The sequence below is a fragment of the Alnus glutinosa genome, chromosome 8 (assembly GCF_958979055.1).
Source record: "Alnus glutinosa chromosome 8, dhAlnGlut1.1, whole genome shotgun sequence".
In the NCBI taxonomy this organism is placed as follows: Eukaryota; Viridiplantae; Streptophyta; class Magnoliopsida; order Fagales; family Betulaceae; genus Alnus; species Alnus glutinosa.
Window position 1 is genome coordinate 20,984,419 of NC_084893.1, and position 72,089 is coordinate 21,056,507.

Genomic DNA, 72,089 nt, shown 5'->3' on the forward strand with positions numbered 1-72,089 from the left:
TTAGTCTTATTATTTTCATGCTTTGAGCCTTGATGTTAGAAACTGTATTTTTAGTCTTGATAAAAGATTTATCTCCTTGGATATCTCACGGAATAAAAACGATATCTGATTTTGCATGTGTGAGATAAAGTGAAATTGATGCTGAGTGAGTTTGGTACAAGAGTCATACTAGGTTTGACCGACTTTGTACAAAACAAAAAGCAAAAGATTGAGGAAGGCATGAATATTGTTTATTTGCATTTTATAGCTTTGTTGTGCGGATCTTAAACAATGCTTTCCTGGCCCTATATTTAATGGTGCCCATATGTTGGAGCTGCAGTTGACGGGTTCTCTTTTTTCTTTTTATATCAATAGTGCCCTGAAAGAAATGAAGATTAAGTCCCCATATTACCCTTAACAAAATCAAGGAAGCCTTTAGTCGTTTCATGATACTGGAGAAGCCGCTTGCCTGCATGGCAGTAAATTCAGTCCTATATATTGCACGTGAGCTTCAAAGGAAAATGCCGAGACAGCTTCCGAGCAATTCCAAATTCACCGAGTAGAATTTAAATTCGCGATGCACGAGTAGAACCCATCAAGAATAGCATGGTTCATGCACGATGGTTTCTAGTGGACAATGTTGGTGGCTATGTGCCCCATGGCTTCAGAGGCCGCAGTGGTTCTGCAAATAATCCAATATCTTCTAGCCTCATTACCCTCAGGACTACAAAAGCTCTCGGTATGAAACCAATGAACGTCCTTGCTCAGGCATCCTTGCTTGAGCATTTTCGGCAGTCAGACGTCGGGCACTTCTCGGAAACGATTATAGAGTTCCAAATCCAGTACCTTCATCACTTTTTGTTCATGCAACTCAACATCCCCAGATTCTTAAGCACCATGATGGGTCATCATCATCCCCACTTCAGAAACATAGCTTGTTTAACAGCCATTGTTTGGAGGGCTCTCCTAAAAATTCTTGCTCTTGTGCACCCTTTCCAACCGAGAAGATATTCCCGAGGAAACGGGCTTTCAAACAAAAAAAGGATGGAGAGCTGGGCCCACCTTATCTCAGAAAATAGAGAGATACTTGGCAGCTAACATCGACGAGTTTCATGTTTGAGCTCGGTTACCAGTTTCCTTGCAACTCAAGGGTATCAAAGCACTTCAAGTACCAGTCAAAAGAGAAAGAGGTTCAGTCGGCAGCAATGGCAGCTTCAGGACAGTTTTTGGACTCTGGCTCAATTTGACCTCCCTGGCTTCACCTTCGTTCAGATCGTCACAACCCTGGTATGAATTGAGGACCGGCATACGAAGAGGACGTCGTCTCCAGTTCATCGGGTTTTAGATTGAAAGGTCTTCTAGAAGGTAGGTCGACACACTTCGGGATCATTGGCCATGGGCACTGAACTTTCTCGGCTAACAACAAGAGGTGTGCTCCGACTATGCCGATCTCCCACCGAGAACTCTAGTGTAACAATCAAAGTCCTCGGCGAGTAGAAGTTGCAAGCGGGCAAGGCTGATCAATTAAAAACCCCAATCGGTTTCTACAATTTGCCCATGACCGAGGCCTCTCTTCAGTTAACAAAGGCAACAGGAATCAAAGGCCCGATATGGTGTAATGGGATTTATGCATGCAGAGTACGCGATCCTCGAGTCATAGATCAGTTCCGAGCAACTAGACCTACACGATGGGCAAGCCTTGTTTACACGTGGGCGTGGGGTCTTCTGAGCCGTTTGCATGGCACATGCAGACCCACGTGTTCACACAGAAATTACCGAGATTGGTATTCAAGTCTTCAAGGACGACATTGTCCTTCCGAAATTCTTCATTCTTGCCCGTAACCGACTGAGAATTGGGTCTCGGGGCCATGGCAAACCGTCACACACTGGCGTTGGAAGAGACTCTGTTAACAGGCACCTGTTTTTGCTTCCAAGGGGTCCAAGTAGCAAAGTCGGTGTGAGCGAGTGGGGCGACACCTGGATGCAAATATTGACAAGTTTCTTTACAACGCTTCTAAAAAAAAAAAATTACAACTTGAGGATACCGAGACACCTCCAGTACCAGTCACCAACCCACTATGATATTCATTCATCGGTGAGCTGGAGAGGATGAGTACTATGTCTTCATTGCACCGACAGCCCACATCTAGGCACCGAATTGTGACACCATGGACGGGTTTGAACCATGAGATGCAAAGCAAGTTCTCGGGCTATCCATTGTGGTCGGTGAATAAACTTTGCGGCCCATTGGCAAGTATGTAGATCAAGTTCCCAAGCAACGCGCTGGAGAACACTGGATTGGGATTCTCCGAGTGAAAGCCAACAATGAGATTTTCGGCAAAGTACCCAGCAAAGTCTACACATGAAGGTATGTGGATATGCACATGGATGCGATCGCCAGACCCAAATGCCCGACTTCATCAACGTCCCCTTCCTCAAGAACTTGCTTTTTTCAATCGGAGTCCTATGAAATCTCGGATAGCTATTTGTGTTGTTCGGTCAAGATCTGGTTGAAAATAACGTGGGCGATTAAGCTGACCGACATACTAAAAATAATATATATATATATATATATATTGATGGAGAAGTCTAAGAAGTTTGCATCGAGTGCACCCTACAGCTCTCGGTTCAGGCTTTGCGAGGAATTGTTCAGTGCAGAGGACGTCTCGGGAGATCTCTTCAGGGGACATTTGCCGAGATTTGCTTAGCAATAATTCGGCTCCTCCAGACTTCGGCCCGCCAACATTGTTTCGGTGCAACCAACAATGATTTGGCGAAAACTCAGCAATGATGAAGGAAGCAAACGAGTCTAACTAAGTTTGGGTATTTCGTTTAGATGGTGAGATGTCTGGCGTTGGTAGCGATAACGTACCGAGTTCTTTGTTCTACGTACGTACTGAGTTCTTTGCTCTACATGCCGAGTTTACTATGTACTGAGTTTGCAAGCATTCCGAGCAACCCTTCCAAGCAAGCATCCCGAGCAAGCATTCCTAGCAAGCAATGAGATAAGTCTATTCTTGGCATTTTTATCCATGATTAGCCTATTCACAATGCATGGTAATTTATGGAAAATGATTTTTTGCAATGATTCTTTAAGAAAATCTACGTTGAAGAACTGTCAAATTTCGAAGTGGTTAAATGTCTTGTGCTTTGACTATTAAATTTAGAGGTTGGCTGCTCGCCACCACACACATGAAAAATGACGGTGCATTACTACTTAGCCTTAGCACACACAGAAGTGAAATGACGAGAAAGGGAAAACCATATCAAATAGCATGATCAATTTTTGGTACAACTTCGCAAATTTTCTCACATTTTTACAACTAAGTTATCCTCCTTCGGATAAGGGGGGTAACTCGGTTTTTACAACTAAGTTATCCTCATTTGGATAAGGGGGGTAACTCAGTTTTTACATTTAAGTTATCCTCCTTCAGATAAGGGGGGTAACTCGGTTTAGCACAAGGATCGCAGAGAAAGACTTCTGATGCTTGTTATAGTCTTCCTTGTTCTCAGCAATCTCTAGAATGTGTTAAGTCATCTTTGAAGCAAAATTCGGTTGTCTAAAACAAGTAATTTAGATTTATTGATGTACCCTTGATAAATAACTTAGGCAAATTTGTACAATTGCCACAGTTACTTAGGGGGGAATATTAGCTAAAGATCCGCTTAGCTCATGCTAACTTGTTATTTTCCCCTTTGGAAAGAGCACACATCTATACATGCATTATTAGCAATATGCAGATTCTACGAAGATTTATGCGCTGATATTCTAGCTTCTCTAGTGCCGAAGCAAATTTGCTCAAGAGGTAAAGCTCCATTCGAGAACACCACCTTCTGTGGCTAGGAGGTGGCATAAAAGCGTCTATCCCGCAGATTGGGATAGCCGTAAAATTCATCCCTCTCCGAAAACAGGGGGTCCTCCTCGGATAGGAGGTGGTATAAAAGCGTCTATCCCGCAGATCGGGATAGTTGTAAAATTTCTCCTTGGATAAATGGGGTCCTCCTTCAGATAAGGAGGTGGCACCAGAGTTGCAGAGGGGACTGATTGCTCCTGCGAACTATTGCACAAGCTACCAGTTATGGGACTACTTACAGACATTTCGGCAATTTCTGCTCGGATAATCACTACGCACACAACAAGTTGTTCTCTCTATTGGGTAGAAGCTGAGTAGTCATCCAGCTTTGTGATATCCTAGGGAACCTCACAGGAACCAAGATCAATCACCCTCCCTTGGACCAGGACAATTCTCATTTGGTGACAGCCCCAGACAACTGTTGGTTATACACTCCCTCAAAAGTAAGTTAGCTAAATTTTCATTTACTGGCAGATTCTATTTGCAGAAAACCTTCTTCGCAAGGCATAAAAAATCAATGAGGAGCATCACCTCGATAAAAAATCAATGAGGAGCATCACCTCGGTAAAAAATCAATGAGGAGCATAACCTTGGTAAAAATCATCATGGGAAGATGTTCCCTGCGACAAAATTTGAAAGCAGGGCACCATTGACATTCAGGTTTTTGTTAAGGAATAATGCAACAAAAAAGATGAAATGACTAATGGAAAATCCCTCCTTGGATAAGGAGGTCTTCCTTAGATAGGGAAGCGCAAAAATTCCTCCTCGGGTAAGGAGATCTCTGTTGGATAAGAAAACTGACACGGTTTCCGAAAGACACTTTATGAGGTGACTAATGGATTTGTTCGTCCTTGAGAACCGATGACCTCACTTTGGTACTGTGGTTTTCCTCTCTCAGATAGGGAGGTAACCTTGGTGGCTAACGTCTTTTGGATAAAGGAGTGTATCCTTGGGTTTGAATGATTATCCTCTCTCGGATAGAAAGGTAACCTCAGGGACTATCCCCTTTTGGGTAGAAAGGGGGGTAACTTTGGATTTGGATAGTAATTCCCTTATGGATAAGGAAATAATTTTGAATACCTTCCCCCCTCGGATGTGAGGGGTAGAAAGGAGATCCACATGAATCTTGTTGGTTTGAGTAAACGGGTTCCCAACTGTGCATTTAGATACCCCTTCAGGTTTCGGACTTCCTTACTTACTAAAGTGAATTGCCCGAGCGCCTCTGACACAGAAACAATAGCTCCAAAAGGCGACTAATTAGAGGATAGGGATGACAGAATTATCGGACTAGATACCTCGTTCTATTAAGACTCTTAAGACATTGGGCGCACCTATTAAAATATAAAGGCTTGAGGAATATCACCCTCGAGATCTTGATCTTATTTACAATGGCATTGTCCATGGCAGCACCAGGCGTGTGCTTGGGAGTTTGGGGGGTAAAGCAAGTTCGAAAACACCATAATAGGTGCAGAGCTCTTTCTTGGACACGAAGACGAATTGATGACCCGACTTCATGATTCTAGCGGAGAATCCCTACATGGCATTCCCGAGATGTCCTCTTAACCCGAGGTTATAAAAAGGGTTGGGAGTGACCGGGTAGGGTTGTCGGTCAAGAAGCACACTCAAAGCTCAAGGCACCCCTCTTGTCTAATGAGAGTTAGTTAATATAAATTTTTCAAGTTTTCATGAAGACTACAATAAGCACTATAAGTTCAGCATCCATGAATCTGTGGAATTATTATGAGAAGTCTTGGAAAATTACAAAAAACTTGGAACCCGGCCAAAGCTCAAGAAAAGTCACTTTATCACATGAGGGTCAAGAAGTGAGAAAATTTGAGATTCTAGAATTTCGAAGCATTGATTTCCATAATTCCTTTGCTTAATTATCTTTATCTCAAGTAAGAGATAAAAGAATTGGGGGGTAACTGTTGGGGAATTATTATTCCCCACTCGGGTAGTACACGTGTCGGATTATATGCTCTGTCGGGAATGACTACTCGGGTTATACGCTTGGTCAGGAATATACGCTTGGTCGGGAATGTACATTTAGTCGGGAATTACCCAGGTCTCGGGATTATATGGTTGGTCGGGAATGACCATGATCTTTAGCATTTATTAGGATCTTCGCACTTGTCAAATCAAGTCAGAAATTAGTATGGGGCACCATGCCTAATATCTACACACTTTACCGGTTACTGTTCACCCTATACAATAATAAGACTTCATTATGGATCAATAGTAAAATGGAACCTATATATTTACCCATCGTCTAAGAGGTATGGAGATCTAATAAATGAGCATCACTCTCTCTCTCTCTCTCTCTCTCTCTCTCTCTCTCTCTCTCATTCTCCCAACTGACTTAGGCGTCGGAGGAGGCTCCACCGGCCAACCCCCGGTGGACCTTCGCTTTGTTGCAGGTTACAGACAAAGGGACGAATCAGAGGCTGCCACGTCATCAGGCTAAAAATCGCATCAACAGCTGATATCAAATTTAATTCTCCCTGGGACGACACATTGGAATCTGTTGGCAATGCATTTTGTTTTTGATTTCGCATCAGCTAGTGAAATTTCCAAAATCCACATCTCGACAGACGGCACACCTAGGTTTCTTCGGATACCTTCATGTTCAGGTTGTTTCACTACAAACTCTGCTTATCTTGCAATTTTGGCTGATGATTTCTCGGGTTCTTCTTCTACTCTCTCAACCACCATATGGAGGGATATCTAGAAATTGAATTTAAATGATCGACTCAGACTCGTCCTCTGGAAAATCGCTTAGGATATGCTTCCCACAAGATCTCGAGTCTAGTGTATCCTCCCCTCCCTGGAATCCAATAACACTTGCCTTCTTTGTAAGGCAGGGGATGACTCCCTGCAACATCTGTTCTTCAACTGTGTTTTTGCTAGGGTGGTTGGGCGTAATTCATCATGGCCACTTGACTCCACTACTATGAATTTTTCTAATATGCAGGATTGGATTAAGCTTATTCTCTCTTCAGGGTCTTCCCTACATATTCCAAGGATGGAGCATCATAGATTCCAAATTTTTGTAGCGGTTACATGTGACCTTCTTTGGTTCTACCGTAATAAGGCTATCCATGACGGTATTCCTTATGATGCTTTCCAAGTTTCCAGAAATATAAATAAAATCTCACTTCAGCATTCTGATGCTTGGAGCCATCTGTCCAATCCTCCGACAGAAAAATGGATTCGCCCTCCTTCAAATTGGTATAAGATCAATTTTAATACCACCATCAGAGATTCTTTCTCAGCTCAAGCGGCTGTCTGTCGCAACCAAAATGGACATATCCTTGGTGTCATTTCCCAAATTAGCCACTGATGCTCTCCCAATATGGGTGAAGCCTTAGCTGCTCCTCTAGCTACTTCATAGGCATCATCTCTTCGTCTAAAGCAATTTATTCGAGAAGGAGATTCGCAGGTCGTCATCCTAACTCTTCAGTAGCCTAGTATTTCCTAAGATTAGCATATATCTAATAATATCCATAATATTATTGACTCTATTCCTCTTGATACTTCATGGTCAAACAGGAAAGTCAATGAAAGTGCAAACTTCTGTACTCACTATGTGGCACATTGGGTCGCAACTAACTTCAATTCTGACAGCATTCCCAACTATCCTTCACCTATTCCTTCAATTCGAATTGTCAATGATAAAGATCCACCTTAGGTTTGTTTAGATGTAGCCATAGCTTTGGTTTCGGAGAAAGTTTTCTATTTCACCGAAGCTTTAGTTTTGGTTAATTTAAAGCTTTGGCTTTTTCAGCCTTAGCTTCTGTTTTGTTTTCTTCTCAAAGCATCTTAAAAAAAGAAAAAAAAAAGAAAAAAAAAAAAAAAAAGATATTCGAGCATTGGACCTCAAGAAGTCAAGATTCCTCTCCGTCTCTAGAAGCATTATGATCTTTTCTTTTCTTTTCTTTTTTAAAGGAAGACGAAGAGAATTCTTTCCAAAACAGGGAGCATTATGATTATTAGAATCCACGTGAATTGCTTTTGCTTTCCTTAATACTTTCACTATTAAAATATATATATATATATATATATATATATACACTTTTTTCTTCTTCCCTTTATCATTTATCTTTTATATCTCTCTCTCCTCGTCTCCCTCTTCTCCAAAAACATGAACCAGGTCTTCTCCCCTCTTTGTCTTCTGCAAGCACATGGAGCCCCTCTTTCTAACGGTGAAGATTCAACATATATTCCTCACATTCATAAATACATTTCACAGAGATTTCAAGAAACACAAAAGTTCCACAAATCTATCGCTTAGCTTAGAGAGATTTGTACTTGCCTGGGTTCTTCAAGAAATCAACCACCACTTGCAATTCAGAATTTGGTTGCGAATATAATGTCAGTTTTGGGGACCTTTGGAAATTGGAACCAAGTTCCATCTGAAAAAAAAAAAAAAAAAAAAAAAAAAAAAAAAAAAAAAAAAAGGAGGTTTCGTTTGGGGGTTTGGGTATTGGAGGTTGAAGGAAGGTGAGTTAGTTTTTTTTAGCATAACGAAGATGAGTTTCGTTTTTTTTTTTTTTTTTTTTTTTTTTGAGATTTTTTCTATATTTAAGGGAGAGAACCACTTATAGGATATCTGCTATACTAATGTTCTAAGAGCATTCCCAGAGTGATTCTATTAGTACATTAAGTATTCATAAAGTGTCCATAAATAAATGAGGTGGCTTTTAAAATCACAATTTGATCAAAATCATCATTTAATCAATCACACGCCCAATAGTGATTTTAAAGAAAAATGATAGAAATACATCACTTTTACAACAAGTGTACAACAGTCCTCTCACATGGGGTGGGCCTCACACACTGTGGAGCCCACCCCATGTGAGATGGCTGTTGTACACTTGTTGTAAAAGTGTTGTACGGGAATCAGTTCTCGATTTTAAAAGTCATCTCATTTATTTATGAACACTTGATGAATACTTAATGTACTAATAAAATTACTCACATTCCCAGTAGTTACCCAACTATTTTCCTTAAATGTAGGGAACAAAATTATTTTTTGTTTCTCTAAATAAATATACTCTACAATAATTTTCCTATATCTTTTCCTATAACATTAAAATATTATTTTTAATCTGGATACCCTTATGCGTGTGATGATATTCTTCTCCATCGCACCTGACATACACGACAAATATTGGAAAAACACAGATCTAAAACTACTATATAAAATAGGCCTAGTGGCTTTATCCTAGATGACAATCTATATAATGATTTAAATCGAAGGATAAAACCTCAACATAAGACATAATCATTTCTTCAACTCACTACTAAATGGGAATATTAGCAAATAATTGAACAAGGTGGTGGTTAGTTGCCTAAGTGTTGGGGAGATAGACATCTAGAAAAATCATCCAATGAGATTAGAATATGACATGTTGAGACACCACTCAACCGAGAAAATTAAGCATATAGATTTAGGCCCTATTGGATTATATTGACGACTAATTTGTAACATCTATTCAATGTGAGATTTACCTATTTTTACACTCAACGTGTATAGTCAACAATCTCTTATCTCTTCCTAATACACTCCACTCCTCCTTGAACAAAAACTTCATCAAACCTATTGCTCCTAAAAATTAAAATCTCTTGTAGGCTTTGTGGGTTTGTCCACACCATCCACCCTACCCGCGTTCCAACTACAAAAGGGACCTATTATCTATGCATGCACATCGTCTCATTAAAAGAAAAAGAAAAAGAAAAAGAAAAAGTCACCACTTCCATCATAAACTCCCATTAACAAGAGATACCACTTAGGCCCACCTAATTCACTTTCTAGGACCCAATTTCCACAAACTTATATGATTACTTGGAAGTTGCCTTAATGAAGCAAGTGTTCCATCTCCTCTTGAAAAACAAAAGCAGAATCACTACTGATGCAAATAACTTAATAACAATTTACAAGAATATCCAGAAAAGAAATCTGTCTTCATAATGATTATAGATTACAATGCACTTACTTTTTATTTCATTACCCATTAGCAGGAATTCTCTGGATATCGTACAATAGAAGAATCACCAATATTAGCGGATCCTAGAAAAGTCCTTCGAGCAGGGCAAGTCCACCATCTGCTTAACCCAGGACCAAAATGAGAGTACTGTGTTCTTCTACGTACGGCATGCGTCTACCACTTTATCATAAAGAATTGTGTAGTTTGAGCTGCTTATATTTCTAAAGTAACAGAAATTGCTGGCATTATATTTGTACACTTGTTGTGTACTGCCCAATACACGAACTACCAGTTTGTCCTTGACAGCCATAGAGCTCTGCGCATTCTGCACATTTTTGAGAGAGCTATTTGATAATCCAAAACCAGCAGCCTCAGAATTCTTCTCATTAAATCCCAATGTTATATTTTCAAAAGAGAAATAAGTTTCATTTCCTTGATCCAAGCTGTTGAAGTATAAATGAACGGCGTATTTTTTGTGTGACATTGTTGAGTAAACAGAAGAGGATGGGATCATTGCTTGAACACTGTCATTGAAATGGATGATTTGATCCACAATCTGCAAATCCCCATCGTTCCCCATCACCATTGAATTACTGTAACTGAAGTTTTGAAACCAATGGGTCGTGATATTCCCAAGGGAGGACTTTAACCATCCAGCTGATGATATGGACCTGCTTCCACTAGTCAAAAATGTTCCATTTAAACCCTTAAAATTGGATACCACAGAAACAACTTCAGGTAAGCTAATGTGCGTCAAAAGCTTCCCTTCAATTTTTGTGCTCTTTCTGTCCAACCAAAGATGCAAATTTGCATCTACATACCAAACATTCAAGGCATTTGTCACACTAAATCCAAAATTGTGGGCCTCTCCATCAAGTATCTTTCCTAAAAACGGGGTGATTTCAATATTATAGGAAGGTAGATTGAATGATCCAATGCCAGTAATGGGTCTCCAGAAGAGGGGATTGAGCCCTCCAGTATAGATCACAGTAAAAGGCCAAATTGCACCAACAACTTCCCCATCAAGACTGACCACAACCTCCCTAAAAGGTCCATTTCCGGGCGTATCAGTGAGGTTATTTGCCTCAATATATTCGTTTGTAGGATTCAGATACCAAAATTCATCATTCGCATGATATGAAACATAGACCTCCAACAGAGCCCTATAAGAATTTTGAGGAATCTTGAATTCCTTCCTCTCAATATCCGTGGAATCCTGAATTTCGAACCACAACCCATCTTTCAACGGCAGGTTTCGGGAAATGGGTAGGATCAAATCAGCCGGAGAATCATATTTGGGCAATGAATTATCCGAATTCTTGTCAGGATAAAAATGAATGCTTATATTCACGTGGTAAACCCCAGTATAAATACTGTTAACGAGATTACCAAGATAAACAGAAAGAGTTTGATTCTTCATAAGCAATGAATAATACCTGGTAATGTCCTTCTGAACGCTCCAAACAATTCCGGTAGCCCTCGGCTCCGCCGTGCAGCTACGAAGAAGCTCAACCCCACCAAGCCAGACGCCGAAGATGCGGTCAAATTGCCTGCCTTTACAAGTCGCATTCCATTCAAATACAATCTTGGAGAATTTCTTAGATGGGCAGTGCGAGGGAGGTGTGTAATTTGCAAAAGCCGGGGGCTGGCCGTAAGTGAAGCCAAAGTCATGTTGGAGGATGAAGTGAGAGCAAGGCTTGGTGTTGGGGAGTTCGATGGGTTTGGTTACTTCAAAAAAGAGAGTTGGCGTAGTGGCATTGAGGGTCAGGGGTGTGCTCTGGGAGAGAAGCTCCGACCTGAGGAGGCTGTTCCGGCGGAGGTTGGCGGCGGAGAAGAGAGGCTGGAGGAGGAGGAGGAGGAAGAGGGAGAGTAGAGGAAAAATGGAGGAAGCCATGAATGTTGGTTTGGTTTGAGTTGGTTTGTTGAGTTCTCTCTCTCTTTTATTGAGGGAGACTCGGGCCCGCTTGGACCGCTTGGTCGGTCTTTCTAAAACAAAGTTTTCTTTTCTTCTTCTTTCTCTCTTTTCTTCACGTTGCAGTGCTCCCTGTTAAATGTGAAGACTTTGCAAAGTAAAGAACAAAAACAGAGAAAGCAAAGAATGGAGGAAAGCCATAGCTTCTGAATATTGAAAATATCTGGAATAATGAATACAAGAGCAAAGAGTCGGCTAACTAGCTATGACATCAGCAAAACTATTACATCATCCTTTGATTAACCCACGTGTATAATACAGAATAACTGATTTTATTATTGCTAACACTCCCAAGGCCCACCCCACATCTTCTTCTTTGTTTGTTTTTTCTTCACGCCGCAGTGCTCCCACCCAATTTAGACTGAGATTTTTTTTTTTTTTTTTTTTAATTCTTAATAGAGGAAATTGGTTTTAAATTTGTAATGTTGTTTGTTGTTTGATTTTCTTTACGATCATTTTATTTAATCTATGAACTTGATTATGAGCTGAGCTCATTGAGATATACGGCTAGATTAATTGTGAAATAATGATTGAACGTGCAGCTAATAACCAGTTTTTAAAGGTCTCCGAAACCAAAACTGACATTACATTCGCAAACAAATCCTGAATTACAAGTGGTGGTTGATTTATTGAACAACCCAGACAAGCACAAATCTCTCTAAGCTAAGCGATTCTTGAACTTTTGTGCTTCTTGAAATCTCTGTGACATGTATTTATGAATGTGTGGAGTTATTGTTGAATCTTCGCTGTTAAAAAGAGGGGTTCCAATACCGCTCCATGTGCTTGCAGAAGACAAAGAGGGGAGAAGACCTGGTCCATGTTTTTGGAGAAGAAGAAGACGAGGGGAGAGACATAAAAAGGATAAAAAAATGATAAATGTATAATAAATTTCTGAGTTGAGGAGCGCGAATCGAAAATGGTCCTTACTTTTTAAAACTTTTTTGCTAATTTGAAATGGCTTATTCCCATCACTTTTCTTTCCAATTTCGCAAATTTTGTTATTGTCAAGTCATTTTAAAATATTATTTTTTAATAATTTTATTTAAAAAGATAAATTAAAGAAAGAAAAAATTAAAAAAATAAAAGGAGTTGAGAGTGGCTGCGACCAGCAGCCATCCTCTTAGCCTCTTAGGGAGGGAGTGGCTCGCAGGCCGCCGGGAATGACATAATCTACCCAGCTGAAGGAGCAGAGTGTGTGCTTAAAGGCTCTGAACTTGTCGAAGGCTGCTCTGGTCGGTCTCCAAACAATTTAACCCAAACTATATTCTTCTGCCATTATTTATTGAAGTCTTTACAATTACTTTGCGGAGAGATTTCAAGAACCAAATTATCCCTCGAAGCGTAAACCCAATCTATGTGGAAGAAATTGGGTTTCCACGACGGGGGTGGTTTTCTTGCTTTAGTGAGATCCTTGGGAATTCTGTCGGAAGAGCAGCAAGCCCGGGACATGCGGCTGGAAAACTACAAGAAATTTCCGCTGGAAGATAAGGGGGGAGATTTTGTGGAACAGAGGGCAGCGAGAAACCAGGGGGCAATCTCTTGCCCAATCTGTCCCTACATTTAAGATTGCTGCTGAGAGCAATAAGGAAATTATGGGTGGAAAAGCGTCACGTGTCACTTGGATATCATGAAATTTTTTTCCAGTGTTACCGCCACGTCGTCAGCAGCAGCTATGGGAGCAATAATTCGGACCTTGTCCTCAAGGTATGTGACAAGGATATTATAGAAATTATTTTAATGTTCTCTGTAATAGAATAATTAAATTAGGTTTTAATGAGATAAGAGTCATATTTTTTCTTTAAGAGAATAATAGGGTTTATTAATATGGTATTAGTCGTATAATAGATTAATTAAAAAAATTAGGAGTTTTGCTCATAAAGCAAGAATCCCTAAATTAAGGAAAGTATATCCCATTATGTTAGGTTTTTATTAAGAAGGAAATAAGGGATTTATTTATCCCATTAAGTTTAGTAATATTTAAAGAAAATCAATCTAGAAGGAGAGAGAAGCTCTTGCTTTTTCCACCGTGAGAAAGGGTCTTCAGGTGAGATTTTCGTCAGGGGAGGGTGGCTTCACGCCTTCCTCCTCTTCCTCCTAGCGTCCTAGGGCTATGGAGTGATTTTTGTCCCTCCAAGGTGTGTACCAGTGGAGGTTAGGTTTCTCCCCGCCATTAAGGCTGTGGAGTTTTTGTTTTCCCGGTAGATTCGGCGGCGGCTGTTTTCCACTAGTTCCCTCTGGACTATGGTGATTTTGTTTTTCTGGTTTATTTCTTTTGTTTAGGCATGAAGACTCAACACAAGACGTCCAATTGGGGAAGAGACCAATTTGTGCTATGTCGTCGGTGGTGGATGTTCTGGCCTAACTTTCATCTTTTTCCAAATTTTTGAAGTTGGATCTACGCATCTTCGTTGATTTCCGATAGACATGCGCCTCCCAACCTTAATCACCATCGTTCTCCGCTCCAACCTTCGAATGTTTTGGTCGTGTCGGACGTCGAAGCATGGCGCGTGGTGGCCACGCGCCCGGGAGCTTTGCTCCCTGGGCAGCGCGTGAGGGTCATGTTCTACATTTTCAGGCCATGCAAGGTGATAACCGAGGTTTAGGACGACCAATCTACTATTTGGGGATCATCGGTGGCAGCGTGTGTCCAACATGCGTCGTCGTCTGGCGAAGACCACCTCTGCCTCACTGCTGCCGACTTGGATTGGGTGTTTTCTGTCTGTTGTGTTTGTGTATTCTCTTTGTGTCTCTGGTACAGTTTGCCTTTGTACTACCCTTGTTTTACTGGAATATTTGTTGGCTTGTTGCTAGATCGGTTCTCTTTTATTTTGAGAGTGAGCATTATTGTAAAGAGATGCTTAAATGTTATTCTTATAAGATTTATGTTTCTGCATAGGCAACTATTTTTTAAGTCAGATCCTTCTGACTTAAAGTATAGGGGTCTTGTATCTCTTGTCTCAAGATGTAAGCCTCGGGCCTTTTCAACAATATATAGTAGCAAATGCTACATGTTCTAAAAAAAAAAAAAAAAAAGTTTAGTAATATTTATTTATCCTTTTCAGTATTTTATATTCAACTTTGTAACCCTATAAATCGGGGTCTTGAGAAATAAAATGGAATCAAGAAGAAAAATTATAATTTAACTCTTGTGATTGTTTAGGAGTTTCTAGGGTTTCTCGAATAACCCTAATCTTAGGAGGCCCAGGGTACCTCAAATACCCTACTATCACACCATATTACACGCACTATTATCCAAATTACTATCATCCATCCCCGTTACGAAGGTCCGTAACACCACCATTACCCTTTGTTTCTCTCGTGGTTGTTTTTTATCATGCTCGGGTTTTGATTCAGCTCTTCCAGTATTTGATAAAATGTCTGAAAGAAACATGCTTTCTTGGACAGTCATGATTGTTGGGTCGACGGAGAATGGTTTTTTTCTACAAGGATTCCAATTCTTTTGCAGACCCTCACTGCAAAAATCCCAACTCCACATAAACTTGGATTGTTCCCACATTGGAACCTTCCATTCAATCTCCTGAAGCTTCATTTTCATTTATCAAAAATTATAAGTTGTGGAGCAGGATAAGGAGGATGGGGATACATGATTGTTCCAGGAAGTGATCAAAGCTGTTCCTGATGTAAAACCACAAAAAGGGTCCGACGAAGATAGAGAAAAGATGGCAGAAAAGGAAGAGAAGAAGGGTTGAAAGAAAAATACAATGAACTAGGGTTGTCAATTTTTGACATGACCTATGAACTCGACACGAACACGACACGAAAATATAAAGTTTGAGTTTGGGATGATCGGGTTCGGGTCATAATCGGGTCAACCCAATTATGACACGGTTAGACCCGATTATAACATTTTTATTTTTATTTTTTATTTTTTTTATTTTTTTTTATTTTTATTTTTTTTTGTGTCTTTAGGTCCAAGCCACATCCAACCCTAGCCGCATCTTGTTTTCACTTCAAGTCTTCACTGTCTTCACACAGCAAGCATGCCTCCTTCGTAAGACTGCAAGAGTCGATGACAGCGATGTTGATAGCATGAGTCGCAGCGACGCCAGCGAGCCATTGATCGGTCTGCTTCATAAACCGAGCTATTGTTGCCGTTAACTCTCAAATCTCGAGTTCGATCCACTTCTCGTTGATGACGGCCCCTTGTACTCCACTGTTCACAGTGTCCACCAACAGATCCGAAACTCGCCCCGCGTTTCGCATCGCCTCTGTGCAGTGTCTCGGAGGAGGAGGAGAGAAGCTTATAGGTTTCTTGGGTCTCCATGTGGTGTCTTGGAGGAGGAGGAGGAGGAGGCTCGCGCCAATGAAAGTTAGGGTGAATACATGCCTAGAGGAACCGATTTGTACGTGTTAAAGAGTGTTCTTTAAAAATTCTTCTTAGGCCATCAAGCAATTGAGCGTATCAGCATCACTGAAGCGGCCATGTTCAATAAATTTTCATCGGGTTCGTGTTGGGTAACCCGAATAATAAGTGGGTCGTGTTTGAGTTACAGGTTTATACCTAATTAATAATCGGGTTGCCGATTGTGTAATCGGGTCGGTCGGGTTGACACGAACCCGATCCATAAACCCGAATTGTCAAGCCTAAGTCAACTTGCATTTCTCTGGGGGTAAAGAATTACAACATGAGCAAGAAATTGGAAGAGAGGTGAGAAGTGGCACTTAAATATTTTGCACGAGCAAATCCCTCGTTGGGTAACTGCATGTTCATCATTTTGTTTACAAAATGTTAAGAAATGAAAACGAAAATTTAAAACTGATTTTTGATATCGTACTTGGTAGTTAGCTATGGCCTATGAGTAACATAATGCAGATTTTTTTACTTCTTGATGATATTGATATGTGGTGAATTATTTGGTGTACACCGAATTCGCATAAAAACTGAATCCAACACTAGAATGATTCGAGGAGACGGGCGTTAATATATGATATAAAAAAAATCAAAAAATAAAAATAAAAATATTGAAAAAAATATAATTTAGCCTCTTAAATTACCACACTTTCTTCGGATGGTCATTCAAACTATCAAGGCTTGCATTTTGACCCTCCAAACTACCAAAACCTTTGAAAAATGCCACTTTTGGTAAACTATTTCTATAATACCCTTGCCACATGTCATTTTTTAATTAAAAAAATTTAAACAAATTCAAAAAAATTCAAAAAATTAAAACATTAAAACATTAAAACAATTTAAAAAATAAAAAACAAATTTTAAAAAAAAAACTATTTTTTTTTTTTTAAAAAACATTGCGATCAACCGGAGGACGTACTGCTTCTTTCCAGCATCGTCGTTGGGCATGATGCATGTCTGCAGCTCGGCGAGCTTGAGCCCGACCGAGATTAGCAAGCTGATGATTGCGAATTGGAACTCGCCGAGTCGGGCTATAAAATCGAGAAGATCACGTCACGGTTGGGAAATAACGCCACCCCAAACATCCATCTTTTTTTTAAAAAAAAAAAAAAAAAAAATTAGTTTATCTATTTTTTTAATTTTTGATTTTTGATTTTTTGAATTTTTCTTATTTTTTGTTTGAATTCTTTTTATTAGTTTTAATTGGAAAATGACACATGACAGGGGTATTATGAGAATATTTCGCCAAAATGAGCATTTTTCAAAGGTTTTAATAGTTTGGGGGGCTAAATTATATTTTTCTCAAAAATCTTCTTCCACCCAACAAATAGAGACTCAGAGTATCAGACAGAGGATTTAGAGGGAAGTTCTCTTTACTGTTTTATTGGATGCTAGAGTTCTTCGAAAACTAGCTTGACAGATATTCACAACTTGATCACCACCATGTTGCTTCAACTATTGAAGAAAAGTTTCATTCCGACATGGATGATCTGCTCGAGAAAATCTGGAGTTCTGGCCCTGCGAGCCACCCCAGAGGTGGCTCCACCCACCACTTGGGGTGGCTCGCAGGCCACCCCAACCCCCTTTTATTTTTTTAATGTCTCTTTTTTATTTTATTTTTTCTTTCTTTAATTTATCTTTCTAAATAAAATTATTAAAAAAATAATATTTTAAGGTGACGTGGCAAAAAGGCTGACATGACGTTGACAGAATTTGCGAAATTGGATGGAAAAGTGACGAAATGACCCAATTCAAAATTACGAAAAAGTTAAAGGAGTCATTGTTGAAAATTAAAAAGTAAAAGATCATTTTCAAATCGCGCTTCGACTCAAGAATTTATTATACATTTAACCGATGACAAATGATTATGAGACGAAGAAAAAAGTAATAAAAATAAAAATAATATTTTAATAGTGAAAGTATTTAATGAAAGTAATTCACGTGAATTCTAATAATCATAATGCTTCTAGAGACGCAGAGGAATCTTGAGGTCCAATGCTCGAATATTATTTGTTTTTTTTTTTTTTTTTTTTTTGTAAGTAGAATTCATTAAAAGAACAAGGCAAAAAATAAAAAATAAAAAAATAACAACATCATCAGGCAAAAGCCCAAATCAAAGAGAGGAAGGTGGATCTTTGCCACTACAATGAGAAAAGAGGTAGTAGGAGAAAAATAAGTGGGAATGCAGTCAGAGTGAACATTAGCCGCGGCCCAATAAATCACATGGTGGGCGCAGAAGTTTGCACTTCTGTGAACTTTCCGAACTTCCCAAATCGAAGAGGACGGAATAATTGAAACTGAGTCGGTAATTAAATTTGCAATTTTCCAGTCAAGGATCTGTGAGGGGTCTTGTAAAGCTAAGATTACTGTAATAGAATCACCTTCCAAGCAAAAATCTCTAAGGTTGAGAGAGACTGCCAAAGAGGCTGCAAGTCTAGCAGCAAGGGCTTCACCATAAACTGGATCACATAAAGAGCTAATATGAGATAAAGCCTTAATATTATTTGTTAAATTAGTAATAAAACCTGCTAAAATTCTCTTTTTGCACATTGCTAAACACTGTCAAGAACAACGCTCGTTTGTCTAGTATTGTTAGAAATTATATTATTATTTTATAATTATTATATAATATTTATTTAGCACTTTCAACTACTTTATTAAAAAAGAAAAAAAGAGCATAATTTACTTATACTCATAGATCTTTCATTATTTTTATAATTATGCGTCTAAAATTTAAAAATTCTCAATATTGAGTTGTCAACTTTAAAATGTTTGTAATGTAACCCTTTCGTTAATTTTTTTTGTTAAATCTTATTGGAAAATGCTGAAATATCCAAAATGTCCCCATTATTATTTTTTTCAAAAAAAATACAAGTTCTGATTTTTTTTTTTTTTTTTTTTTTTTTTTTTTTTTTTTTTTTTTTTTGTGACCCACGGTCACCACTTGATTGGCTGTAGCTCATATTCTGTTTATCTCTCTTTTTCTTTTTCTTTTTTCTTTTTTTTTGGGGGGGGGCTCGGTATTAGGGCCAGCTCCATATATTGTGAGGCTTAACATGAAAATTTTAGAGGCATTTCTTATTTTATTTTATTTTTATTTTATTTAAAATGATTTTTTTTTTCTAAAGATTTAAACGTTTATTACTAGTAATAAATTTGTCGGGAGACTTTTTTAGATTGAATTAAATTTTTTATTTTTTGAATTTTTCATTTCCAATACATATTTCTACTTATCAAACAAAAAAAAATAAAAAATCAATGCATATTTCTGATTAAAAAAAATTACATAAAAAAGAATACAACCTGATTTATCAAAAGCGCTTCCCTTTATAATAAGATCATTTAACATTCTTAACCAGCATAAATAAAGACAATTTTTCTTAATAATTAGTAATCAATAGCTAATTATGCATTATGATAACAGAGTAGCATCCTTTAATAGTATTGTATGGCTAATATTACTTTATAAATTTAAGTTTCTGTTGGAAAATAAAATACTTTTTTATAAAAAAACATAAATTGTCGCTATTCCAAATCAGTGAAATCACCCCCTTTTGCTTACTATTTTTTCTTTCAAAAAAAAACAAAACAAAAAATCTGTAAAATCACATTGACCGAAACACAAATTAAACAAAGAAAAGTTGCCTTTTCATCTTGATCTCACAAATTTGAAATGAGAGATTTGGATCCCTTCCGATTAAATCCAATTAGGGAGGAGCTGATCCTTTATTTTTTATTTTTTAAAACAAGCGCACTTATCTCTCTTTTCTCCCCCACATTTTTCCTGCTTGGCGGCAATTGGAATTTATTTTTTATTTTTTAAAACTCTCATACATTAAAAAGGTAAAAAGTTACCAACAATAAGTACAAAATGTTCGATAGGAGCGAGTTTCTCGATAATAGATCCAAACCAAATAAAGATAGGTGAAATTGTAATCAGAAAATAAAAGAAAGAAAAGAAATGAGTGTTTTCATAATCCCAAAGAAAGTCTCGGTCCTTTAATTATACCTTGAACAAAAGTCAAGAAAATGGCCGTATAAAGCAGTATAAAATGCTGTTATGTATTTATTGTCATTTTATCATCTTTCTCTATTGATATGCTATTATTTAACCTCCCTTAATTCTTTTTTTTTTTTTTTTAATTGATAGTAAACAGTAACTGCAGATGTTGATTTGCAATAAACTCTTGTCTCAAGGTGGTGTAAAAATATTTAAAGAATTCACGTGGTACGCAAAAATAACATTTAAGTTTGAATATCAACTTTCATCTAAAATTTTGACGAATTTTATTATTGTGTAATGTTAGATTCAATTATATAACGACATATGTCACCCAAGATAAAAATACATAAAATATTAAAATTAAAAATTAAAAATTAGAGAAAACCTCTCACTGGATCCTCTACAATTATTTTTTTGAATTTGAGAGAATTCGGGTTTGTGATTGTGAGATGCCACTTATGAGACCCACCTGACTAGATAAGTGGTTGGACAGTCCAATTTTTATTTGGTCAGATTATAAGTGGTTTTTCACGATCTCCTTTTTAAATTTTTTTAAATTCAAATAAATAATTGTAGAGAAAAGGTAATTCCAAAGGAATCTCACTTTGCTCTCACTTAATCCCCCACCCACCAACAAAATACATCCACTTTCTTGGATGAGGATCCCTTGGATTTTACTCCAAACCGTATCCAATTACCAGCAATAACAGTTTATTTATTTATTTGGAAAATAGAAAACTTTGTTTTGGAAAGACCAGCCAAGCGGTCCAAGCGGGCCCGAGTCCCCCTCAATAAAAGAGAGAGTGAACTCAACAAATCAACCCAAACCAACATTCATGGCTTCCTCCATTTTTCCTCTACCGGAATTGTTTGGGCTCTCTCGTAATGTACTGCATAAATTCTTGAAGATCCCATTCCCATTCATATTAGATTTTGAAATAATGTAATTTTTTTTTAATTAAGACTATTATTTAAAAAGATCGTTGGCTTTATAATTAAGTTAATGCTAACAATCTTTTAGAGGTTAAAAGAGCTGTATGACATTAAATTATATTGATTTTTAATTAATTTGATTAATCATTTTTTTTTCTTCTTTTTTTTTTTTTTTTGTGACATTTGGCTGCATCCCCTTCCCTAATAATTAAACCTATGCGCTAATAATATATTGGTTTTATGTGATCGTTGGAAACTCGATGGCACTCCCGATTTACGAAGGCCCGACGGCTTATGTATTTTTTAATCTATAATAGCTAATCAAAATTCATTTTATCTAGTTTAGCTAATGAGTTTTAAAATGCACTATACATCCGATTATCTATTCTTAACTCTATATTATTTTTTTGTTATTATTTTTCATTAATTTTTTTTATTATAGTATTTTTTTTTTCCATGTGGGTCCAGATAACTCCACTACTTTACACACTTTCCCTTAGATCTCCGCTATAAAGGAAGAAAAAAAAGGAAGAACGTGGAGTGGTGAAGGGAAAAAGGAAAAAAATAAAACTAAAAAGGTGGAGATAAAGAATAATAATAATAAAAAAATAGATAAGTGAATAGTATAACTCTACTTGTAGAGTTGCACTATTTATGGAATTAAGAAAAATCTATTCTAGAGTTGGAATACATAAGCCGATAGAGTCTCTTTTTAGCACTTTTGTTATCTATTCTAGCTTAAAATTGCAAATAGATAATCTATTGGGAGTGCTCTAACGCTGTAATCTATACTGCCAGTACGAGGAAGTTGATATTTTCGCAGAATTTATAATAGATTTGGGTATATCCCCCGGACCCACCCAGGGTAAAAAAAAAATTATTTAGTACATTCAAAAATGAAAAATCCTATCTAAGTACATGATTATTTGTTTAATTGGACAACCTTAAATCTGCATACTTCCCTAAATTTCCTTCCATGATTGTAGAGTATGGTAAAATATTAATGTTAAAATATGTTTCTATAATATTAAAATATTTCTCTATACTATTAAAATATGGGATAACTTCATAAAATGATATCGAATTATACGCCTTTTTGAAATAAGGATACTGAACTAGCAAACGTTTCAAATTGGACAATCCAAGTTTCCAAACGTCTCAAACAGTAAATCCTAATGGAGTATCTAAAAATACCCCTATTTTTTTTTTAGGAAAATAAAGAAAAAAACGTGCTAAGATTTAAATATTGGTTAAAATTTAAAGGAATTTGCAAAAATATCAATGCCTGAATCTTTGAAAATTCTTTATAATATTTTTTTAAAAAAATAAACGCAGAATATTTTGAAATTTTTTTAAGGATTTAACAGCAAATCATACGGAGTACCCTTACGTGAGACGTTTGGAAACTTTAATATTTTAGTTTGAAACGTTTGCTAGTTCAGTACCCTTATCTTAAAACGACGTATAATTTGATACCCTTTTACGAAGTTCTCTCTTAAAATATTAATTTTTTTATTTTTTATTTTTATTTTATTTATTTTTACTTTTTACTTTTTTCCCTTAATCATTTATCTCTCTCCTCGTCTCCATCTTCTCCAATAATTGTAGAGTATAGTAATCCCAAAGGAATCGCCCACCCACCTCCAAAACACTTTCTTGGATCAGGATCCATTGGTTTTCACTCCAAATCCAGGAAATCCGATCCAATTACCGATTTACCGGCCATAACAGTTTTTTTTTATTTGGAAAGACCAACGAAGCTGGCCCGAGTCTCCCTCAATAAAAGAGAAAGGGAAATAACTCAACAAACCAACCCAAACCTACATTCATGGCTTCCTCCATTTTTCCTCTACTCTCCCTCTTCCTCCTCCTCCTCCAGCCTCTCTTCTCCGCCGCCAACCTCCGTCGGAACAGCCTCCTCAGACCGGAGATTCTCTCCCAGAGCACACCCCTCAATGCCACTCCGCCAACTCTCTATTTTGAAGTGACCAAACCCATCGAGCTCCCCAACACCAAGCCTTGCTCTTACTTGATCCTCCAACATGACTTTGGCTACACTTACGGCAAGCCCCCGGTTTTTGCAAATTACACGCCTCCCTCGCACTGCCCATCTAAGAAATTCTCCAAGATTGTATTTGAATGGAATGCGACTTGTAAAGGCAGGCAATTTGACCGCATCTTCGGCGTCTGGCTTGGTGGGGTTGAGCTTCTTCGTAGCTGCACGGCGGAGCCGAGGGCTACCGGAATTGTTTGGAGCGTTCGGAAGGACATTACCAGGTATTATTCATTGCTTATGAAGAATCAAACTCTTGCTGTTTATCTTGGTAATGTTGTTAACAGTATTTATACTGGGGTTTACCACGTGAATATAAGCATTCATTTTTATCCTGACAAGAATTCGGATAATTCATTGCCCAAATATGATTCTCCGGCTGATTTGATCCTACCCATTTCCCGAAACCTGCCGTTGAATGATGGGTTGTGGTTCGAAATTGAGAATTCTACGTATATTGAGAGGAAGGAATTCAAGATTCCTCAAAATTCTTATAGGGCTCTGTTGGAGGTCTATGTTTCATATCATGAGAATGATGAGTTTTGGTATCTGAATCCTACGAACGAATATATTGAGGCAAATAATCTCACTGGTACGCCGGGAAATGGACCTTTTAGGGAGGTTGTGGTCAGTCTTGATGGGGAAGTTGTTGGTGCAATTTGGCCTTTTACTGTGATCTATACTGGAGGGGTCAATCCCCTCTTATGGAGACCCATTACTGGCATTGGATCATTCAACCTACCTTCCTATAATATTGAAATCACCCCGTTTTTAGGAAAGATACTTGATGGAAAGGCCCACAAGTTTGGATTTAGTGTGACAAATGCCTTGAATGTTTGGTATGTAGATGCAAATTTGCATCTTTGGTTGGACAGAAACAGCACAAAAATTGAAGGGAAGCTTTTGAGGCACATTAGCTTACCTGATGTTGTTTCTGTGGTATCCAATTTTAAGGGTTTAAATGGAAAATTTTTGACTAGTGTAAGCAGGTCCATATCATCAGCTGGATGGTTAAAGTCCTCCCTTGGGAATATCACGACCCATTGGGTTCAAAACTTCAATTACAGTAATTCAATGGTGATGGGGAACGATGGGGATTTGCAGATTGTGGATCAAATCATCCATTTCAATGACAGTGTTCAAGCAAAGATCCCATCCTCTTCTGTTTACTCAACAAAGTCACACAAAAAGTACGCCGTACATTTATACTACAACAGCTTGGATCAAGGAAATGGAACTTCTTTTTCTTTTGAAAATTTAACATTGGGATTTAATGAGAAGAATTCTGAGGCTGCTGGTTTTGGATTATCAAAGAGCTCTCTCAAAAATGTGCAGAATACGCAGGGCAATATGGTTGTCAAGGACAACCTTGTAGTTCGTGGATTGGGCAGTACACAACAAGTGTACAAATATAACGGCAGCAATGTCTGTTACTTTAGAAATATAAGCAGCTCAAACTACACAATTCTTTATGATAAAGTGGTAGACAAATGCCGTAGCAGAAGAACACAGTACTCTCATTTTGGTCATGGGTTAAGCAGATGGTGGCCTTTCCCTGCTCGAAGGGCTTTTCTAGGATCCAGTAATATGGTTGATTCTTCTACTGCATCATGAAAGGATTTCTATTGTACGATATCCAGAGAATTCCTGCTAATGGGCACTGAAATAAAAAGTGAGTGTATTGTAATCTTATAATCATTATGAAGACAGATTTCTTTTCTGGATATTCTTGTAAATTGTTATCAAGTTATTTGCATTAGTAGTGATTCTGCTTTTGTTTTTCAAGAGATGGAACACTTGCTTCATTAAGGCAACTTCAAGTAATCATATAAGTTTGTGGAAATTGAGTCCTAGAAAGGGAATTAATGCGATGATGGACTCATGAGTGAGGAAGAGATTGTTGACTATACATGTGTGAGTGTAAAATTAGGTAAATCTCATGTTGAATAGATGTTACAAATTAGTTGTCAATATAACCCACCAGGGCCTAAATCTATAGGCTTAATTTTTTTGGTTGAGAGGTGTCCCAACATGTCATATTTTGGTCTTATTGGATGATTTTTCTAGGTATCTATCTCCCCAACACTTATGCAGCTAACCACCTCGTTCGATTATTTGCTAATATTCTGTTTTAGTAGTGAGTTGAAGAAATGATATAGATTATCATCTAGGATAAAGCCACTAGGCCTATTTTATTTAGTAGTTTTAGATATGTGTTTTTCCAACATGTGTCGTGTATGTGAAGTCCGATGGAGAATATCATCATAGGCATAAGGGGATCCGTATTATGCATTGGCCATGTTGTCTATGTTGATGCAGAGTATAGATCCCTTTTCTATCTTCCTTACTTAATTGCACATTATAAACTGTTTTCTCGTAATCACAGCTCAAACCTCGTCATTTTTTTTTTCTTTCACTTGAGCTATATCACTTGCTCAAATGATAGATTTGATTGTGCTAGCAACATGATTTTGTTCTACTCAAAAGTATTAATATCTTAAATATATAATTTTGGGGTAAGTTACATTTTACCCCAAACGACCACCTTAATTTACTTACACCTCGCACCTCATAATTACGACTCAATAAAACTTGGACCACCAAACTATCAAATTATTCCAAGTTGCCTCTTGTGTCGAATTTAGCCGTTAATTTGTTTAGAAAATGTCACACGTGTCAATCACATGCATATTAGCCATTGCTTCTACAAAAGATATTCCGTTTAAGCAATGAAATTACAAAAATTTTTCCAACAAAAGCGGCTCTAAAATAGTGGTTTTAGGGCTGAGATGGCCATGCAGCCACCTACAACAGAGCAAATTGGTGGTCGCATGGCCAACCCCAACAAAGCAAAGGGGTCGCTGCTTCTCTGTTGAATGGAGAGTGGCCGCGTGACCACCCCCAACCATGCTTATGCAACATAAAAGAGGGGTGGCCGTGTGACCATCATTGTGCTCTGTTGGAAAGGGGAGCGCCCACACAGCTACACCTTTTCTATTGGAAGGAGAGTGGCCGCACAATCACTCCCAAGTGACTAGAAGGGATGGCCGCTCGGCCACCCCCAATTAGTGGCCGCATAGCCAGCCACTCCCAACTGACTAAAGCGGATGGCTGTGAGGCCACCCCAAGAGAGCAGAGGGAGTGGCCACGTGGCTACCCTTGTGCTATTTTGGAAAGAGAGTGGCTGTGTGGCCACTCCCAAGAATCGAGAAGAGGGTGGCCACGCAACCACCCCTCTCCTCTGTCGGGGTGGTCGCGCTACCATCCTATCCCAATAATTACTTACTTGTATTAGAGGCAATTTTGTAATTTTATTGCTTAAATTGAGGATATTTTTGGTTGAAGAAACAATTGATATACACATGATTGACACATGCAACATTTTCCATCCAAACTAATTAACAAATTTGATATAACTCGAAATAATTTGGTAGTTTAGTTGTCCGAGTTGTGGTGGGTCATAGTTTGAAGGTGCAAGTGAAATTAAGGTGGTAATTTGGAGGGTAAAAAGTGTACATTAAAAAAAAAAAAAAAGACTTTAAAGGATAAAGTGTAATTTACCCATAATTTTAAGTGGCAACGATATAATAACGTTGAACCAACGAACGCACCCCAAATGCTTGCTTATTTAAATGATGTATTCAAGTCTCAAGATGCTCACTTCTTTAACGAATTTCACTAATCAAAAAAAGTGTTTGCCTTTTATTCCTTGAAACTGAATCAGCCGAAAAAGAGAAATAAATAGTACTAGTTTTGAGCTAACTATGTCGATAGACCTAGAAGTATACTCAAATACAAAATGCTGTCATTACATAAGTAGTATTTAAACCATTTCTAAACTTCTGTTGGGCAAGTAGAACGAATATTATACATGTAACATAAACTGGTTTTTTCACAATATGAACCACCCGTCCAGTGAGCTGCAAGCAATTTCACTGAATTTGACTATATGCTTATCTAAGGGCCTTGGTCTTTGTGGTAGTCCTATGAAATCTAAGGTTCGAATCTCCTTTAGGTGCAAACAATTTTTTGGGGCCAGTCTGCCAGCGAAGCTAGAACATTACCTGATCTGAGTCATACTTGGCCAAAAGAATGTGTAATGATCTTGTATATTTTAAGTTTTTTTGTGTGATTTGGGTAATGGAAAATATGGATCAATAGTCGGGTATTTCAATGAACCTAAACCTCCGTTCGACTGATTCGAGCTCACCCAGCTCCAACAACACAAAGATTACAATTTCAGACTTATGATTTGACTTGGCTTATAAACCCCCTTTAACAAACTAACAACCCACTGTTGGCTAACTAAACTAATGGCACACTAAATTAATAGCCCACTAAGCTAATAGACCCCTTACTGTTAAAGGCGTACTTATCTAATAGAGACCTATTACAATTAAAGCCCACACCGAATACATCCCTTACAGAATGTGCTTAGTTTTCATCGTTCGACCAATTCCTAATCTAGTTTAGATCCTCTGATTATGTGATGAAAGAGCTAGAGATTAGATTACGGCCAAATTTATTTTACCACGCCGAAGCTCCTGCTGTCACAAAGTTGATCTTTCAATTTAAAAAGTATTGACGTTTAGGTATTCATTTCTTAATTTTATTTTTTATTTTTTATTTTTTATTTTTAATTTCATCTATCCGTTCGAATTTTTCGTTAAATTATCTCAAAATTTTCAAAATAGCCATTTTTTTTTATTACTATTAAAAGATATAAGACAATTTCAAAGATTCAGACAATGATATTTTTGTAAATTTCGTTAAATCCTGACTAACGCTTAAATTCTTGCAATTTTTTTTTTTTAAAATAAAAAATTGAGTACTATTTTAAGAATTTTGACATCCCGCTGTTACGATTTAAAATAAAACTTTAACTGATGGGTAAAATTGAAAAAAATTAAAAGATATATACACTAAATTGATGCTTTTTAAAGTTTATGAGTATATGGTTGGCCTAAATTACGAATCACACCATGTGGTACTATAATTACAAATCACTTTTTGAACTCGTTTTCCTTCCACCAACTAAACAAAGTTGGTTAATAGATTACAATACAAATGATATTTAGAGGTTGTCTCATTTATTTATATGATGTGGCAAACTAACGAATTCTGTTAATTTGGTAGACGAAAAACGGGTTTAAGAAGTGGTTCGTAATTATAATTTACTACAAGAACTTTTCATGAACTTTTTATACTACAAAAAATGATTCGTAATTTAAGTCAATTCTAAAGATTAATGGTTCAATTATCCCCGATTATAAAAGTGAGAAAAATGGTAAGCAAAGTATTTTTTTTTTTTTTTTAATTTTTTTTTATAAAAAAGTTTATCTAGGAAATTAGGAATACTTATGGTTTTTTTTTTCCTAAAAAAAAAAAAAAAAAACTTAATAAAGCAAAACTGCAACCACCGTCTCCCAATTGGCCCGTGGTGCACTGTATTTCCCATTTTCTAATCCCTATCAATAGCCGCAGTTGACGCAGAGCAGTCAGAGAGATAAGAAAATCTCTCTCTCTCTCTCTCTCTCTCTCTCACTCTCTCTCTCTCTCTCTCGCTTCTCGGAGATGGCCCAGATGGGTTTATCTTCCACAGCTAGGTAAGCTCTCTCTCTCTCTCTCTCTCTCTCTCTCTGTGTTGTTTCTTTTTTCTCACTTGCAATTGTGAGTTTGCAATTTGGTGTACATGCAGTGTGGTCTGTTGTTCTCTGGGATGGAAGTCTTCAAGCTTGTTCCTTCACTTGGGGTTAAACTCTAGCTGCCGCAGCCGACCTCTCTTTCCTCCTAAAAAAAAATGCCTCTCTAAAGAGTTCCATGTAGCATGCTCTTCTTCTTCTTCCCCTTCTTCCGGTATGTTTACTTTTATTCTCTATTCTATGAATGTATGTTTTAGAACCATAGCTTTCTGTCTTCTTCTTCATTTTTTTTTTAAAAAAAAGAAACAAAAATCTTTAAATTGGTGCATATATCATTGTTTGCATTGGGTTTTCTTGAACACATGAAATTAAAGTAGTAAAGTCCAAACCAATCCCAATTTACAATTTTGTTTCTTACTTGTTTGGAAAAGTTGGCCTTATTATATCCTTATTTTTTTTGTTGGGTGCATTGTCATTCAAAAATGGCAAACACAAAAAAGAAACAAAACGAAAAAACAAAGGCAAAATTATGAAAGAATTCTGAAATGATTTTCAACAAGTCGAATTAACCTAAAACGTTGTGGTTGGTACGGGCAAGAGTTACCAATTTCTTCACTAATTTACTGGATTTGATGAAATAACTGAAAAAAAAAAGAAAGAAAATTATATCCTATAAAATTGAATCAAAAAGGAAAATAGGAGCGTGTGTTTATAAAGGGGCTTCTCCTAAAATGCTATCTAATAATGTTACAAAGTGACTGGTGTGTCTAGAAGTTTAATCCGAGAGTAAGAAGAAATTGAAGTAGTTGAAATTTCTTTATGCCGTTGTTTTGTGGCTGTTAGACATCACAATTTCTGATTGAATTGTGGACAACAATGGGACAAACTGTTAGTGGTTGACTGAATCTCTAAACTAAGCGAGTACTAATACGTATTGGTTGCATCAATGCTAGCCTCATACGATTTATGTCATAACAAATGGGTGGGATGATGCTTGGAAATTACTTTATACTCATCTAGACACCAATATCTGTCATGCTATCAAGGAAATGTTTTATCATATTCGTGATTCAGCTTGCCCCTTAAATAGACACCTTAACATTGTTCTTTAAGGATTCAAATCTTATAAGGTTCAACTGGGGATTTTATGATTTCTCTACCTTTTGCAATATGCTTAGGCTGACTGTACAGTATAAAACACTTCATTTCACTTAAAAGTGGATTAGATTTACTAAATCCATGTTCTTAACTATGCATTGATTTCTTTGACTTTGCATAAGTTTTTATTAAGTTCTTTGTGTAATGGCAGTGATGGCTGTTATGTAACTTTGCGTGATATTGTCATTTTTCATTTTATGTGGAATATCTATTCTTTTAATTTTGAGATGCTTCATCATAGCCACCTTGTTCCACTGTCATTTGACTGCCTGAAAGTTATTGCCTGAATTGCACTTAGTATTCTTTTATGCTATATAAGATGAAGAGCATTTTAATTTTAAGTGATGTGTTGGTGCCTGTTTTAATATGACCATTGCTGGTTTTACCGTACATGCTATTTCAGCCCTGCTGTTTTATGCCAGTGGTAGTCTTGGTACCTCTTCTCACTATCGATCTTTTCCCAATGTTTGGACTCCATGTTTCAAGATGCATAGGCCATCTATTTGCATCTGTTTCTTAACCTTGTTATCTTTGGGACTTGTGAAATTTTTTCCTGTGGGAGTCAAGTAATCGTTGAACAGTGGATTATTTTCCTGATGTTTGGGCTCCATGACTGGAGACAAGTGGGCGCTTCCTCTAATATCTAATCTTATTTATATTTCCAGATCCACTCTTGGTTAAGGCTGCAAGAGGAGAACGTGTAAGTCGACCTCCAGCGTGGATGATGCGCCAGGCAGGAAGGTATATGGCTGTTTATAGAAAGCTTGCCGAGAGATATCCATCCTTCAGAGAGAGGTCAGAGACAACTGATCTCATTGTTGAAATCTCTTTGCAGCCTTGGGAAGCTTTCCATCCCGATGGAGTTATTATCTTCTCTGACATATTGACTCCTCTACCTGCATTTGGTGTCCCATTCGACATAGAAGAAGTAAGGGGTCCTGTTATCCAGTCACCTATTCATTCTGAAGAGGGACTGAAGGCTCTGCATCCCATTGACTTAGAGAAACTTCATTTTGTGGGGGAATCCCTTAGAATATTGCGCCGGGAGGTAACTTTGATATTCATAACATGCCTAGGAAGAATGCCAATAGACTGTTTAGTATTAGTTTTCAATGTTATGCTTCTCTTAGTTCTTCAAGTATTTATTTGTTCTTCTATTTAGGTTGGTGGACATGCTGCTGTTTTAGGTTTTGTAGGAGCGCCTTGGACAATAGCTACATATATAGTGGAAGGGGGTACAACGCGTACTTATACAACCATAAAGAGCATGTGTCATACTTCCCCACATGTGTTGAGGGCTCTTCTTTCTCATTTGACACAGGCAATATCTGACTACATTATTTTCCAAGTGCAGTCTGGGGCTCATTGCATACAAATTTTTGATTCATGGGGTGGGCAACTACCACCTGAAATGTGGGAACGCTGGTCAAGGCCTTATATTGAAGAGGTGAGTTGGAATGACTATGGTTTCACTGTTGTAGTTCTATATGGAACTGATTATGTTAATCTGTGCGCTGCAAACTTTTCTTACACCATGCATTATGATATCATGACTTCTTGTGCTCCTTTTTTACCTTGTGGGTATTTCACTTCATCTCATTGTTTGCTTTGTTGAGAAAGTAATAAATTCAATGCATAAAAGCACTAGAGCAAAGCTTTATCCCTTCCATTTCTTGTTCCCTTCCTTAGTGTATTGTTACACTTGGTTGCCCTGATATACGTAAGTGTGAAGTTTTAATTCTAATTTATTAATGAATATTTTGTGTATCATATCAAGACTATCGTCGTAATTTGCAGTTCATGAAGATTGTAGAGCACAATTTGTTACATGTGAAAAGTGATTCATAGACCAAGAACGTCGTTTTCGCCTATCTGTTGTTGCCTTGTTACTTTTCATTTTTATGAATTTTGAATTATACAAGTTATATCTACATGCTTTATAGCATGTTATACTTGACAAAATTGCAGGATTTGTATTTTCTTTTTCATTTTGGTGACCAAAGCATGATTTGGATAAGTTCACACAGTTTCTTCTTTCTCCTTGCAATTCATTGGTTTTCTGAAATTGCAGATTGTAAGTATAGTAAAGAATAAATGTCCTCAAACACCACTTGTTCTCTACATTAATGGAAATGGTGGCCTTCTTGAGCGTATGAAAGGGACTGGTGTGGATGTGGTTGGGCTTGACTGGACAGTGGACATGAAAGATGGAAGGAAACGATTAGGTGGGGAGATCAGTGTACAGGGAAATGTCGACCCTGCTTGCTTATTTTCTCCTCTTCCTGCTCTGACAGAAGAAATCCAAAGGTTTGTGACAATTTTCTGATCAAATTTCCTTCACCTGTAACTCATTCTGGCATGTTAGTGACTTAGAGCCATCTCTGTTTGTCGTTCATTGCATAAGATTGTATAGATGGGACCTTTCTACTCATTCAAGAAATAAGAGTTGAGTAGGTATATAATGCCATTGAAATTGGTGATCAACGAAGTTGTTGTCCCACAGGGTTGATAAAAGATTTTAATTGCTTGGAAAAATTCTTAAATGAAAAATTCTAGACGACACTTACCTGACTCTGCAACTATGAACTGGTTGAGTCCTTTTATTTCATATGTTGAAAAAACCAGTGTAACAAGGGCTACATGGGTGTCATTTTTTAACATAAATGCAAGGTGTCAGACTTTGCAACATCAGAAAAATGGGAATAGGATCCTCTCCATTTCATTGGAAATGGAGAGGAGCTGGTTAGTAAAAAAATTGGGACAAAATTGTCTCAACCTTCAAAGATGGGTACAATTGTCCCACTTTTTTGCCTAACCGGTTCCTCTCCATTTTATTTCATTTTGTATTCCAGAAAAATGCATCTAGCATGCTTCAGTAGCATAATGACATTTACAGGGTGTCTGACTTGATATAAAATGATGGCTAAAATGGGAGTATGAGTTCATTTAGATAATTCTTTCTTGTCTGATTAATTTTAAACTTTTGGTGGTTGAAATTAAACCTCAAATGTACTTTCAAACATGTATAATAATTGAACTAACATAATTTGTTTGCAGGGTTGTGAAGTGTGCAGGTCGAAAGGGGCACATTCTTAATTTAGGGCATGGCGTTCTCGTTGGGACGCCTGAAGAAGCTGTTGCACATTTTTTTGAAGTTGCAAGAAGCTTGAATTTTGATGCATTTTTTCAAGATCAAGCGGTGGAGGATTCTAAATTGGTAGTTTGAGGATGATATTCTTTTAGCACAAGCCGGCTATTTTGTTTTAGTAATTGGATCATTGTCAATTCACGCCTTATTGCTTAATCTCACTATAGCTTGGTAGTTGAGTGCTGCTTGCTTTAAGCTACGAGGCTCTGTACATTCCTGTGGGTGAGGCTAGCAGGTTATAATGAGATGTATCCCCGATGTATGATTCTAGGGATGAATTAATAAACTTGTCTTTTTTCTTTTTTTCCTCTGTCAAACAAAACAAACCATGGAAGAATCTAAGCAAACTGCCAACCAAGCAGTGGTTGAACATTATTAGAGCACCATTCTTCTCCATATCTGTCTAAATCATACAAAGCATGATCAATGTCATGCGCTTAAATCCGTGAAATTCCTCCGGAAGATTCTCAAAACTGCAGTAAAGCCTCGGTTAGGTTCTTGAGTGCCTTGTCGTATGATAAAAATCCCATGAACCAGAATTCATGAGCATCCCTTGTGACAATCTGGATGTACTTTTCTGAAGGGTTCGATCTGTTAGCAGAAGGATTGACTCCTCCCAACTGTTCAAGCTCCGCAACAATCTAGACATCGACCTCAAACGTAGAATTATATAGTTTCTAGCATTACTCAAAAAACAAAAAGTAAAAAATAAAAAATAAAATAAAAATTGAAAAAATTATGAGTGTAATACCTTGTAGTAGCTCCACTCGGGGTGGCCTGGGGAGGGGTAATAACAGAGGGGATTGTCACTGCAAAAGGCAAGTCTTTTAGTGGATAAGTAGAGTGTTCCGATGACAGGTCCAGAGGCAGTAGAAAGATAGCAGGCATATGACTTTAAGAGCTTCTCTCCTGGCAAAATATTAAATGCTTGCTGGAATACTTTATCATGCCCTCCTTCAGCGATCACCTTCGTCCCTTGAACAATCCTTGCCATTGCTGCATCCGTGACACTAGGATTTGTTCTCACTGTAGTTCAAATCAGTAAATTACTTGTCTAACTCAAATGCATATCATCTTATTAACACGCTTGGTTAATGATAATTAACATAAAATGGAAAACCCATTCGGAAAATACAAAATTTAAACAATTCACATATACAAATTCAATGGTGATTTGGAGGTGTAGACTTGAAAGCGTACGAAGCATTTCTCTTCTTGATATCATGCATCGACTTCTCAAGCCCCTTAAGATTGCGCCACATGTTCAAGCCCTTTCTCATATTAATTACGTCACATTCCAACAATTTCATTCCACTATCTTCCATTCGCCCACATTCTAACAATTTCATTTCTACTATATTTTTATCCCATAATGCTCATGTAGAAATTTTTTAGAGGCTGCATGAGCATTTCCCTCACCTTGTGGGCAAGGTGCTCTGAAGGGGTGAGGTATGTTATGGGTCTGACAGTGGTAAACACGGTGACGAAGGGCAGCCATGGTTGGTTAGTCATTTGGCATCAAAAAAAGAAATTGAAAACGGTGAAAAATATGAAGACTTTGAAGTTTCTCAGAAGCTTGCATGTATTTAGGGAAATGTAACATACCCCACCCCTTCAGAGCACCTTGCCCACAAGGTGAGGAAAATGCTCATGCAGCTGGCCTCTAAAAATTTTCCCATATATGTCGAGTCTTCATCTTGTGTCCCTTTCCACTTCACCAACGTACACCTCAACCATGACTCCGTTCCCATGTTTCCTGCTTCTCATTTGCAGTATTTGTTCAAGCTCCAATTCGATTCCGCCGTGCTCGTCCACGAAGTGCTTCGTTTGCATTCCGATTGAAAGGAGGGTTAAAAAAAAAAAAAAAAATGCTTCGTTCGCATCCTGATCGAAAGGAGGGTTAAACAGACTTTCAAAAAGCCCCAATCTCAAACCATTCGAACGAGAAAGCCGCAGAGACGTCTAGCTGATTGAAGCCAGATTGAAGCCCGATTGATGCCCATTTGAACGCCATATGTCGAAATTGTGAAACTCTAGATTTGGTTCGAACCAAATTGCGCCAGAAAGTAAAAACCTAGTCGACTCAGCTTAAAAGGACATATTTTCTGCAATTCTATGTAAGTCTCGTAACCCACGTCTTTTGTACAATTAGAGAGGTAACATTCCATTATTATAAGAGAAGTTTGTCTTAATTCTTGATCATAAATCAATCAAACCATAGAAAAGCCTACAACCACTAGAGTTTTGGTTCGAAGCGGACATGGTTCGTTTATGAAGGCGATCCATTTAAAAGAAGGCCATAGATTCTGGAGCCATTGCTGTGAAGGTAAACGCGTCATTTATCAGGGTTACAAGATTGAGTCTTATGAGTTATATAACATAAATCTTCTATAATAGACCTTTGGGGTTGGCTGACTCCCGAAGTTATTTTACTTTTGAAGAGTTTTTCAAAAGGTATTCACTCCGTTACCATTTTTTTTTTTTTTTGCTTTCTTAGATTTTGGTTTTGATCACTACAAAAATTAGTTTGATAATTAGCTTAATAACCGAGTGTTTAACGCTTAAGCTCCATTTGTTTAGATGTGAAATATTTTTTGGCATACGTTTTCCCTAATTTTCAGTGTCTGGGACGATCAAAAATTGTTTTCAAACCGAAAATATTTTCAGTTGACCGGAAAAACCTTCTTTAATTTCCATAAAATAGTTTTCATTTTTTAAAACCGTAAACTATTTTTTTGAGTTTGAGTTTCTCCTTCTCGCACGTATTCTTTCTTGCAGTTCATTCTTTGGTGCCGTCGGAGGTCACTAGCCGCTGCCGGAATCTGCCACTGAAGGGTGTCGTCTGTCTCTGATTTTTCGTACGAACCAAACGCTTGAAAATATTTTTCAACAAAAAAACAAAAAAAAAAAACGTCAAAACAAACGCAGACTTACAGCTTAGCATCTAAATCCCGAGTTTCCCATTACAAGAATTACAGTATTTTTCTACACTCAGTCCTGTCGCAGGCGGTCAGGCCCATTTTATTAACATATATCAAGACAAGGCTGTACCAATACGTATCTTCAGCCAAGACTACAATAGCCGTAGAGAACGAAGACCCTAGCCTATCTAAAACGACTTTTTCCAGTAAGGAAGAAAGTGACAGCATCCATTGATCGATCCAAGTTCAAGCGGAGAAGTTTTATTTTATTTTTAGTTTTAATGGGTTCAAGCGGCCGGAGACTTGTAACAGATCGAGTAGAAGAAGATTCAGGAAACAAAGGAAATATTCGATAAACCTGCAAATAAAGACTACTCACGGTGATGCCAGACATTGTCGGCCATGGCCCCTGCTTTTCTTGTCACAACTTCGGCCCTCTTCCCACACTGACTCAACGCGTCAACTATCTTTTCCATCGGACCTGAAGCATTACGGATCATATATATCTTATTTCCAACGAACAACGACAACAAAAATAATATATATCTCTATTAAAAAAAAAAAAAAATACTCACGTTTCCCAGATGACGATGTGGGCACAGGGGTGATGTTGACGTAAGGGTTACTGTAGTTATTGTCGTTGTTCATTTTGTTGTTGTTGTTGATATGGTGTTTGGTCGACTGATCGAGAATTGCAGTACTAACGTCGGCCTTAATGATCCGACGGAGCCAAGCGTGTGGAAGATGGTGATGCAAAGAGGAGAACCACCCTTTTGGCAAAAGCCAAACAACTGAATATGTTCGTTCCCAGAGGTGGACCTTTAACTAGAATGTTCTCCATTACAAAAAGAAAAAAGAAAAGAAAAAATGAAAGTGCATATACAACTACTACAATATTTACATTTAAAGACTAATATTTATCGACCGTCGAAGACTATGACCTAATTACAGTTGACAACGACCTACATAGTTACAATTGAAGACTGTGACATAGCTATATATAGTTGAAGTTTATTACTTAGTCACAGCTTGTTATATTGTAAACATCACTCAAATAAACAAGAACAAAATGTAATTTTTTTAGACTTTATCGATTTTATGAACATAAATCATAGACCGAATTATATAATTCTTTATGTCTCTATTTTATTATTCCGCGTGATATTATCTTTCAAAATAAAATCTCATAGCTTCATAAACATGGCGGTTTGCATGTTTATCTATTTTTCATCGGCAACAACCAACAAAGTCTTGACTCTTGGCTAAACGATTTCAATTAATTCTAGTTTTGTGGCTTAATTAACTTTAGTGATATTATATTATAGGTCAAAAGTTTTTGAACAATGCGAATTTTACAAGTTGAGCATTTTGGAATAAGAATTAAAACTGGGTGCTCAGGAATTTTTTTTCTTTTTTTATTTTTTGAAAATATTCAGTGCGTCACTTTAGAACACTTAATATGATCTAAAATGGGCCCGAATGATGGTTGAAAAAGCTTGATAGACTTGAAAAACCAGCTCAATTGCGTCCAATTAGAGCATCTTCAATAGTAGTGGATATTTTAAAAGAACAAAAACCGATTAAGAAAAAGAAAATCTAATTAAAAGCTCCAATAGAAAATACTTTTGAATAGGGTCGTAAATGAATAAGTCTGTTCGATAACTAGCTCGATACCCGATAAGATAAATTAATTCGACCTGAATTCAGTTCATCAAAGCAGAAATTCGCTCGATTATTAAATGAGACATACTCGCATAAACTTGGCTTAACTGAATTAATATTCGTAAATTCAGCTCGTATAAATTCGGCCCGACTCCATTACTAAAAAGTCAATAATTTATTAGCATTAATGTTTTTTAATTGCCTTTACAGAAAATGTGGCTAATTCTGTATTTGACATTGTTTTTTAGAAATTTCAAAGTCGTAAGATTAGCATCGTTAATTTATATGGACGTATAATACATTATCTTCGTTAATTTTTAGTTAAATGACAATAAAATGTCTTAAATTATCGTTGTTTCTTCATAAACGAATAGTATTTTATGTAGAAAAATTTATCTTCTTTTAATTTAGAGACAAAGAATGGTAGCTGTTTTAGCTCTATTGTCGTTTTTACCTAAACAATGCAAAACATTTTTTTTTTTTTTTTGGTTGTTAAGCTCGTTAGCTTGACTCGGTTAATGTTCGTGAACATAATTCGTATAAAGCGCGACTCAACTCGTTAGCTTGTTCATATATATATATATTTTTTAAAATAAATAAATATGCAAATATGTATATATATGTTCAACATATTAACTAGTTAGTTTATATACGATATTAGCAACAACTATTGTCGTCTCTAATACTCAAATATTAGCGACGACCCCTCTTGTCGCTAATACTCAAATATTAATTGTGATGACGTGTGTTATTGCTAATGGCTTCCTGCAACATCCCACATGCAAAACAAAATTCATGACTTAATGTGAGCAATGGCTTTGTTGTTGTCGCTAGTAGCAAATATTTTTTGTAGCATTAGCAAGCAATCACAAAATGTCGTTGCTGATAAATGTAAATAGGCTCTACTCTTATTGTTATTGTTAGAATATATATTTTTCGTATATTCTATATTTGGTTGATATTGTAATATTCTCTATCTACGGGTTAATTGTAATCAAATCATAGTGATTTACGGGTTAATTATATATATGTATTCTAGACCCTATAAATAGGAACCTTTGTCTTGTAGACATACAAGTTAATACTTTGTATTTACTATAAATCTTATAAATAGAGACTTTTGTATTGCAGACATACAAGTCAATACTTTGTATTTACTTTAAACTCTATAAATAATGATCTTTGTATTGCAAATATACAAGTCAATAAACACAATGTAGTCCTTAGGACTAATTCGTAGTGGTAAACGTAGGTGTTTAACACCAAATCACCCATATGTAATTCTTTGCGGTCTTTTCTCTCTTATTTTCACGGTTATTATTCTATTTTAGCTTTCTTCATTATTGTTCCCGTTTTGCATTAAGTTGAGCTGCAGGAAATATCCATTTATTGTTTTGTTGATATAAAATCAGGAGGTAGAATCTGGTCTAAGCAACCGTGGTATTTGACACTATAAACTAAACCATATTGAATACAATTTCAAATAACTAATTAGGAAAAATTATATTTTACCTACTTTTCTTTTAGGTCGAATTTGAGTTGCCAAATTTTGAAGGGTGTATTTTACTCGTATGTGTTGTAATTATGTTTAGTTTTTATTTATGAGGTTAATGTACTAAGATTGTAATGATTTACACACGAATTTTAAGGAATTGAGAGTAAAAAAAAAATTACTGGATGTGACTTCAGTGGGTATAGTTTACTGTTTTAAATAATAGGTTGGCAGCTGGAAATCAAGGTAAACCGTAGCTGGAAACCTTTGTTTTTTTGCTTTCCACTTGGTGATTGGACCTCATTATTATCTCTCATGCTTTACTTAGGATTTCATATGTCACCAAAAAAGGAAAAAAAACAAAAAGAATTACTTTTCGTACAATTTGATTACAAAACATTGACATCACCTTTTTTTTTTTATTATTATTTTATTTTATTTTCACTTTTGAGTAAGATTGAAGTTGGGCATTAAACCAAACCCCAGATGTATGACACCACTCCCATGAATTGACAATGAGATGAGTTGTAATGCTCTCAAATTTATGAACTAATAATTAATTTGGAGTATTACTGTATATTAATATCTTAAACATAAAATAAGCAGTAAAAATTGGGTATATATTTGTAAAACTACCAACATCAATTACCACAACCAAAATATCTACTAAATAACCATGATATAATACCATAATCATTGTATAACGTTCATCACCATCAAAATTTATATCTAAGTCATGATTCAATTCACAACCAACACATTGTAAATAAGTCTAATTAATATAACCCCAAAAGAAATACCAAGTGCCGAAAGTCATTTGAATTAGGAAACAAAAAAGTATTGAAAGTCATTTTTTGCATAGAATGTCCCCAAAGAAATAGGAACGATTAAATCAAACTTGATAAGTAAAACACACGTGATAAAACGCTCATGAGGTGAGCCTCCATTTATAAATATGTAAGTAATTAAAATGTGTCATATATTGACGTTTCAAAAGTGATCAGTTTAGTTCCTAAGGGGTAGCTCAATCGGTTGGGGATCACGCCTTATAAAGTGGAGGTTACTAATTCAAATCCCCTCTCCCCCCTCTTGTGTGAATATGTCAAAAAAGAAAGAAAGAAAAAAAGAAAGAAAGAAGTGATAAGTTCAAAAATATCTCAATTGATGCTTTATAACTTGCAGGACAACATGATTTAAATAAATAATGTGAGGTAGCAACATTTTTTTTTTTTTTTTTTTTTAATTTTTACAGAAAATGCAACAACTTCATTGATCAATATAAAGGACTTTGCTCAACAAGGACAGTAGAAAGGATACAAGAAGGAATTTCCCCGACCGAAACCCGATCTAGTATGGACCTCAAGGCAATTTTTGTCATGTCATGCGCAACTTTGTTAGCACTTCTGCGGATGTGAAGTACGTCAAAAGATTGGTACTCTTGCAACCGGATCCTGGCGTCTTCAATCACATTCCCATACATTCACATTCACATGCCCATACAAAATTTTGTATTTTTTCATAAATCAATGATCTGATTAAAATATGCTGATACATATATGTAAATTTTTATTTATGTCATAACTCTTTTTCATATGACCTATCTGTACCCTGAGCCATCTTACAGTAACCTTTGCGTGTCCATTTGGGCCTCTATTACAACCCCGCTACTACGGGCGATGTACATATATAGCGTGATATTTTATTTAATCGACCAGGTCCAACCTTAGGCGACTCTCTCAACCTAGAAATATCTTTCACCACTCCCCTTCAACTAGCTCTTGAAGAAACCTTTTCAAACTTAACCACCAATGCTCTTAAAATCTAGAGATCAAACCTTGTCAGTACCTACTCGTTTAATAGCACCATCCCATAACACCAAAAAAAATAAAAATAGTAATAGTAATAATAATAAAAATAAAAATAACTCACTTTTTTCAAAGCTAGAGTTTTTTTCTTGTGAAAAATCCTTTTCTTCCATCTCTAGCACAACTCCACACACATACTACAAAGCACACACAAAATTATCACCTAACATGTTTTTAATACATGAAATCAAAGAACCAAGAAAAAATTAAACCCCTTACTTCTTCGTTTTCTCTCCCTCCCTCTCTCTCTCTCTCTCTCTCCCTCTCCCCCCTGCTGGAAGACACACAAATGGGAGCTAGGGTTTTATCTTAGGGTTTTTAAAGGCTTATCCCCGCTACTGCAGTTGTTTGGGGACTCATTTGAGTCACATACAGAGATGCTCTCATTCAAACAACTCGTATTCCATTCGAACAAGATTAAACCATCATGGCATCTTTCGAATGCGTTGCCTTGTTCGAACGATTTGTCTCATTTGAACGGGTTACCTCGTTCAATCGAGGCCTCCGAGTTAGAACTCTTAAGGTTTTAAATTCTCTTTCTTTTGTTCCAATTACCTTATGTCTAATCTCTGCCTTGATAATTTTTTTTCTATTCACCCTCTCTTGACTAAACTTACTTAATGGGTTCGTTAAAGTATTCTTAAATTTTTGGTTAGCCACGTGTTTGGACGGGGTATTACGTACATGAATAGGACTCAAACCAAAGAGCTCACATGTGAAACTATCTACCTATACCATAGTTAAATTGGATTTAATTTTAGTGAAGTTTGGATTAAAAGAGCTCATATATAGTCTAACAAATGAAGGGTTTTCCTTTGCTTGAATATGAGTTAATGAGCTAACAATGTGCTTTGTCATCAGATACGAGATTGGGCATGTTAATGTGATCAAGTTAAATTACATACTAGAACATGCAATAACAAAAGTACAAGAGTTGGTAAGCGTGTGCAGGTGGGCGATTAAAAACCGACTCGCATCTATTATCTAACAATCTACGTGGGTCATATGCGAATTTTGTGCTCCTAATTAATAACAGGCAGGTGAATATCATATTTACTATCCGTATGTATGCGGGCAAATAGAAGAATATAGGTATAAATTATCCACCTCCACCTACTATATATATATATATATATATATATATAGTTTTGCCTTATAAAACATCGTTGTTGTGGTTTATAAATACATGTATTGCCCAATATATGTTTACTATTCAATTTGTATTTTCATATTACAATTTACAAGTATATTTAATTTTTTGTTCAAAAATTAGATTAAACCCATGGGTTTTAAAAAAAAACAATTCCATATAAATTACTTCCATAATTAAAAGAAAAAAGAAACCCAAAATACAAAGTGAATGTCACAGGTGGTTAGAATAAAACAACCGCCTGCCCGTGTATAATTATGGCGGATTCCACCTGTCTTGAATGAGCGTATAGGTGGTTACTGAAATTTGCCCTCCGTAAATTTGTAAATATGAAATAAGAGTATCATCTGTCTATATAGTGCAATTTACACCCTTGAGAGTTGGGTTTAGGTAATGAAAATTTCAAAATTCCTAATTAGCTGTCAAACAAGAATAACTTTTTGGACAAGCCGCTCACACAAAAATAGGTATAGCAAAATTTCCAAAGCACGACTTTCAACGTACAGGCTAATTAAGCCCTCCCCTAAATCGTTAGTGAAAATTTTCAAGCTACAGAATGGAAGGGGATTCGACCTAAATATAGAGCTCCGAGATGATCCATTAATTAACTGTAAATACATCTTAGACTGAACATTCAACCTAGTCCTTAAAAAAAAAAAAAAAAAAGTATAAGAACACGTACAAACAAAGTACGTGAGATCAGTTTTTAAAATAATTTTAGAAAAAATAACACCAAGGTCAATGCATCCCGAGCCTTTCAACCAACTAGCTTCACAACATCCTTATTTTAAGGTTGAGCCTGTAAAATGTGTAGCTGCGCTGCTACGTACGTACAAATAACATGCAAACTATTGTAGAATTTATCAAAGGGTTTTATTTTTTAAAAGAAAATGGTAGCTCAAACCCTTTGATGCGAATCTGATGATTCAATATCTTGTAGTATTGAAGCTTAGATAGTGTGGAATGATTGTTCTTGTGTGTCATGTCGAGAATTTTTGATTTTATGCTTTGTGTTTTTCTTAGAATTGTATTTTGTACATTCCTTGTAAGAAGATGATGAATGCATGAATGTAAGGCTCTTAATTAAGAACAAATGATCAGGTGGAAATTAAGTATTAAGTGGAAATTAATACTCTTACATTATATATATGCTCTTTTTATGCATCTTTTCCTAACTTTTTTTTTTTTTTTTTTTTTCATTAAATTGAATTCTTATCATCTTTTACATAAATATACCTTGATACCCTTTAGTCTTGTCAAACTCATCGATCATTCAATATTTGGCTAGATTAATTCTATAAGGAAAGGGTTTTCTTCCTCTAACCTAGTCGAAAATAATTTCCTCTTAACTTTATTAATGCTATTAAAATAGCATATATTTTTCATGTGATCAAGAAATGCATAACAATTTTATAAGATGGGTTTGAGGAAATTCCTTCAACCCAATTTGAAAGAAAATCTATATATACATAGGTTGTAATACTCTAGAAAACCTATGAATGGTTTTAAAGATTTGAATGGGGGGATTTTAACGAGATTGCTGAACAATCACAGAAGTGCGGAGCAGTACAAAGGCTTAATAGATAAATGGAGGCTTTCAGAAAAGTTATGGAGGAATGTCATAGGGTACAAAGGCTCAAAGTTCACTTGGAATGATAAGAGAACATATCATAACTTCACAAGGGAGAGGCTTGACAAGGGGGTAGCAAATCCGATTTGGTGTGAGAAATTTGAGATTATCGATGTTGTGGCCATGGTAGTAAATACTAATAGACGTGCATAATTTCATTTACCATTCATCATTCATTCATCTTGATAAACTCACAATCAAGCCCATAAATTAAATAAAATGATTACAAAGAAAATCAAACAAACAAATATTATAAAATATAATGACAATTGTATTGTATTTAAAATATTATTATAATTCAAAAAAATACCAAACATTCGTTATTAAAAAACTTAAGATGATTCATTCATTGAATTCAAAAGTTGATTTTGGGCTACAATAAATATAATTATTTGTATATATATATAAAAACCGGTTACCAGGTTATTAATCAATTTCTTAAAACCCAAAAACCGCAACCGGGGTACTTGGTTATCTGGTTATCCGGTTGCGATTATTTTCAATTTTTCGGTTTCCCGGTTATTCGGTTAGCGGTTGGTAGCGATTATTAGCGGTTAATAACTGCTCTGTTTGTACACCCCTATCTCCTAGGATATGAACAAGCATTTGACTAAGGAGTTCATCACAGAGGAGGTGAGCATAGCATTATCACAGATGTTACAACTAAAGTCCTTGGACTTGATGGATTTACATCGTGCTTTTACCGTAAATATTAGCCCCTAGTCAAAGATGAGGTAAGTCAAGCTGTCTTGAGCTGTTTAAATTCGGGGAGGGTGATTGACTCTATCAATGATACACATATTGTCTTTATTCCAAAAGTCAAACACCCCTTTAGAGTAACAGATTTTAGACTCATTAGTTTGTGTCATGTGGTTTACAAATTACTATCTAAAGTCCTGGCAAATAGGCTAAAACGAATTCTCTCAAATATTATTTCTCCAAATCAAAGCGCATTCATCTCAGAGAAACTCATTATGGATAATATCCTAGAGGCGCATGAGGCTTTCCACATAATGAGTACCCATTTGAAAGGAAAAGCAAGTTACATGGATTTGAAGCTGGACATGAGCAAAGTTTATGATCGGCTTAAGTGGAATTTTCTAGAGGAGGTGATGAGTAAGATGGGATTTGATAGGAGATGGATAAATTGGGTTATATATGAACTGTATAAATTATGTGTCCTATTCTATTTTGATAAATGGCAAACCACATGGAAAATTATTTCAACAGAGGCCTACGAAAAAGGCACTCGATTTTACATTATTTATTTATTATATGTGCCGAGGCGCTAAGTGCGATGCTATAGAAGGCTGAAAGAGATAGGGGACTCTCATGGGTGCCAATTGCTAATGGGAGGATGAAATTAAATCATTTGTCTTTTGCATATGACAATCTTCTTTTTGGCAAGGTAAATGTGTCAGAGTGGAGTCATTTACAACAAGTGATAGATAGCTATGAGCAAGCATGAAGGTAAAAGTTGAACAAGAAGAAAGCCTCCATTTTCTTTAGCAGAAATTCCAGTGCGGCGAATAGGTGAAGGATCACTAAATATCAAGAGTTCAATCTACCCAATGTTTTGACAAATATTTGGGGCAACTAGCAATAGTTACATTGGAATATCACTAATGCACACATTTAAGAATGTTAAAGATAGAATTTAGAGTCGAATGAGCAATTGGAAGATAAATTCTTGTCTCAAGTAGAGAAAGAGATATTGTTGAAAGCGATAGTTCAGACCATTCTACTTACACTATGAGTTCGCTTAAGCTACCAAAAGAACTGTGTAGAGATATTAATTCAATGATGATGAAATTTTGGTGGGGACATAAGGAGAATGATGCAAATATCCATTTGGGGAGTTGGGCTAAAATGGGGTCCTCAAAATGGCAAAGGGTACTGGGGTTCCACAACTTGGAAAATTTCAACTAGGCGTTGTACGGCAAAGCAGTGTTGGAGAGTCCTACAGAATCCTGAGTCATTGGCAACCAAGATATTAAAGGTGAAATATTTTCTCATGGTGATATTCTTGGAGCAAAGCTGGGAAATAGACCCTCTTATGTATAGAGGAGCATGTGGCTTGCGAAGGATTTATTAAAGGCGAGCTTATATGGAGAGTTGGTAATGGAGAAAAAAATGAACATGTTAGAGGATAGATGTATACCAAGTGATACATCTTGAATTGCTCAAAATCCTAGAAGGGGAATTAATGAAAATACAGTGGTAGTCGACATCATTTATAAGGATACTAAATTGTGAAATATTTTTTCGATCAAAGAGGTGTTCTGGGAGGAAACATCAATGTTAATTGGTTAGATCCCCATAAGTTCCTTTAATGGTAGGGACCAACAAATTTAGAGGTGCATAAGAAGTGGGGAGTTCACTATAAAAAGTGTCTATCAACTAGCAAATACATTAGTATCGTATGACAACGGGGAGTGCTCTTATGCAAGAAGGTACACATATATGTGGAAAAGCATATGAAAGATGTCATAAGTTCATTGAGTCTTACTCTTCCACAAAATGCACCTTAAAGGAAGAGGTTTCTTTAAGGCTTTTAAAGCCCACAACCCAGGCATACCTTGGCAATGTGAGACTCTTAACACATCTCCTCACGTGTGGCACTATTGTCCAAACACGTGTACAATGGGAGGGAAGACCCAACATTGGTCAAGCCCCTAAAGCTATGATACCATGATAAAGTCCATTGGGCCTTACTCTTCCACAAAATGCACCTTAAGGGAAGATGTTTGCTCAAGGCTTTTAAAGCCCAAATAGAGGTTCCTTGGCAATATGAGACTCTTAACAAGATAGAGGTTCCTAATGTCGTCAAGGCATTCATAGGGAGGGTATGTATTAATGCATTGCTTACAAAAAACTAATTTGTTCAAAAGGAAAATTGTGACGGACCCATTATGCCCAATATATGGGTTGGAGGCAGAAATAACGGGGCATGTACTATGGAGTTGTTCGGAGGCAAGAGACGCATGGACCATATGTGATAGGAAGCTTTAAAAGAGCCGTGTAAAGAATGCAGATTAGTTTATCCATATTGTATTTTCCCTTTATAACGGATTGGGTAAGGATGACTTTGAATCAATGGCGGTGGTAGCGAGAAATTTGTGGTTCAAGAGAAATTATTCGATCCATGGGGGGATTTTTACCGTATGAGCCAAACTAGTACGGAAAGCAACGGAGTCCCTTAATGATTACAAAAGCATCCAAGCAAGACCGAACGAGAAGTGTGAGGGGAGTAGTGTGGTGAATCATAGTTGGAAAGCTCCCTCAAGAGAGTTCATGAAGGTAAATTGAGACGCTGCAATGGATAAGGTAAATAGGAAGATGAGTATATGTGTGATTGTGATGGCAATTAATAGACGATTTCAGGATAGTGCTAGCTAAATTCTTTACAATAATAGGGGTGTCTCATGTCAGAATATATGGAAGTGAATAGAGAAACTCATAAGCTAGCAAAAGAAGCACTTTCTCTCATGGATGAAATTGTTCACATGCATGGAGGAGAAGCCCCTTAGTGTATTAATGACATTGTATTAGCTAAACATATTGTTCAAGTCTTTTCTCATCAATAAAGTAATTGCGTGACTGGTTTAAAAAAAAGATTTGAATGGGAAGAAAGCCCAACATGAGAATGTGGTTGGTGATTACTCTGATTAGATCGAGCAAGGAGATCATCTGAAAGAAAGAAATGGAATATACACAATCGTATTTAATCAATCGGCCACCCTTATAACGTGGGACAGTTCAATGTAATATATGAAGTAGATCAAGATCAATTGAAAACTTAAAGGAACAAAAGGGGGTGCGATTGTCGCTTAAGTTGAGTAATTGCAATTATCTTTTGACTGAAAACAAAACAGAACTCATTATGCATTGATCGAAAGTTGGACAACTTAATTATCAGTACGTGCAATTAATTTTTAATTCCAAGTATTGTGCAAGTGGGGTTGGCCATGATACCATGGCCCATCACCATCTCCGGGATAATTAAGGAAATTGTTCTCAAGATTTTTACAGGATATATATAGCACTATTTTAATATAATTCTAGTAAAACAAATTGTCAATTATATATGTTCTCACTAACCTGACACACCCTTTCTAATTAGTTTTTACTCTTTTAATTCTCCCCACCCCCGATTTTTGTTTCCATTTTCCCTTGATGGATTATAACTTTTTGTAGAGTTCTACAAGTTTCTACTAGGATCCTAGGTAGCTAGTTTTTTTACTCATATGTGTGTGTGTATGCATGAGAGAGAGAGAGAGAGAGAGAGAGAGAGAGAGAGAGAGAGAGAGAGAGAGTACGTATATACATGCATGACCATCTAGTTATGCAATTGAATACAAAAGCTAGAAACTCATATTTTTCTAGTGTTAATTTTAGCTTAATTACTAGAAGAAAAAGAAAAGAAAGAGGTCTATTATGTATATAATATTCGTTTCTATTGTGTGCTGGGGTGGGGAGGCATATATGCATGACCTATATATAATTTATGCACTAAGTTTGGCGATTGTAACTAGCTAGTAGAAGTATTTCTTTCTATTTTATCGAATAAGTAGGTAGTCTATAAGTATTGATGTACTCCGATTAATTAGCGGTAATCAATCAATGAGAATTATTCTAGTATTTTCTAGACTATTTGCTTGAGCGAAATACTTTTACTAGAGTGATATACTCTTTTCTTCTCTGGTGAGACACCAAATTTTCTGTTTTCTGTTCTTGTTCTGTTTTGTTAGAAAATCTTTCCAGTGCTGCGTCACTAAGCCTTAATTTATACTTCTCTATAAGGGGGATGTATTGTTCTCGATCACCGGCCGGTAACTAATTAATAGACTATATATTAAAAATAAATAAAAATAAATAAGTAGATTATTAATTTAGTCCTAGTACTTAATTATAGGCCAGGGGTCTCGTGAATATTGACTCCTATTGTAAGGGACTTGGAAGCTTACTCACAAGATTAAGCATATCATAAGACAAATAAGCGAAGATCTAATACTTGAAATATAGGCCGGAGGGCCTAATATTGACTCTTGTGTGATGAACATAGCCTAGACGAGATTGATGAAATGATCCTAAAATCTTAAAAGAATCAGCATCTAGCTGGAGCCAAATCGATGCCAGTACTGCAAAAAAAAAAAAAATCTAATAGTCGACAGGGAAATGATATATTTCTATGCTCAAATTGTTGTTTCTATACTATCCTGTCTCACACGTAAGATGAATATTCTCGCTAATATTACTCTTAGGTTTTGAAATAGAACCACCCTATTTGAAAAGATGGACTAATTTATTGAGGAAATCGAGGAAATCTTGTATTGGGTCAAAGATATTATGTAATTATTGAAAAGATCTAGGTGGAATCCAATGATATTAAGGTAAACCAAACTACATTATGAAGATGCATGTGGGACGTCACATTACATTAATTGGTGGGGAATACCACTAGGAATCTGCAGGAAGAAATAAAAATGTCTCAACCATTGTTTGTTCTTTTCTTTACACTAATACTCCATGGACTTATATATATACATATAACATGCCTCCTTGCTCATAGATCTATACATGATCTATAATGATTTGGAAACGAAAAGGCATCCTTGTATATATTCACTAAAACAACCAAAAGTTCTTCAGTTACGTACGTTGTATGACAGACAGCTAGCGTACTAGTATAGATACATACATTCGCATAGTATGTGTCTATCTAGCTAGCTAGCTAACAAAACATTGAACGATTGCAAAATGATATGTTTATGCATCAATGAACATAAATAAACTTGCACATAATTTATGGATATAAGCTTACATTTCTTAGTGTGCTGATTACTTACAAAAAGAGGCGTGGATAAAAGAGAGGAACTTACCAGATCATTTCAGTTTTTCCCCTCTTAACTTCAAGCTATAATTGTCATGTAAACAATAAATACAGTGCTGAGCCATAGAAAACATCAAACGACTTGATCCAAGGAAGAGTTGAAAATTGCAATCGATCTCCATACAATAGAGCTTCAAAACACAGTGGTGATTCAGGACTTTGAATTAATTATTTAGGAACCTGAAGGGTTAGAGATTCGAAATTCAACTGGTAAATATATATATACATATATATATATATATATATATATATATGAATAATCTTGTGCATGGAAGAGTTGATATGCATGATATTTGGCAATAATTAATTTGGACGTACGTACGTGTTGAAATACTGCATGTGCATGGTATAGTTATGATGCTTTTACAAATTATTTCATAAATTGGTAGGTCTTAATTATCTACCAGGCCATATGATCAGTAATTAATTAATCATATATAAAAGAACTTATTCAAAAACTCATCCCTAATACGCTACGGTCGGGCCTAGGGATATAATAGGACGCCATTAGCACTAATCTGATGAAGACAAGGCAACCTGATTTGTGTACAAAGAAAAGGACATTCATATATATATATATATATAATGGGAATTAAAAAAAAAAAGAAAGAAAGATGAGAGCCAGACAACAAAGTGAACAGCCATTTGGTTTATCCATATCCTACTGTCCTGAGATCAGATCTTCAATTACAACCTTCTAGTAAGATTATGTGGATGTTGTGTCCATTGATCATAAGATCTTGCAGAATTCTAAAGGAGCTAGAATACAAAAAGCAATCTTGTGAATGAGAATTATCAAATTTCGAAAACCCAAGAAAAGAAAGCTGCAATTGTGCATGAGAAGGAAAGAGAGAGAGAGAGAGAGAAAGAGAGAACTTCCCATTTTGATCATCACTGTCACGGATGTTAAGGTAAAGTTAGTAACTACTGTTATAATGTCATTTCGACTAAAGTAAGAAGTATGAAAATTAGGGTTTGAAGACCTTGGGCTAGGGTTTATTATGGAATGAGATCCTGTAAATCCTAGATGAAAATATGTACACTGTAGCCAACAAATTATCTTATTCTTTTCTACTTTGTGAATTATCCTTTGAGAGTTAATTAAACTAATTAAGTATCAAGACTATTAGAACTTCTCAAACGCTCAATTATGCCCTATATAATCAATGATTATCATGCGCGCCATGAAGTCGAATTATGCACTATTTTTAGGTCGATCCAGTTAATTTGGAAACAAAGTAATTAACAGGCAAATTACCATTTTCCCAGATTACTGGGTAGGAAAGCTGGAATTATCATCGTTGGGCTTCACTGGATTTCTCTTCTTCTTTTTCTTCTTATATGGGATTCCCCGAGCCTTGGCTTGGGAGTCCCTCACCTCGCGCAAGTAAACCCGGATAGCGCCGCTTGCAAATGGGTTTGTCTCCGGCAAGCCTCCATTTTCTTCATAGGCAGCTCTAAGCCGGCCGATGAGGGCGTCTAGGCTGCCCCACGCTTGTCTAAGCGGGCAAATGCAAGGGCCAGGCGGCTCGGGCTGCCCGAAAAACACGCAACCTTGTAAGTGCACCTTAGTCTTTCCGAACTGGTCTAGGTAGCGCAGGAATTCAAGCACGTGGTTGGAGTTGCACTGTGAAAGCGCCACCGGCGGCCTTTGGTTCCTCAGATACTGACCGAAAGTGTTCCAGTCCCGCCGCTTCTGTGACTCGTAGCGGCTCAGCGGCGGTGGTGGCTGCTGCTGATCACCGCCACCGGAAGAAGCAGATGATCTTGATGATGATCCTTCTGCCACATCTTTTCCTTTGTTGTTCGACATGGCTTAATTTCCTTGTGGTTTTTTCTTTTTTCCTGGAAGAAAGAGAGAGGAAATATAAGGAAGAAACAGAAGAAATAAAAGTTTTAGTGGGTGAAAAACAATTGAAAATCACATCATGGATCTACTGAGTAGACACGTTATGGGTCCTATTAAAGTGCTTTAGCTCATCTTTTTCTTCCTCTCTCACATAATTTTCTTGCTTTAATTGTACTATTAGCCTTAAGTATACTTCTTTATTTTTTAATTATTTTTTTATTTTTCTTCCATCATCCAAGCAATCATCATCGAGTACACTAGCGTAAATCGGTAACCAGTGCTACATAACCCGAGTTAAGAGTGGATTGCTCACGGAGTTACCAATTTGGGATGCAAAAATCTAGGGCCTAGATTCCTTACCCTGGCTATACATCCCTATCCCTTTAATATAATATATATATATATATACACGTACGCTCACATAAATATTATTTCTATCCTATTCATGGTTACATAGTTCCCCAATCATGGAAGCTAATGAATTGGCTTATCTAGTGGGGGTGGAGATAACCTTGCCTTCTTAAATCTATATATTAAAAGTGTGTTTGAGGTTGTGGTTTTATAGATAAAAAAAATTAGATTTTAAACTAGCTAAATTATAAAAAATGAATCGTTTGAAAATTATATTTTTTAAAAATTACAATTTGAAAATGAAAATAATACTTTTTCAAAATCGCAAACAAATTAATGGATTTTTTTAAAAAATATTAAATTTTAAAAGTTAACTTACGATTTTAAAAGTCAAACTACAATTTTTCCATACGTTTAATTGCTTTCATAAAAATCATTTTTTCAGAAGTTTTTTTTTTCCTATTTTAGATAAAAGAATGATGTCTCGTATGTGTGTGTATAAATATATATACACACACGGGACGGGTGAGTTATTAATTAATACGTACTCGTGATATAGAAAAGGAATTCAAAGAATACGAGAGATCGAGGATTATCATGGTGCTGGACCTGCAGGTACTCTAGACCACAACCAAAGAGAATTTACTTTAATAAAAACCTAAACAGAAGGAAAAGTAGGAGAGGAAGGTTCTGATTTAGTTTAAGAAATCTGTTTTTACTTTAATTAAAACTAAAGAATGGCACTTTTCCTTGCTGGGAAAAGAAATGAAAATGGCTGGAGAATGAGCCCAAACAGTCACAGGAGTGATCTTTACTGAACTAATTAATTGGGATCATATATTTCTAACAATTTTATTTATCATGAAAAACAAAAACAAAAAAAATTGACTGTTATCACAAACATTTGCGTTTGAGCATTCAGTACTACTTTAATTAGGTGGCTTCTTGGTCGCATTTCAGCAAGCTAGGCATATAGTGGTGAAACAATTATGCTTTTCTATTATCTTACAATGAGTAGCAAATTAACAAGACCCTCATTAATTTCTTCATCACATGGGGAGATATGGAGTGATCAGACAATATTGTGTGTCTGTTTTAATTGTTTTATACATTATCTCTACCTTTAATTGTTTAAATCAATAAAAGGCACAGCCAGGGACGGAAATACGTACATACAGCGCTGCTTAGGGGCGGTAGAGGCCTCCAAAATTTCAAAAATCCCCTCAAAATTATAGGTTTTTATAGAATAATTAAACCCTTTAAAATTATGCTTTTACCCTCCCAAGCCCAAGATTAATATTTTTGTTTTAGTTTTGACCTATTCCTTTTCTGATATTTGGTTTCGCCCGTGAACACAGGTCATATTTTGCACGCACAAGAAATTAGTCAAAATTTTATTTTATTACAATTAACAATATATAGAATGACACGTGGTAAATACATAGCATGCACCGTTAAATTCAATAAAATGAACTTTTGATAATAAAATAGTCCATCTTCATTTCCATTTCCATTTCCATTTCACTTGAATTGCAGAGAGAAGAATCCTATTCAATTCCCCACCGCACAAGCCAAGTCCATCAATAAATAATATTATGCGAAAAAAAGAAGACCCTAATTAATTCGTCCCTTACCTCAGTAGCAATCATTTCAAACCATTTAATTCTCAAAAAAAAAAAAAAAAGTCTCGCAATGAGTTTGCTTCTTAATTTAATTAAGTAGGACCAATTTTGTGCCAAATAATACCACAATGCAATGATATTGATCGGTTCATTTTTGTAACAGTTCCAGCTTAACTCGATCTAGTTGGTCCAAATGTTACAGAGATTTACTACATATAATTCAAAACTCAATCCTAAATTAGACTCCTAGGTTGAGAAATTTGATTTTGACTCATAGATAGGTGGAAAGATAGGCACATACATTATTCAAGATGAGTTGGTTGACCCTTTAAGATTTTCCGTATATTATATTAAACAGAAATAACGTAACAGAAAAGAATTTTAGACCTTTATGATTACTGTCCAATAGCCATTATTCACACACGGAGTCCTAAACAAAATCACTGCCACCTGCATCATTAGGACTAGGCTGTCATAGTTTGTTCATGACCTTTCCCTATCTGTAACTTTCTCTCAATGTGAAAGCCACCACCTTCAAGAGCACGTCGCACTGCTAATAATGCTTAGTGGTACTAAATACTCCTATATGAAACTACTGTTGCTAGTGATGTTTTTGTTGTTTCCCTTCTGGTTTCCTTTATCCTTCCTGCCTTTTGGACTTTTATCCAAACTTGAATATATGCCAAAGGATATCACAAAACTTACTCTTGCAGTCTGTTTCCCAAATCATAGCAAAACACCATTTTCTTTTCGATCGGTTGCATGCATGAAGTTTTGGGCTTTCCTGTTCTTCAGAAGCTAGCTAGTAGAGTGATAATGGCCCAACAGACCACTTTCCTCTGGGATCGACCTAATCAAGATCTATTTATTAGCTTTCAAATATTTGGAAGACTTTGCAGATCAACTTTGAAAACTTGAAACTTGGTGTGTTTGTAGATAAGGAAGCAATGATGCTAATATTGTGATGGCGTGTCAAGTCGACTCACATGTACGTTAACCCAATATGGATCAATCCGAATTCGACCCATTTAGTTAAATAAGTCAAATCCCTTAATCCACATGACCCGTTAACACGTTTAATAAACATGTCGTGTTAAGTTGACTCGATACGACATGCTTGCTAACCCCATTTACTAATCAAATCATGTTGGGTTGACCCACACATGACCCATTTGACTTGTTTTCACATGTATATGAATTTCAATGCAAAGAAAAACTGAAATTTATAGGAATTCAAAAGAATGAGTTCATATGAATTTTAGCCTTTTAGGGTTTTATTTTTTAATTGTAAAAAAATAAATAAAAAAAGAAAGAAAAAAAATATAATTTAAATTATACGAGTTATACGAATCACATATGAGCTAAGCGATTGACTTGCTAACCCCATTTACTAATCAAATCATGTTGGGTTGACCCACACATGACCCATTTGACTTGTTTTCACATGTATATGAATTTCAATGCAAAGAAAAACTGAAATTTATAGGAATTCAAAAGAATGAGTTTATATGAATTTTAGCCTTTTTAGGGTTTTATTTTTTAATTGTAAAAAAAAAATAAATAAATAAGAAAAAAATATAATTTAAATTATACGGGTTATGCGAATCACATATGAGTTAAGCGATTGACTTGGGATTAACATGTTTACTAAATGGGTTATTTCGGGTAGACCCTAATTGACATGAACCCGATTATACAAAACCCTAATATACTAATATCGTATTAGATTTGTGTAAAATTTGCAAGTCGTGTCAAAATATGTCAACCCTAATTATAATAAATGTGCATCAAATAATAAATAATAATTAGAATTGGGTTAAGCTTTGTGGCTTAATTGGTGGAGTAGTAAGTTATGATTGTAAGAGATGAATTAATTGTTTTACCCATTCTACCAGGGTAATAAATATTGTCATTTTTTTTTCAAGTAAATATTGTCATTGTTAGCATTTGATGTATACGTTGACAAAATCCTATAATATGCACTAATTCCTAGTTTTGTTTAAGAGTAACACCAGGTGCAATACATTTTCAATCGGCCATAGACTTCATCTCTCAGAAAACAAATCTGAGAGGAGGAGGAATCAGAGCTCCATTTCCTTTTCTACTCCTTGCTCTTACCTTCCCCCTCCCATTCTGGTTTTTTCTTTTGTTTGTAGGTGTTCTCCGACCAGATCAGCAATTTTGGCCTCTCCGCTATGTATTCGTCCATTCTTCGTGTTGTGCCGTTCAACTCCTCTTTGGATGATGCTGTTGTTTACTAGTTGCGTTTTTGCTTTAAATAAGAGTTTTCTTCTCTTTAGACCTGTTCTCATGGACGATCTATGGGATGAAGGTTAGTCAGATGTAAGGGGTCTCTTACGACCTGTTTAAATAAATTTTTCTAGGATATTTGGCTACCATTTGTCTTCGATCTAGTCTACTTGAAGTAGATATGTTCTTTAACTATTTTTATATATGGATTTGAGAAAGATGAAAGGCATAGATAGCACTTTATTGTAAGAATTTTGTTTGAATCTATGTCTATGTAACCTCATAACATGTGGCTATGATTTTGCAAACCTTTATATTTTATGATGCAAGAGTTTTATGCTCACAATCTTTGATTAATGAAATACTCAAATCTGTCATTAAATGAAAAATAAATAAATAACTAGCTAGGTGCATTATGAAGTTCATAGTAACGCTTTTACGGGGAGCATGAGGTATTAAGGATTTAGTACTAATTAAATATAACGTGTGGCAATCACTAAACGATTATTAAATTAATAGGGATTAGAACGTAATCTCTTGCGACATGCGTGACATGATAATTAAAGTAATCTGGGTAATTCGTAGCTATGTTATAATAGTTTTTGTAACAGTAATATCGAATTCTAATGTTAATAATTTCATGAGCATGTATATTGGGAAAAATGAAATGTATGATAAGACAAGACATGAAATGAAAATAGATGAAAAGGGTAATGGTTGAAGGTCTGATGAAAAAAGAGAAATTCCTTATTGGAGGTGAGCTTCATCTTCTCAACAAAAGGGTTGGGTGACAAAGGAGAAAGTCCTCGATTAGGGCGAGCCACTTCTGCCATTGCATTAAACGGTAATAGAAAGACATGAAAAAATGGCATGCATAATACATGTTTTATGATTGGTTTGTGAGGGTTTTCATTCTAGATATGCCAGTATGCATATGTGTTTGAATGGAACATAACATATATATATGGTCACAATTAGAATGCATATGATTTATAGTTTCACACTTAGATGTGCGTACGTATGCTTGCTCTTTGCTATAAGTCCAGGCAGTATGCCAGTATGGATACTTCCATAGCTGAGAGGTACGTATGCTATATATGTATAAAGCTATATTATGATTTAGATGAGTTAGTATGCATACGATTCAAGTTGAAAATTGAATGTGCTTATACTCTCCCACCTAAATGGTAAGTTTTATGAATTTTCATGACTACGGTGTTTAATTCATCAGCTACGTAATGTTTTCAAAAGAATATCAAACCAATAGTAGATGTTGTTCTAAACATATGGTTGAAAGTGAAGTCGGCTCCTTATGAAAAGTTAGTGTGTTTTACTCGCTGAGAATTAATAACTCATTCATTTCCGCTGATGTTATCATGGGGTTCCACAACTGCATAAATTCTATTGTTGCAAGTACTGAAAGGATCCGATAGCCGTATAATATGTAGGCTATTATGAGTGAGGTTGTAGGGTGCTACATCCTTTTCGTCTAGGTTAGAGTGTTAGTCTAACTTTTGTATTACATTATCTGTTATACCATGTAAACAATGTTAATGTATATTGACTTGTGTCAGTTGTGACACTTTTTTATAGCCATTAATTCCTTTGAGGTGTATATGGAAATGTAAGACTTTAATGATCTACATGTATTTTCTTGTCAACTTTGTGTTTGGTATGTCTACTTCTAATGTGTTATGTCTCTGCTGCTATGATATGTAACTCCGGTGCAATAGACTTGTTCTCATAAGACATTATGAAATGTAAGTATGGCACATGTTATAATTGTGATGATCCTTTTTTTTTGAAAAAAAAAAAAAAAATGGTTCTGAATCAAGTCATCATGCCTAGAACATGCAATAGATTTTTGGTCTTGTTGTTTTTACTAGTATATGTTAAACATAGAGACTGCTTTTGTATGATTGTAGTTTTTGTTGTGTAAAGTCTTTACTTTAGTCTTTAACGTTTGTCCCTCCCCAACTATGTTGTTTTATTACTGTGGGTTTGAAGTCATGTTGAGATTGTGTCTGTTTTTATAGGTGAAAATGTGGTTACGGTTAACAGTTTATAGACAATAATCACTAACCGTAACCGCCTTAGGCAGTTATTTTATCTTAATAACTACAACTGTCCCGCCTTAGACGTTTAGTGATTATTTAAAGTTATAACTACATCGCATAACCTCTTTTAAATTTATATTTTTTTTTGCCTATTTTTGGGTGTTAAGCCTTCATTTGAACTATTTCTAAGTTTTCTTTTTTTTAATTTAAAAAAAAAAATTGGCTTTTTTTATTTTGTCAAATGTATGATGCCATTTAAAACCCCATATGAAACGACATTGTTTTGTATATCTATTTATATTTATATTTAGCTTCCGCCTATCCCTAAAATCGCTAGGCGCTCCATGCTAGTCGGTTAGCAATTTTTTTCAACCACCTACAAATGCGGTTAGGCGGTTAGTAGGTGGCTATTAACCGCCTGCCTTTTTACCGCTACCTATGTTTGTTTATTGCCCCCACTGGGTTGTGCTGGATATTATTTAATTCAGCTTAGAAATCACCCAATAAGTGGAATGGTTACAAAATTGACAAAAAAAAAAAAAAGAAAAGAAGAAGAAGAAGAAGTTAGAAACTCCAAACAGTTTTCTGTTTTCTTCTTAAGTGGAAAATACGTTGAAAACAATTGTCCAAACGCTTTAACCATTTTTTTTCTTCAAAAATTGTTTTAAAGAACAGTTTGCCAAATGCTTCTTTAGCCAAAAAAAAAAAAAAAAAAAAAAAAAACAACAACAAAAAACGGTATTCTATTTTTATTCTCAAAAACAAAAATAAAAACTAATTTATCAAATGAGCCCTTTTGTTCTGTATGGAATGAACAAATCATTTTTTTTTTCTTTTTTTTTTTTTTCTTTTTTAAATAAAAAATAAAAATAAAAATAAAAACCAATAATGATAGAGAGAGGGGACAACCAATAGCCCTTTTGAAATTTATAAGAACAGAGCTATGGATTTGAAAGAAGGAAAAGAAAGGATGCATCTTTTGAGTGATCTAGAGCTATAATAGGCTGTAGATATTAGAGACAAGAACATGGTACGTACACTTGCTAGCACTAGGTTTGTTTGTTGGTGTACTAAAAACATGCCATTATTTACGGCATAGTATATCCTTGATCCAATATCATGCCTCAACTAAATTATGATATTCACCTCCACATCTTTTCAATGGTTGATGGGCTTCCATTTATTAAAATAGAGAAATGGCTTTTCCTTAATTCCCAAATCTTGCTTGTATATATATATCTATATATATATAAAATTTTATTTTAAAAAAAAAACAGTGATTTTGCATCTTAATCTGGTTCCACTTCTTTGAGGAATAGAGACAAAAGGATTCTCTGCTTCACCGTGGGGTGACACAAAATCTTCCAGTGGACTACCATAAGAATTTGCAATGTTGTACCAGATGTGACAGCAGCATTACCATGATTAAAAAGTTTGATTAGTTTAATCATTTAATTAATATTTTAATTTTTAATTTTTTACTCTTTTTTTCAGGTGGATAATATGATTTTTTAAATTTAAGACTTTTGTTCTTTCTTTTTTTCTTTTTTTTTTTTTTAAACGAAAGATTTGAGAATTTTATTGATCAAAGATAATGAACATAAAGTTCTGCAGAATCATAACTACTTGTTATGAGGTTACATAGCCATAAATACAAACAAAATTCTTAGAATAAAGTGTTATCTACGATTTTCATCTTCTGCTAGCCCATATACAAAAATAATTAAAGAGCAGATCTACTCCGAGCATATTAGATCTAAGATAGGGGTTGTCAAATATCCTAAAAATTAACTTAAACCAACTGTGAGAGAGAACCTCTCACACCGAACTATCCAGACCGTGAGAGATAACTCCTCATACCTAACTAACCGTCATCACATAGATCGCTCATGAAGGCAAATCTAAAAAGAATAAAACTTTTATTCAAAATAAAAATACAACCACCAAACAACAATAGCAAATAGAAAGGAGATAAATGACACAGCACATAAAGATGATTGATTTAAATATACTCAGAGGAGACTAACGATTGCAATAATTGAGAGGAAATCATCAAATCATGATACCTACCCAGGTATATATTGCCCATTTTATATGTGAACAAACTTTTGTGCCCCACTTTTTTTATTTTATTTTTTTTTAACAAAAAAAAAAAAAAAAAAAAAACTATCAACATCATGATCCCATAGACATATGATTCAGAGGTTAAATTATTGGGTAGACTAACTTTATCATCGATATCTAGGAGCGATTTGGGATTGGGCAAAAATGCATTATTAACGTTTCAAAAAGTCTTATGCAATAAATTATTGGATTTGCAATTAAGGACAGCTGTCATCTTTGTTTTTTTTTTAACCATTTGATCATATTTCATTAATAGAAAACCATTACAAAAACACTTGAAGGGATTTAGGAAAAAAGGAGCAGTTGCCTCCTTAAAAATAATGTCAAACAAAAAATGAAGAAAATTCTCTAACTATACATTATCTAGCACTTGAGTGAAAACTGTTTTAGTAAGTAAATGTGACACCGAATTTGCCTTCCTTCTCATGTGAGATACGCTAAAAGATTAAAATAAGAGTGATTGTTCTTTGATTCCCTCAATAAAGTGGCCAAATCTATTCCAATTGGGAGACTCCATGGAAATTGCTGTGACTATTTGCAAGGCATCTCCCTCCTAAATGACATCAAAAAAACTAATCTACTTGCTAAATAGTAATGCATGTAAAGCTACCCATGCATCCGCCATAGTTGGGTCCATACTACTAACTTGTGTAGTACTTCTAGCTTCTATTACTATTCCACAACCTGTATATCCTTTTATTTTGTTAATGGCCGCATCCCAGCTCACCTTTACCACCCTTTGAGAAGATTTTTTCCAAGCATCCGAACTAGTCCTTTGTTGCCTTTGCACCATATCATATTCACCAACGTTAGCAGTTTTGAATTCCTCCAAAGAAATAGTAGCTTCTCTAATAACCTTTTCCAAATGGCTAAAAGAATCACCATGCACCACAGAATTTCTTCTAAACCATATAATTCTAGCAATAATGGCCCAAAGAGCCAAATATTCATACTCAAATCTATCAATCATTTTTTCAAAAAGGCATTTGAAATTTAAACTCCCCAGGTGCTTTGATATATATATATATATATATATATATACTACACAAAATCCATGGAATGACCAAAAAAAAAGAAGAAAAAAAAGCATGTACTAATTTTCTAAAACACAAAAATATCTCAAAATGTGGTTTCACTAGTAGGGTGGCAATTCGTATTTGCATTTCAAGTTCGGGTCATGTCAAGGTATGTGTATAAAATTATATAGATCAATTTAAATAAACGGGTTAGGCGCTCAACCTTAACCCGCTAATTTCATGTTAGATTCGCGGGTCGTAAAAAATTGACAACACTAAATGTGGCATGTCGAGTTCAGGTCGTGTCAAAACATAGATATAAGATTATATAGGTCAACCTTAATCAGACGTATTTAATTAACCAGGTAAAAAATATTCAAATATAACCCACTAATTTCATGTTAGATTCGTGTCTAATTTGCAGATCGCGTCAGAAAAGTGATAGTCCTAAATTCACTGATGTTATAGCCTCCTCTAAAAAATATATATATATATTTAAGAAAGTGATTTTTATTTTATTTTTTGTGTAAGATATATATGTGTATACTTTGGTGGTAAAATCATAATCATCTTTGAGTGCATGCCCAATTAAAATATTACCATCTTTTTATTTTGTAAGAAGAGAAAAATGTTCTGTAATGAAAAGTAACATCTTTGCCAGCATACCATCCTCGATCTGTGACATGCATTGCAATACGCATCATTTTGGGTAACTCTCCCAAAGTGCATTACTTTTTAGGAAAATGAAAAAGAAAAAGAAAAAGAAAATACTTTCTCACAAAAATATTTTATAAATGTGGAGCCTTATTTTAATCAATACATGCATTAACATAGAGTCTAATCACTTATATTTGCACATCTGCGACATTGGGGTGTTTAGTAAGCAACACACCATTCTTCTCCTTTATTTTTATTTTTTTAAAAAAAATAATCAACTTCAAAATATTCTAATTTTTTTCACTTTTTATTTCACATCAATAATTTTTTATTTCTATTCAAATAAAAAAAAGCCATTACAATACAAAACTTTTTTTTATTTTTCCATACAAATTCTTTCTATTTTATATTATAGCAATCACTTCTTATTACTACTAAAAAAAAAATTCAACTCAACAATCTTTACCAAACACACTCATTACTGTGTAGAGAATTTCCCTATAATGGTTTGTTTATATAGCAATATTAAAAATAATAATAATAATTAGTTAAACATATTAAATAATTTTTAGGGTTAAATACTCATTTGCCCCCTGTGCTTTACGACCTTTATTTTTTTGCCCCCTCAGTTTTACTTTTTACCAAATTTGGTACATGTGGTATATGAAAAGACGGAAATGGTACCTTCATCCAATTTTTCATCCAAAACTAACGTCCAGCCATGTCATCCTACAGATGTCAACGTACATGCGCGACACCTGTCCCCGTGGCACACCTCAACGCTGACGTGGCTACCATTTTTTTTTTAATGATTTCTTATTTATATATATATTAAAAAAAAAAAATCTAGGGTGGCTGGCACCCCCATTTTGGCCAAGGGGGTGGCTGAACTACCCTCAAGGTACCAATTCTGATACTTATTCAAACCACAGGAGGCACATCATGAAATTTATAAAACCATAGGGGTATATATTGGGAAAAAAAAAATTGTGTTTAAGTAACAAATATTTGGTCATTTTTTGGGTTATATCAATTGGCTACGCATATTATTTTATATTTCCAATTGTTACACATGACTGATTATATTTTGTTTTTTTTTTTTTTTTTTTTTATGAAGGATTCAATTCTTGTCAACATGTTATTTTGATACACGACGTGCATACATGTTACTTTTGGTTCAAAACAGGCATACCAAATATTATCTGTGTGTAAAGTACCATTTGTGATATAATTACAAAACTAAAGTACTATTTTTTGTACTTATTAAAACCACATGGTGCACATCATGAAATGTATAAAACCACGGGGGTATATATTGGAAAAAAAAAATTGTGGTTTTTAATTTTAAGGTTTTTTTTTTTAAAAAAAAAAATCTAGGGGCCTTTGGACCACATGGGGCCAGCCACCCCCATTTTGGCCAAGGGGGTGGCTCGGCCACCTCCAAACCGGTCGGTCTGGGGGTGGCCAAACCACCCTTGTGGCCCATGGGAGTGGTTCGGCTACCCTCAGGGGCCAAAACCTAATTTTTTTTATTTTTTTTATTTTTTTTTTTTCACTTTGGCCCTTAGGGGTGGCCGAACCACCCCCAAAAATGGCCTTGGGGGTGGCTGGGCCACCCCAGATTTAAATATATATATATATATATATATATATATATATATATATATAAATCATTAAAATAATAATAAAAAAATACTAGCCTCGTCAGCGCTGAGGTGTACCACGGAGACAGGTGTCGCGTATGCACACCGACACCTATAGGATGACATGACTGGACGTTAGTTTTGGATGAAAAATTAGACGGAGATACCATTTCCGTCTTTTCCCAAACCACAAGTACCAAATTTAATAAAAAATAAAACTGATAAGGCAAAAAATAAAGATCGTAAAGCATAGAGGTGTATTGGCTATTTAACCCTAATTTTTATTGTATTCTTTAATCCTTCCTTTTGAGTCAGCATCAGTGTTGATTTTGGGGCACCAAGCACCAAACCGAGTAATCCTCAATTGGTCAATTGAAAGCATATTTGTAATACACAAACGCGGTATATATTATTCTAATCTCAAATCATGGTCATATTATTATTATTATTATTATTATCACATGATAAAATCACAGTCTGCTTCTTTATTTTTCTTTTTCCTTTCTTTTCTTTTTTCTTTTTCTTTTTTCTCTCCTCACAAATTTCAAAGAAATAGTAGTCTAAAGATTTGATACTTGCATTTTGCGAGTTGGGTTTTGCCGTTGGATCTATATATTAGGGGTGAAAGTGCGGATGGATAATAACCATCAACATTCATTATCCACTATTAGTATATGTAGATGTGAATATCAAAACCCATGCCATTATCCGCATATGCGGGTGCGTATAGTAATTTTAGGGTATGCGTCTGCAGTTAATAACCGCATCCGCATTCCATCTATATATTATATATATTTAATTAAATTCACTAAAACGATATCGTTTTGAATTTGGTAATTTTAAGACATTTATGTTATATTAGGTTTTTTTCACTGTTATCTCAAAGGCATACCGCACTACATTTACTTTTATCTTTTCTTTGGATAATCCGAATCCCGATTACTCTATGAGACAATGACTATCTATAGTTGATAATCGTGAATTGTGTAACAAATGAAATCTTAATTAATTTAAGCTTGCATATATTAATAATCGAATTATTTAATATTGCATATAGATTTAAATAGTAATCCAAAACGCTCATTACCTCATATGCTAATAGCGGATAATAACCTCTTTTGATAACCGCAATAACCGCGAAGATGCGGATAGTAATCGTATGATGCGAATTCGAATACGGATACCTAAAATTGATAACTGTATTATGCGGATGCAAATATTGCTAATAATTACATCCACATCCACATTTTCACCCCTACAATATGTGGTCTTTGCGAATGAGCCTATGAGACAAGCAAAAAGATCTGAGTTAAAGGAGTTTATTATTTTATTTTATTTTCGCATTCCTTGATCGAGCTCAAACATCTATGGGTGATATGAGCGAAGTTAAGGGAGTTTCTTACTCTATTTTAAGAAATCATTCTTTAGGATTGAAACAAGCCCAAGGTTATGAGAAGAGTGGAGCCCAATCCTTACTCCACTCTCAGTTGAAAGAACTGCCTTGGATGGGCGTGGTTCTTTTTTCTGTCCTACTCTCCTCCGACAAACTGAGCGACTAAGAGTGCGTTTAGTATTGTAATTTTGCATATTAATAGTATGATTTTAAGGGTTAAATACCCCATATGTACCTATGATTAGGGCTGAAATTAAAAAGTTGCTTCAGTTTCAAAAAGTATCACAAGTGGTACATGTTATTAATGAAAAAAACCCACTCGATACTTCTGTCTAGGTTCCGTCCAGGCGTCCAATTCTTTTACGGCTGTCCACGTCACCATGCTTAAAATGTTAACACCTATCCTGATTATCACATATTGAAGCCAACTCAGATTATCATCCTCTGTGGCGGTGTATCAAAGGTGGTGATACCCATTCTTTTACTACCACATAAGACGAAAAAAAATATATTAAAAGTTTACCTTTCTTAAAAAAAAAAATTAAAAAAATTAAAAAAATTAAAAATAAATAAATAAAAAAATAAAAAAATTATATATATATAGGAAGAAAAAAAATGGGGGTGGCCAACCACCCCATTTTGGCCAAGGGGTCGCTCGAGCCACCCCTATGGCCAGTCAAACAGGGGTGGTCCAGCCACTTCCAAGGCACTTGGGAGTGGTTTCGGCCACCCCATTTTGGCCTTGGGGGTGTTCCACCCCCTGGCTGGCCATAGGGGGTGGCTCAAGCCACCCCTTGGCCAAAATGGGGGTGGCCAGGCACCCCCAATTTTTTCTTTCTAATTCTTTTTTTTTTTTTCATAAAATAAAAATAAAAAAAATAATATTTTCTTCACCCTACATGATAATAAAAAATGGACGGAACCTAGACAGAAGTACCAAATGAGTTTTTCATTAACGACAGGTATCACCTATGATACTTTTTGAAACCGAGATGCTTTTAGATTTCTGCCTTAACCATAGGTACCAATTAGGTGTTTAACCTAACTTTAAATCAAATCGCAAAAAATAAATCATTTGAGAATGATTTTTTTTTAATATACATAAAAAAAATAAAAATGCGATTTGAAAACGTAGAAGCAGACAAAATGATGTGTTCTTAAAAATACAAACTTTTAAAGGCTAAACTTTGATTTTACTAAACACTTAACTATATTTTTAAAAATTACAAATCTAAAAAGGAGTGGATTGTGTGATTTTCAATCAGTTTAATTGGTAAAATTCTTGATAACGTAAAAGTAAAAACAAAAAGTGAATGGAATGTGTTGGGCTTGTAGTTGCAACTTCTACTTTTCCAAGATCTTTTAGATCAGGTTGGAAGCTTCATAAGCAAAACAAAGAGCTACCCCATTGTGTATCCAAGCAAGCAACTCACAAAGACGTACAGAAAGACAGAAATAGAAAAACTCGGATGCCTTATCACTGCCAAGTCATGATTGGGCAAAACTGTCAAGAATTAATTTATGACGATTTGTTCTAGACGGTTTGAAGCCGTCTGAAATATAGCGTCAAGAAATTTAATTCCTAACGGTTTGGGCAAAACTGTCTAGAATTAATTCTATACGGTTTTGTCCAAACCATCCTGAATTAATAATTACTTATATATATTAATATCATTAATAATACAAAATCCATAATACAAATACCTGCACAATCCAAATACAAAATCCAAAATACACTTCTTCACAACAACATTCTACTTACCCATTACATAATTCAAATCTAAATACATGTCACAATCCAAATACATAATTCAAATCCAAGATTGTGGTGGAGCAGCGGCAACGTAGAGCTGCAGCGTGGGCGGAACAAGCTCCTCCGACTTCACCAATTGTCGTCGCCAAACCGGCAGCTTAACGTTTTGGGACTTTCGTCTCGTCCAAAGGATCTGCCCAGGACTTGTGGCTTGAATCGGAGACTTTAATTATAAACCGGACGAACTCGTAGAATAAGGACAACAGACTCGGGCAGCAAATGACTGTCGTCACCAAAGACCCAGTCGAGGGCAACGACACCGTTATCTTTCACGCGGAGGCACTCACGCGAAGCCTAACGTCCGGGAGGGACTGGAAGAATGCGGCGAAGATGGCCTCCACGTTGTAGTTCCATCCAATGAGAGGAAACAGAGTGTACGAACGACCCAGGGTCTTAAGCGCCGGGAGGATAGTCTCGCGAGCTCGGCTGCCGGCGACGATTTCAGCGAAGGGTGGGGCTCCCGGTGACCAAGCATTGAGTTTGTGTTGACGTGGATAGCGGAGATTTTTGGGGTTTTGGTTCTGATTGAGGATGGCGTGTATGTGATTGGTTGGAAGTGACGGAAGAGGGTATTGAGTGAGGGAGGGAAAGATTGGGGGAAGAAAGAAAATGGCTAAAGCGTTTCATTCACACTGAATTTGAATTTTATTTTATTTTTTTAACGAGGAATTTGAGTGAATTTACAAATGGTTTGGGACCAAACCGTCTAGAAATTTACATTTTCAAATGATTTGGTCCAAACCGTCAACAAATTTCACAACATGATTTATTTTTTTAAATCGTCGTGATTTTTTTTTTACTAACGATTTTCAGAAAACCGTCTGTAAATTTTTTAATTCCTGATGCTTTTCAGAAAAGCGTCATTAAAAATATAAAAAACCGTCAAGAATTAGTCTTTTTTTTTTTGTAGTGTGGTTGCTAAAAATGCTTAACAAAAGCCCAAGTTGCTCGAATGTTGTTTTCAAAAGAGCGGGTAGTGGCTGCCTCAATCTGGGTGCAGTTGCTTCGTCTCAACTCTCAAGAAATACAACTACATTAGAGCCTACCTCAAGCCAATTAATGGTTAGGGTTTGCAGTTTCAAAAATATGTAATTTAAAAAATTGTAATGTCAAAACGCGTGATTTTTGGAAACACAATTAAACATATTATAAAATCATGGTTTGCTTTAAAAAATATATATATATGTTTTTCAAAACGCACCCCATGGCTACAACTTGAAAACTTAAATTTCTTTCACGTTTTCAAAACGTTTTGTTTTAAGAATAAAAAATAAAAAACGGCACACTACAATTTTGTTTAAAAACAACTTTTGACTAACGAAATCGCAAGGTCAAACAGACTTTAAAACATGAAAGAGTGAAATCCATGAATGAAAGGCCTAAAGATATATGGAGAAACACAAGAGGAGTGCGGGAGTAAGATACTATCTTGCGAGGTCAGAAGCCCATGCAAGGAGTTGATTCTAGTCCTAATAATTAAAGAGAAATGACATTTTGTATTTTTCTATGAGAAATGCTATTTTTTTCTTCTCCTATTCAACTTTATCCAATTTTTTTTTTCAAATTTACCTTTGAATTTGTAAGACCCGCATGTGAGTCATATTGATCCAATGGTGAATTTGAAAAAGTGTTAGATAAGAAATGGACATGAGTTGAAAAATTGCAAGTCTCTTTTTCTATTCATCTTTGTTTTAAATTAACATTGAATTAGTAAGACCCACATGAATGAAGGCGTAAATCCTACGTATCCATAGAAAATATGAATGAAAGATTGATGGGAGAATACAAAATAATAACAAGCCTCGTAATATAATCACGTTGCATACATTGACTGCTCCACTAAATTCGCTCCAAAAATTATGTTCCTCTTCTACTGAATATAGGATTCTAAGCGAGCAGATCTACTCATGAACAAGCTTGGGCTTGGCTCGGGATCGGTTCGTTTATTAAACGAAAACGAACAAAGCTTGAACAAAAATTCACACTCGTATAAATTTAGGCTCAACTCATAAAGGCTCGTATAAGCTCGTATAACTTCATTTTTATTATTTTTATAATATTATTTTTAACTTCGTAATGAGAACATATTAAGTACTTTAAAAACAAAACAAGAAAAAAAAACAAAACAAAAAGAAATGTTCTTCGTAATGTAATAAATATAAGTTGAATTATTATAATTGTGAGTATGGATATAGATATAAGTGCATTTGTGTGTATATGAGTGAGCTTGTGTATATGAATGTGTCGATATATATATATATATATATATTGGTATTAATTTTTTGAAAAAACATTAAACAATCACAACATTTACTTTATATATAGAATGGCTAAAATTAATTGAATAACTTGTGAATAAGCTGGAGATCGTTCGAAAAATAAATAAACAGAGCTTGAACATATTATCTAGTTTGGTAATAAGCTCAAACTCGGTTCATGTTTGAAAAAAAAAAAAAAAAACTAAACAAATTGAGCTTGAACATTCAATTCTCAACTCGATTCGACTAGATTACAGCCTTAGTCTAAATACCATACACCATAGCCGCAAGCATCAGTCTAACAAGGGATCAAGGGACTTAAAAGAGAGGTGATCAAGGGACTCTTCCTCTTGACAACGTAAAGCACGATACACACATCTTGGCAGAATTCATGATTTCTTAAGAATACCTTTGTAGGAAGAATAAAGTCATGACTAGAATAGGTTTCTTGTACTACATTAATTGGTGTCAAAACTATAGATATCTAATAATTCGGGCGGTAAATATGAAGGAGTTTTTATGGTTCAAGCAAGTTTCAGGCAATTCACCTCATGCTCGAACAAGTAAGCACTACAAAAAAATCAGGAATTATGGACGGTTTCAAGCCGTCCAAAAATTGGAAAAAACCTTTTGGAAAATGTACCAGACGGTTTCAACCGTCCAGCATAATGGGTCGCTAATCTGGGTTACAAACAGTTTGTGTCAAACCGTCCGCAATTCTAAACGGTTTGGCCCAAACCGTCCAGAATTTTTTTTTTTTTAATATAATTATTATTCTTATTTTTTTTTTTGTCCAACGGCCAGTTCTTCTTCCTTATACTTGAAATATCCATTGTAAATCAGCTCCGATTCTACCAGAAAATCTATCGGAGAATCGGGCTTCTTCGGTCACTACTGGTCTCCTTCGGGTTCCACCGAAAATCAACGGTAGATCCGATCACCGGGATTCAAAAAATCATTCACAAATCAAACCCAAGAATCACAATCCAAACCCAAAACAAAGGAAAAATCATTCACAAATCAAAAAATCCTTCACAATCCAAACCCAAAACAAACACAAAATGTAAATCTAACATAAGAATTTTACTTACCAAAAAACAAAGATCCGTTTGGTGGTTTGGAAGAGAGTGGTGTCGAGGAGGCCGGAGGGGAGGAAAGAAAGAGAGAGGAAGAGAGAACCAGCTAAAAATCCACGTATTCCAGCTGGATCTGTCTTTGTATCCGGACAGAGATCCGGCCAGGCGTGCGTTTTAGCTGGATCCGGCCGAATATCCGACCTTCTGCTTCAGATTCGACCTTAGCGACGTCACCGACTCCGTGTCCAGATCCCATCGTCCCGTTCCCGTCGCCGGCTGGAGAGAGAAGAGGAAGAACGAGAGGGAGAGGGAGAGATGAGGTCGAGACTTGAGAGAGAGATTTTTTTATGAAGGGAGAGAGATCAATCTAGGTAGGGCTGTAAGCGAGCCGACTGGGCTCAAGGTCCCGCTCTGTACCCACCCGATTTAGCCCGATCCGAGCTCGAGCTCAGCACTGTTAAAACTCGCTCGTTACTATTGAAACCTGCTCGATTAATTAGTGATACATACCCGACTCGCCCGACATAACTTGACGGGGGCTCGTGAGCTTGACCCGTTCAGAGACCGAACCGCCCGGCTCGTATGAGGCCTCGAGAGCTCGGCTCGTTTAAGAGCCGATTGGACCGACTCGCCTGCCTGGCTCGTTTATGGCTTGAAATTTTCGACTTGAGTATCGCTTGACCCGACCTGACCCGACCCGCTTGCCCGACTCGTTTAGGGCTTGAAATTTCAAAAATTCGAATCAACAATTTGGATATAAAAATTTATTAATTATATGATATATCTTATATAGATCATATCCTTTGATCATTATTAGATTCATATGAATACAACTATAAGTTTATAATTATATAGTTAAGCATATGATCCGTTCAATATAATTATATACATATTATCATTAGATATGTTACACATTATTACTAGATAAATTTATGTAATTCCAATTTAAGTTAATAGTATAAATGTATAATAGACTTAATAGTATTATAAATTATAATTAACAATGTGTAATGTGTTTGTTTATAATTACAAATTAAATAATATCATAGATTCATAATTAAATTAACTTATATACTAATACATTAATACTATTATACTAAGTTACTAACATTAGGTAATAGCCAATAGGTAATAACTACATCTACATTAAAACCCTAATCCTATAGATTTTAGTATTTAATTAACAAGGAATAAATAAAAAGTAATAACTATACGGTCTATATGGTCTATACCAAAAAAAAAAACTACATCATAGATTTAAATAAATGTACAATTGTAAAAATGTATAACGTAGATAATATGGTATATCGGTAATTAAAAAAATTAGTTAACAAAAAAAATACATGTATAACTCATAAATTGTAACTTATCTTATGAAAATGAATTTTATTTTTTTAATATTATTAACTCATTAGACTAGCCTTTGTTAAGCACTTAAGTTGTTTCTTCTTTTGTTTTTACTTTTATTAATTTTAATAACAAATAATTTATTAGACATTTAGACAATATATATATATATATTTTTAAAGTAACATTTAGAGTCTTAGACAAATTAGACTAGTCTCCTTAAATTAACTTATATATTAATACTACATCATATGTAGACTTGTACGTAGTAATGTACATAACATGGTATTTTAACAAAATTTATTAACAAAAAAAATACACTTATAAGTTATAACTTATCTTATGAAAATGAATATTTTTTTTAATATTATTAATTTATTAGAAATTTAGACTAGTCTTTTTTAAGTTTTTTTTTTTTAAAATTAATTTTGGAAGACTTAGTTAAAAAAACGAAGAGAATTGTTTTTTTTTTTTTTTAAAAAAAAAAAAAACGAGGAGAGGAAGAGTCTAGAACCCAAAAAAATGGAGAGGGAAATTTTTTTTTTCCCCCAAAATCGAGTAGGCCAATATGTTTCTCGAGAATTCAAAATGCAACGCCCGTAGCCGTCCGATTAAAAGTGGAATAAATTATAACCGTTGGATTTGAAGATGGATGACAGCTAGTGCGCATGACTGAGGTGCTCCTAATTCGGTGTTTCGCATGTCCACATGAGCTAGGTTCTTAACTGACCATATTTGAGATTCAAAAAAATAATAATCGTAATCAACGGTCATAATGATTTTCGATGAAGAGATGGCACCGGTTCTAGCCATACCGCACCGTTGCGCACGCAGGGGATCATTTTTTTTTTAACCTAGGGTTCGTCTCTGAAAAGCCTCTTGCTAACAGCCCCATTAAATTTTTTGCTCAATTTAGATC

The 72,089-nt window shown here is 35.6% G+C and overlaps 5 protein-coding genes across 6 annotated transcripts; 2 read left to right on the forward strand and 3 right to left on the reverse strand.

The window, feature by feature from the left end:
- Positions 1 to 9,717: 9,717 nt before the first annotated feature.
- LOC133874635 (peptide-N4-(N-acetyl-beta-glucosaminyl)asparagine amidase A-like) lies at positions 9,718 to 11,929 on the reverse strand. The gene has a single exon (XM_062312508.1). The coding sequence runs from the start codon at positions 11,712 to 11,714 to the stop codon at positions 9,978 to 9,980; it is 1,737 nt and encodes a 578-aa protein (XP_062168492.1). The 5' UTR covers positions 11,715 to 11,929; the 3' UTR covers positions 9,718 to 9,977.
- A 10,827-nt stretch (positions 11,930 to 22,756) lies between these two features.
- On the forward strand, positions 22,757 to 24,938 carry LOC133875839 (peptide-N4-(N-acetyl-beta-glucosaminyl)asparagine amidase A-like). Its single transcript, XM_062314082.1, has one exon. The coding sequence runs from the start codon at positions 22,929 to 22,931 to the stop codon at positions 24,765 to 24,767; it is 1,839 nt and encodes a 612-aa protein (XP_062170066.1). The 5' UTR covers positions 22,757 to 22,928; the 3' UTR covers positions 24,768 to 24,938.
- A 3,665-nt stretch (positions 24,939 to 28,603) lies between these two features.
- LOC133875799 (uroporphyrinogen decarboxylase 1, chloroplastic) lies at positions 28,604 to 33,403 on the forward strand. The gene is made up of 6 exons (XM_062314035.1): positions 28,604 to 28,759; positions 28,852 to 29,009; positions 30,619 to 31,001; positions 31,116 to 31,400; positions 32,025 to 32,260; positions 33,011 to 33,403. Exons 1-6 carry the CDS (start codon positions 28,728 to 28,730, stop codon positions 33,177 to 33,179), a joined length of 1,263 nt encoding a protein of 420 aa, XP_062170019.1. The 5' UTR covers positions 28,604 to 28,727; the 3' UTR covers positions 33,180 to 33,403.
- A 32-nt stretch (positions 33,404 to 33,435) lies between these two features.
- On the reverse strand, positions 33,436 to 40,656 carry LOC133876204 (GEM-like protein 2). Its single transcript, XM_062314489.1, has 6 exons — positions 40,464 to 40,656; positions 39,826 to 39,905; positions 36,598 to 36,847; positions 36,402 to 36,503; positions 33,853 to 34,127; positions 33,436 to 33,742 (listed from the first exon to the last, which is right to left on the reverse strand). The coding sequence occupies exons 1-6, from the start codon at positions 40,654 to 40,656 to the stop codon at positions 33,569 to 33,571; spliced, it is 1,074 nt and encodes a 357-aa protein (XP_062170473.1). The 3' UTR covers positions 33,436 to 33,568.
- Positions 40,657 to 49,601: 8,945 nt separating this feature from the next.
- LOC133875370 (protein LIGHT-DEPENDENT SHORT HYPOCOTYLS 7-like) lies at positions 49,602 to 51,683 on the reverse strand. Of its 2 annotated transcripts, none has more exons than XM_062313486.1 (2): positions 50,973 to 51,683; positions 49,602 to 49,845 (listed from the first exon to the last, which is right to left on the reverse strand). In XM_062313486.1, exon 1 carries the CDS (start codon positions 51,525 to 51,527, stop codon positions 50,985 to 50,987), a length of 543 nt encoding a protein of 180 aa, XP_062169470.1. In that variant the 5' UTR covers positions 51,528 to 51,683; the 3' UTR covers positions 49,602 to 49,845; positions 50,973 to 50,984. The 2 variants fall into 2 exon arrangements, with proteins under 2 accessions (XP_062169470.1, XP_062169469.1); XM_062313485.1 differs by having other exon boundaries at positions 49,602 to 49,894.
- Positions 51,684 to 72,089: the final 20,406 nt, after the last annotated feature.

Coding starts and splice junctions, on each gene's coding strand:
- LOC133875839 (XM_062314082.1), top strand. CDS start 22,929: ATGGCTTCCTCCATTTTTCCTCTACTCTCCCTCTTCCTCCTCCTCCTC.
- LOC133875799 (XM_062314035.1), top strand. CDS start 28,728: ATGGCCCAGATGGGTTTATCTTCCACAGCTAG. Junction 29,010..30,618: donor TTCTTCTTCCCCTTCTTCCG/GTATGTTTACTT, acceptor TTATATTTCCAG/ATCCACTCTTGGTTAAGGCT. Junction 32,261..33,010: donor CTGACAGAAGAAATCCAAAG/GTTTGTGACAAT, acceptor ATTTGTTTGCAG/GGTTGTGAAGTGTGCAGGTC.
- LOC133875370 (XM_062313486.1), bottom strand. CDS start 51,527: ATGTCGAACAACAAAGGAAAAGATGTGGCAGAAGGATCATCATCAAGA.
- LOC133874635 (XM_062312508.1), bottom strand. CDS start 11,714: ATGGCTTCCTCCATTTTTCCTCTACTCTCCCTCTTCCTCCTCCTCCTC.
- LOC133876204 (XM_062314489.1), bottom strand. CDS start 40,656: ATGTATGGGAATGTGATTGAAGACGCCAGGATCCGGTTGCAAGAGTAC. Junction 39,906..40,463: donor TACTGTCCTTGTTGAGCAAA/GTCCTTTATATT, acceptor ATCATGACTTAG/ATATAAATTTTGATGGTGAT. Junction 36,504..36,597: donor CACATCGTCATCTGGGAAAC/GTGAGTATTTTT, acceptor GTAATGCTTCAG/GTCCGATGGAAAAGATAGTT.